The following is a 71,580-nucleotide window of genomic DNA, read 5'->3' on the forward strand; positions in this document are numbered from 1 at the left end:
ATTCAAACTATTGTTGGACAAGTCAAGAGTGACAAGGGACTTGGCTCTACAAATAGATTGCATATCTTCGAAGAGGATGTTTTTGGAGATATTGTAATGAGACACTCATGGAGGTGGAGTAGGGAGTTCCGTTTTGAGCAAGTTAGAACTAATGTCAAGATAGGTAAAGTTAGGTAGCAGTAGATTGATGCGGTTGTCCACAAAGCCAGTTAGAAAATTGTGAGAAAGATCCAGAAGCTCCAAGGATTCTTTGCTACCATTCCCCATCCATGTAGGAATACTCCCTCCGATTTTATTGTGTGAAAGATCTAACCACCCTAATCCGCTTAGGTGGCCTAAAAGCTTGGGGAACTCATGTAAGTTGCATGATTCTAAACTTAAATAAGAAAGTTTTGGAAGCGTGGTATTCATCTCGGTCCTGCTAACAAAAGATATGTTGTTGAAGTCCAAATATAAATATTCCAAGTTCTAGAGTCATTGCAAATCCACGGTGCCACTCAAATTATTCCCGAAAAGATCCAGAAGTTCAAGATCCTTGACTTCCCATAATGAGTTTGGGATTTCACCTTGCAAATTGTTGAATGAAAGGGCGAGCCAAACCAACCGCGTCAAGTTCCAGAATGAAGATGGAATTGGACCGCTTAGATGAGCATCCGTCAAATGTAAAAAATCATGGACAGTTAGTTTGGTGATCGATTGAGTCTCTGACATTTCTTTTGCTTTTTCTTTTTTGTTCGGTTAAGGAATCTTGATACTTGTTGAAATATTACCTGAAAGGTCCAACTCGGTTAGTTTTGCCAAGTTGGCAAGCCAATGCCAAATACCATCGCTGAAATTAGTAGAATAGAGATATAGATATGACAACCGGGTAAGATTAGCGAAGGAAGCGGGGATTTGACCGTGGAATTTATTTGCTGATATATCCAGATAAGCGAGCTCGGAAAGATTACCCAGTGAAGTGGGAAGTGAACCCGAGAAACCACAATCCCAAATTGACATTTCATTCAAGAAAATAAGATTTCCGATCGAAACAGGCATTTCCCCCAAAAAAAATCGTTTTCGAAAGAGAATGATTTGAGGCGATTACTCTAATGTAGTTGGGGAATAAAACCAGAGAGGTTGTAATTACCGCCAAAATCGAGGACTTCCATATTTGGTAATTGAAAGATGCTCACTGGAAATTCTCCATACAATAGACAATATGCAAGTTTAAGCGACTTCAAAGAGGACAAGTTTGCAAGTACATGAGGGAATGGTGATGACATGCTTACGGAAGAGAGATCAAGTTCTCTAAGCATAGTTAAGTTACGGACAAAATTGCCTAGGTTGGGCATCTCAAGATCCCTCTCCCATGACAAATCAAGAGAAACTAATCTTGAGAGCCGTGAGATATCCGATGAGACTTTCCCTGAAAATTCGGAATAAGAGTGTAAGTTGGAAAGATTGCCAAAGCCATATGGGATTGAGGAAGCGTTGAAGTCGTTGAAAGCAAGATTGAGTGATTCCAAATGAAATAGGCGAAAGAGGCTAGTGTTGGAAGTTATGGTACCAAAGAGACAGCTGCCATTGAGGTCGAGGCCTGTCACATGACCGGTGGCCTCATCGCACTTTACGCCGTCCCATGAGCAGCAATCTCCATGTCCATCTAGTGACCATGATCCAACCTTTGGATAATCACAACGCCACCCTGTTCTGTTGATTCTGAAACTTTGCTTGAATTCCATCAAGGTAGAGCTCTCATCCGGACGACATAGGGAATCAACAAGGAAGTAGGAAGCAAAATGAGGAAGACAATCTGAGTACAAAACAGGAAGAATATCGAGGGTGCCATATCTTTGTGTTTGTTTTTCTGCTTTTTGGTAGAGTTTGATTTCAGTGAAGAAGCTTTTATAGGCAGCGATAAGCAATTCCATCGTCGAACTTTGATGCTGCTTTGTCCATTCATGCACTATACACATCTGGAAAGACACTTGGGTTTGACATAAGAAAGAGTAGATCGAAGAAATGGAAAAAGCCAGTAGACTCCCGTGCTATGCGTGGCCAATGTCTTAGGATGTGGATCGATGGAAACAATCACTCTAGAAGTATACACTTAATATAAACAAGTAAAAATTAAGATAATTTGAGCGTAAATCCAAATTCAAATTTGATCCCGCCTTAGATGTTTGCAATTTCAACATATTGCCTAAACCTCTCTGCTATTTTTTAAGTAATGCTTTTTTTCTGATCGAAATTTAAGTAATGTTAAGAGTCACGAGCAGATAGGTAATTTCTTTTGTTTTTTTAAATTTCAAAAGGGGAAAAAAGGGTGAACTTGCACAAGGTACAAACCAGGTCGAATCCTCATGCATGCCGCGATTGATCTTTTATGCGCAATCATAGTGGCCCAGCAGGTCCACTAAACACCCTTAAGCAAACTTTGAGCTATGAATGAAATTTCCGTATTGTTCAAAAAAAGAGAGCCCGAGAGAACTTGAAGTTGGGAAAATATTCTTCTTCCAGCTACAGAAAATTACATGATTAGATGAATTAGTAACAAGCATAAATCTCGTAGGAACTGCAAAATCTCCAAAAAAAACAGTAAGCACATTGAAGGTAGAAACATGCCCTAAGACATGGCCTTACGTTAGGATGGCCCGGGAAAATTATCAAAAAGGTCCTAAACTTATCGTATTTTTGTCAATATAGTTCTAAACCTTTTTAATTTTATCAATCCAATCCCAAATCTTTTACATTTGTGCAAATTCAATCCTCAAAATTTTTTTTTTGCCAATTCAGTCCTAAATCTTTTAAATTTGTGCGAATTTAGTCCTTCCAACCGGTGAGGATGCTGGTCGATCTTGACGTGGATGATTTTTTTAATAATATTTTAATATTTTATAAAATTGTTTTTAAAATTTTTCTTTTTTGTCTTTTCTTCTCCTTTTGCTTTGCCATTCTTCTTCAATGAGCAGGCCGCAGGAGAAGACTAGGGCGGGCGAGCTTGCCGGCATTGGCAGTTGGACTCGTGTCGCGTGGTTGGACTCGTGAGTTTTTTTTGGTCAGGTTGGAATCGTGCTTCACGGCGTCGGGCGTTGACGCCTCATGCTTTGGGTTCAAACGGGGACGGGAGACTCATCTTTCGCCTTTTTCCTACTTTAGGATTGAGGTGCTTCGTTTGGGCATCTTTTTGGTTGACAGAACACACACAAAAAAAAAAAAAAAAAAAGAACACACACACACACACAAAATTGAGAGCCCGTGAAAAGACTTTCGCCCATTTTTTTGGTCGACGAACTGAAATTATCCTACAATTTTTAGGAGTATTCTTAATCCTCCAATCACAAAAAAAAAAAAAAGGAAAAAAAATCAAATCACCAATTCAAAGTGTTTACAAGTTTTATATACAGCCACCTCATTTTCATGTAAATAATAATAAAACATGAGTCGTTACAACCTAGGAAGCATCGACACTCTCCGAGGTCTCACGTGTCGTGTTAGACACTCTTCGACACTCCGACACTCTTTGACATGCGATCAACACGGGATCGGCACTCCAAATATGCCAACGACACGCGAATCTAGCATCCCGACACGCCATTTCGACATGTACGTGATTAATTTTAAGTATTTTCAATAGATTAGGGGTCTATATATATATACATACATACTTAGGTCATATACCTTTTGACCAAAATATATATATATATATATGCATATACCCAGCTACCCTAAATTTAATATACCCAAATAGCTCCAGATAAACATAATCGTGAATTCCTAACAGAAGGAAAAGAAGAAACTCGCTGCTGATATTTTTATATACACATGATATTTTATCATATATATAATTTACATTTAATACATAATGTGTCTCAATGTGTCGAAATTCTTTATTTTTTAAAAAATGGCGTGTCGGCATGTCGTGTTCTGTTTGGTGTCGATGTTGATGCTACTTAGGTGACAACGCATTACATATGTGCATAAATCTCTGTAGAATTATAGAAGTGAACACGTTGCAGCAAGAATGCGGCACTACGACTAGAAGTAGCCAATAATGTTTACCCATTCACACATTGAAATGGATGTTATCTCTCTCATTCAAGCAAAATCATAAAAAACCGAAGACCCGCCAAAGACATTTCTCATAAAACTACAAAATGAAAATGAGAGAGAGCGAGAGAGAGGATTTATGGATGGAAATCCAAATTAATACAAATCTTTTAATGTTTCCACTGTCCCCTCAACCTAGTTACGGCATAAACAATTCACCTACATTTTAACCGAAACCGGTTATGGTTGACAAAGGGGTTACGTAAACCTCATTTAGCTATAGGTTTCTAAGGTTTAGGTAAAATCGGCAAACTCTCATGGTTTTTATTAGGAAAAAGTACCAAAAAGGTCCTAAATTTATTACACTTACGTCGAATGCAGTCCTAAATCTTCCAATTGTATACGTTGGCATTAGCCATGCCACACAAAACGGCCAAAGCTTATGTTAGCGATTTCCGGCAAAATTGACAAAAGGCGAAAATGTTTTTAGGACTTAATTGGCATAGTTGAAAGATTGAGTACTGAAATTGAATACTGAAGTGACACAAGTACAATAAGCTTTTAGGACTTTTTCTTTTCCCTTTTTACCTACTTAATGCGATGTCACCTTCAGGATGCATGATCTTAAACAAGCAGGATTGTACTAGCATTCAATTTGAACAAGAGTTGGATTACACAGGGTTTTGTACCGGCATTCTTGCTTGGCGACTGGCCGCGCCATTGACAAAAAGAAGAGACAAGCGTGCACTCGTGAGGCATGTTGTTATCGCGTCATTGCATTGACCCGCAAAAAAGGGTCATGCAGATCACGTAACGTTTACGTCTTGTGCTTGTGTTCAAACGGGGCAAAGACTCCTCTTTCGGGCTTTTTCCTACTTTAGGATTGGGATGCTTCGTTTTGGACAGAGACAAGGATGAGAAAGTAAAGCTCCAACTATGGTGTTTCATGAGCAACCGAGCATACGTGATCACGTGCCGACGATGCTTGCTTGCTACGACAGATTCATTTGACTGAGAGGAAATTTCAAATAAAAGCATGAAATAGAACCGCTTTCTCAATAGAAGATCCAAAAATTTTGTCTCCAATATTGGTATAAATTGGCCAACTTTTTTAGTCTTGTCTCGTAAAAGAGAGTCCATAAGGTCCATTCTGGACCCCTTTTTGAGAAGATGGCCTCGATCTCACAGTAGAAGCTCCGGCAGAGAGTGAACACAACAGAGTAGATTCAAAAGATTAGTGGTACTAGAGAGACAATTTCTATCGAGGTCTATGCCAACGACATGACACGCTGAATTTTTCGACACGCTCCATACCCTCCCATGAGCACTAAATGCAACGAGAATATGTTCGGTTGATCTCGAGACTCCTCTTTAATCATATCGAAGCCGAGCTCTTGTTAGAGACACATTGGATTAGCAAAGCGTGTACGGAACGCCGAGATAAAATATAGGGATGAAAAATGCACACTAAGGACGTCACATGACGTCCAATTTTTGTGGATAAGAATTCTGGGGCTAAAGAGGCAAGATGTCTCGGTTCTTTGGGCTCATTGTTTTTCTCATGGATGACTCATCATCTTCACATAAGTAGGGCCATCGTCATATATAGTTTTCCTTTGGATGACCTATCTCGAATTAGATCAAAGGGAAAATTTAATTTCCACATGAAATCTGACTCGAGATCTAACTTGATACAATACAAACAAGTTAAAAGTTCGAACTCTTCTCTCTCTCTCTCTCTCTCTCTCTCTCTCTCTCTCTCTCTCTCTCTCTCTCTCTCTTTTAAGTTTTTAGGTATTTTTTAAATTTCATTTAAAATTTTTAAAAAGTTTAGCTTGTTTTGTAAAAAGTCAATCCACGTGGACTTATTTTTTAAAAAAAATTTGACACGTGGTCTTATTTTTTTTTTAAATATTGCCACATGGACTGACTTTAAAAAAAAATTCCACGTCATACTTAAAAAATGAATAAAAATAGCACGTGGACTTTTTGGCCAGAATCTCTCACCACTGGCACTTAAGTGATTATTTTTTCTCCGATTTGACACTTATGTGAGCCGGCGAAAAATTTTGGCACTAAAATATGTGCCCTACATAAACTTTGGCAATTAGATGTCCTTCTACCCTTTTTGTTTTTCAAGTAAGATTAAAAGTTATTAACAAGTAGGCATTACTTTTTCAAAAGAAAAAAAAGTGGTCACACATCCACAAGGGACAATTTAGGTCGCATTTTTCATGCATGCCGTGATTAATGGTTCATGTGCTGTCATAATTGCATAGTTGATCCTCTTAAATGGCATCTCATACTTTTTCCACGAAAGGACCAAGAGCCTTTTGCCCATCTTTCACGCTGTCGAACAGGAGTCATTCTCCATTCCTAGGAGTATTCTTAATCCTCGAATCACGAAAACAAAAGATGGTCATCATCCATTGAGAATATTTTCAGATTTCCTACATCATTACTTCTTTTATATAAAAATAGTCATACAATGTACGCAATTACAATAAATTACAAACAAGTATAAATCCTTCCGTACCTATAGAAGTCCCCACCAAAAAAATAATAATAAAATCTGACGCTAGGTGAACACGACAGAATAGATTCAAATGAATAGTGGTACTCGAGAGACAACTTCTCCTCAGGTTTAGGCCAAGAACATGACCGTTGAATTCGTCACACTCCATAACCTCCCACGAGCATTAATCCTTATTTCTAGCTAGTTACAACCATGGTTCGAGTGTAGGACAAACGCAACGAGAATATGCGTCCGTCGACTCTCAAATTCCGCTTAAACCATATATTGGCCGAGCTCTCGTTAGCACGACACATTGGATTAGCAAAGCATCTGCGAAACGAAAATGTGAAAAATGATCCAAGCATAAAGCATTTACGGTAAGGACGGTGATATGATACTGTCTTCTTCTTCTTCTTTTTTCAAATTTTTGTGTTTGTTATTAGAGCACGTTTGTCATAGAAGAGCCAGAGGAGATTGTACTGCCAGAGCTTTTATGGATATAGCAATTTTGTAGATAGCAACTCTGGGACTTCTTATTAGCCACGCCATAATTTTATATGAAAGGACACAAGGGGGTGACTAAAGGGGAAAAAATGGCCGAGTCTTTTGGGCTCATTATTTTTCTCTGGATGACTTATCATCTCCACATAAGTAGGGTCGTCGTCATTCATGGCTGCCAAAATCTTGGCGTGCTTTTTATTTTTTGCACAACCTCTGAGGCCTGGTCTAAGACAGTAATAATTTATGAAATCTTTAATTCCATAGTCAATATCCTACCTCCAATCAGATCAAAGGGCGCAATTTTATTTTTTACGCGAAATCTGACTCGAGATATGGTTTAATACGAATAAGTGAAAAATTTAGACATTTTGGGTGGATATAACCGGCACATTCTATTGGTTTAGCCACTCGAATTCCTGATGAGTCATTGTTTCCGTAGGTTCTTACAAGTGGATATCCACTCGAATTACTATGTATGTATGTCTTGCCGTAAACAAATATTATATGATCCCGACGGTTCCTAATGGTATTAAGTGGCCATTTTGTTTCATATTAGTACTAAAGTGAGTGTCATACACAAATATTAACATTTAAGGTGTACTTTTACCCTTTTTTTCACATAAAGACCTAACTTGAGAGACTCACTCGAAGACTTTGTCCATATTGTAGATTGACGAATAAGAAGACTCTTGCGAAAGCAGAGTCCTCCATCAATATCTTGTCTTTGATTTTGTAAACTTTCACAAATCATTATCGTATTCCTCTTCAATTGTGTCTTTTTTCATGTTAATTTTTTCCTTTTGGTTTATGCGAAATAGCCAACTTTTCTGATCCAGTTTAATTTTTGACTTTGATCTTGTTATTTTCCTTTACCTGTGTATCCTAACTAGACTCTATTCTTGGAAAATGATGGATGGGACACGAGGAATAATTCGAAGGGAAAATTCCAAATAAGGTCCGAAGTGAAGCCCTTTTCTCAAAAAAGGTCCAAAATGAATATTATATCATATAAGTACCTGAACCTACTAGCTTAGTCTCAAAAAAGACCTGAGCAAACACATATATCTCACATGCCATTTTATTGGGGGTATTCTCGTCCAGGAACATTTTTTTTCCATTTTTTCCTTAATTTTCTAGGTTCAGTCCCTTCTTCCTCTTTATTCTTCCGGCCAACTCTCTGGTTAACTTTCTTTTTAGCTGAACATGACCATTTCTTATCAATCTCACAAGCTGATCAATGGAGATGGCTTGGGCTTGCAGGGTGGCTAGTGGCAAGCAGCCGCAAGATGTGATGACACCGATGACTCGACAATCAGGCCAAGCTAGATTTTAGCGGGGATGCAAAACCAGGCAACGGCATGCGAGATGCAATGTCGGTGTCATCAGCTGTTCTTGCAGTGTCTGCTGTTTTTTCTTGTGGTCCTGTTTGTCCAGAGGATCAAGCCGATGTGGTCTAACAGTGGGAGCTCGAAATCGGTCCCCATCGATTCTCCTACCAAGAACTCAAGCAAGCCACCAATGGGTTCAAGGAGAAAGTGCTTCTCGGGCAAGGCGGGTTCGGCAAAGTGTACCGGGGGACCTTGTCGAGTTCCAAGATCCAGGTTGCGGTGAAGCGGGTCTTGCACGAGTCAAACCAGGGCCTCCGGAAATTCTTGTCGGAGATCGCAAGCATTGGGCGGCTCCGCCACCAGAATTTGGTCCAGCTCCAGGGCTGGTGTCGGAAGAGAGGCGATCTTCTGCTGGTGTACGAGTACATGGCGAATGGGAGCTTGGACAGGTTCCTGTTCGACGAGCCTAAGGTTGCTCTGTTCTCGAAACAAAAGTTTCGGGTAGTGACGGACATAATTATTGGTTAAAATGGCTCCACTTCGAACCTTTATTTGAAATTTTTTCTTAATTCGAATCCATTCACCGTTAAGATAGAGAAATCAAGTATTACGTCAATCATGCGTGGTTCAAGAAATGAGATTTGAATAATCTTTTTAATTTGAAATATATATATATGTTTATTTAATTCATAAAATGCTATTGACTCGTTATATCATGATATATCAACAACATGATTTTTTTTTAATCTGGTTAGTAGCAAATTTCTTTTCAATAAAAATTATTTTAAATTGCTGTTCCTTAATGGCAGTTGATATATTGAAACGAGAAAAATTGGACCCGAGCCAGCCAAAAGGAGACGTAACAGACACGACAACACTTGGGGCATGTAACTTAACGCCGTTCCCGTCTATTAATAGCCACAATCTTGCTGTCCTCTCTTCGATCCTTGTCGCGAACATCCCCAACGGGTGTAAGCCGAAATGGATGATCCCTCTATCTGAGATGCCCGCTCGTATCTGCCGCATATTCTCGCTAATCCTACCATATGTGACGTTGAGGAATTGGAGCAGATTCTCCCAAACCCTATTATACGCGACATTGAGGAATTTAATCGATCAATGAAGATTTTCTATTTAATTGGAGTTGCTAGCAATATATTTGTGGCAGGCTAAGAGCCAAGTGAAACTTGAGAGGACATCTCACTTCCTATGGAGCAGAGATCCCAAGATCGGGGATTCGGTTATCCTAATTGTCTAATCAACGCCATTTTGAGCCCGATTGTCAGTCTTTTGAAAAAAGATATTGCTGAAGTGGTCTTGTTAAAATTGAATATCCTAGGCACGTCCTACTAGGTGCTCACAAGAGATGGTTGCACAATCAATATGAATTAAAAGGCACCTTGTAATCAACGCATCAAATCCAGATAGTATAAATCAACACTTCAAAGCAAATTAGTACTAAAGTAAAGACAGCTAAAGTAAAGCGCGAGAAAATAAATCCGATACGATGTCCGGAAAATATACACGGCCTTGTTCGTTGAGCCCCGGGAAATGGGCCACCGTGAGCTAAATTCAAGATTGAGTCTAAGTTTAATTCTAACTAAAGAGATCTATTCACATAAAAGGATTCTTCTATCATTACGGCGTTGCCGATTGTTGTCCCGGCCGATCACCGTACATCGGGCCTCACGTCCACTATCATATTCCCTTCGTCTCTGTTCTCGACCACTCCTGCCGCTGCCTTGAATTCTCATTCACTCTCTCTTCGCCAATTCCAATTCTCGGCGTCGCGGCTTCAAAGGTCTCCTCCTTCCGACCCATTCGTCAATCACGTCCGGTCACTGCCTGTTTACTCAAGGTAAACACTCGTACTCTGTTTCGTGAGGCAGAGACCGAGAGCCTTAGCCTCCGCCGAAGTGAAACCGGTAGTGTCCGAGGCTGTCTCGATGGCCTCGAGTGTGCTTCGTTGCCTTTACTTTGACACGGCTGTGACTCCTTCCCTTTTTCTTTTCGGATGTAACCTCTCATTCGAATGCCTTATGTGCGTCTGATTTTTTCCCTCAACTGTTTTATTATGCATGTTTGTTGCAGTGAATGAACTTCGGAGTCATTTTTGCGAATTTGGAAGTCCTGTATTCCCCTGCATGTTGGAAGCAAGAGCATTCAAGAGTGTTTCTTTGATTACCTTCGTCATCACAGGTCTGCCATCCTCAGTTTCGTTCTCCGTACGCTTCCATGTTATTGCTGGTGTATGCTTCGACTGTTGACTTCGTTGATAAATTCAAGTTTGGTATCGGGTGATTCATGTTATGCACGCTTTGCTCCTGCCGATAGCATACATTCCTGTCGGCTTCAAACGAACTATAGTACAATAAGAGGAATATTGGATGCCCATCTTTTCTTATTTCGAGTACAAAAGAAACACAGTTACATTACTGATAGTGTCACATAAGTATTTGACTGCATGTACAACTCCTCATTGTTCAGTGCCTTCTCGATTTGTTCCATCTTTTTGCCATTCTCTTGGAGTAGTATAAGAACCACTTACTTTTCTCGTCAATGATCAAGTTCCCCAGAACAACGCCGACCAAAAACCCAACTCCAACACCAATTAGCACAAATTTCCAATCCAAGTTAAATGGAGACTCTTCACCTTCCATGCGAGATGGTGGGAATGGTACGTTATCCCCAGCCATGGTGCATTTTTTGGGCAAAGGTTCTCCGCATAACCCCTCATTCATGGTAAATGAATCGGTCGCGAATGTATTGAACTGGCTCCCTTGTGGTATTGGTCCCGACAGTTGATTATGAGAGACATTGAAAGATGAGAGAAATGTAAGTTGGGCTAGCTGTTGAGGAATCTCTCCCGAGAGCTTATTTCGAGAAAGATCTAGAGATTCCAGTCTTGTCGGGTTTGCTAAGGACAGCGGGATAGAGCCGGTGAGAATGTTATTCGAAAGGCTAAGCAGGAGAAGTGACTTCAAATCTCCAATGACATCGGGTATGCACCCTTGAAATTTGTTATTGGAGAGGTCAATTCCCATAAGGGCATATGGAACCTTCGGGTATTCCCTTTCTGTGCCCTTGTTCATCAATTTCATTCCGTAATCGAAAATACGTTGAAATGTATATGAGGGCGAAGTGATATCTGCCAAGGTATTCATATATTCCAATCTATCTTGACCAACTGGTACTTTCATGGCATGGAAACTTTGCAACATCTTGGAAGGAAGTTCACCATCGAAACTATTGTCGGAAAGGTCCATAATATGCAAATTGCTAAAGTTAAACCGGCTTCGATATGTTTCTATTGGACCATGGAAATTATTGGATTTCAAGATAACAACTTTCAGGTTGGTCAACTCTGATAGCCATGAAGGGAATCCATCGAGAATTTGATTGTGACCAAGATTCAAACACTCTAACATTTTACATTTCGTCAAAGATCTTGGGACAGGCCCTTGCAAACGATTCTCTGCGAGGTCAATAAGAGTTAATGCACAACCTTTAGGGTAAGCCCGAGGAATGCTTCCATCAAGTTTATTTTTTCCAAGATCCAAAATTTCCAAAGAATGAATGTTTTTGAGACATGTAGGAATTGTGCCATTCAGACTATTGTTGGACAAGTCAAGAGTGACAAGGGACTTGGCTCTACAAATAGATTGCATATCTCCGAAGAGGATATTGTTGGAGATATTGTAATAAGACACTGATGGAGGTGGAGTAGGGAGTCTCATTTTGAGCGAGTTAGAACTAATGTCAAGATAGGTCAAGTTAGGTAGCAACAGATTGATGCGGTTGTCCACAAAGCCAGTTAGAAAATTGTGAGAAAGATCTACAAACCACAAGGATTCTCTGCTGCCATTCCCCATCCAAGTAGGAATACTCCCTCCGATTTTATTGTGCGAAAGATCTATCCACTCTAATCCGCTTAGGTGGCCTAAAATCTTGGGGAACTCATTTAAGTCGCATGATTCTAAACTTAAATCGGAAAGTTTTGGAAGTGTGGTATTCATCTCGGTCTTGCTAACAAAAGAGATGTTGTTGAAGTCCAAATATAAATCTTCCAAGTTCTTGAGCCTGTGTAAATCCACGGTGCCACTCAAATTATTCCCACTAAGATCCAGAATTTCAAGATCCTTGAGTTTCCATAATGAGTTTGGGATTTCACCTTGCAAATTGTTGTACGAAAGATATAGCTTAACCAACCGCGTCAGGTTCCCAAGTGAAGATGGAATTGGACCGCTTAGGCGAGCATCCGTCAAATGTAAAGAATCATGGACGGTTAGTCCGGCTACCGATTGAGTCTCTGACATTTCTTTTTCTTTTTCTATTTCTTTTTCTTTTTCTTTTTTTTTTTTTTGTTCGGATAAGGAATCTTGCTACTTGTTGAAATATTACCTGTAAGGTACAAATCGGTCAGTTTTGCCAAGTTGGCAAGCCAATGCCAAATGCCACCGTTGAAATTAGTGGAAACGAGAGATAGAGTGGACAACCGGGTAAGATTAGCGAAGCAAGCGGGGATTTGGCCCTGGAATTCATTTGATGATATATCTAGATAAGCGAACTCGGAAAGATTACCCAGTGAAGCGGGAAGTGAACCTTGGAATTCATTTGATGATATATCCAGATAAGAGAGCTTAGAAAGATTACCCAGTGAAGCGGGAAGTGAACCCGAGAAACCACAATCTGAAATTGATAATTCATTCAAGAAAATAAGATTTCCTATCGAAACAGGTATTTCTCCCGAAAAATTCGTTCCCGAAAGAGACAATGATTTCAGGCGACTACCCCAATGTAGTTCGGGAATAAAACCAGAAAGGTTGTCATTGTTGCCAATGTGGAGGACTTCCAGGTTTGGTAACCGAAAGATGCTCACCGGTAATTCTCCATTCAATTGACAATTTGCAAGTTTAAGCGACTTCAAAGAGGACAAGTTTGCAAGTACATGAGGGAATGGTGATGGTATGCTTGTGTTAGAGAGATCAAGTTCTCTAAGCATAGTTAAGTTTTGAACAAAATTGCCTAGGTTGGGCATCTCAAGATCCCCCCACATCCGAGACAAATCAAGAGAAATTAATCTCGAGAGCCTAGAGATATCCGATGGGACTTTCCCTGAAAATTCAGAATAAGAGAGATTAAGGTAGTGTAACTTGGAAAGATTGCCAAAGCCGTGTGGGATTGAGGAAGCGTTGAAGTCGTTGAAAGCGAGATTGAGCGATTCCAAATGGAGTAGGCGAAAGAGGCTAGTGTTGGAAGTTATGGTACCAAAGAGACAACTTCCATTGAGGTCGAGGCCTGTCACATGACCGGTGGCCTCATCGCACTTTACGCCATCCCATGAGCAGCAATCTCCATGTCCAGCTAGTGACCACGATTCAACCTTTGGATAATCACAACCCCACCATGTTCTATCGACTCTGAAACTTTGCTTGAATTCCATCAAGGCAGAGCTCTCATCTGGACGGCATAGGGAATCAGCAAAGGAAGCAGGAAGCAAAATGAGGAAGACGATCCAAGTACAAAACAGGAAGAATATCGAGGGTGCCATATCTCTGTGTTTGTTTTTTCCGCTTTTTGGTGGAGTTTGATTGTAGTGAAGAAGCTTTTATAGGCAGCCATGAGCAATTCCATCGTTGAACTTTGATGCTGCTTTGGCCATTCATGCACTACACACATCTGAAAAGATGCTTGGGTTTGATTGTAGAAAGTGTTGGTCTAAGAAATGGAAAAAGCCAGTAGACTCCCGTGCTATACACGGCCAAAGTCTTAGGATGCGGATTGTTGGATAACAAGCGATCCCCTTGTTCATGTGTTAACGGTTAAATTGCTTATTGCCTTTGATAATTTTGGAATGAATCTCCGTAAATTAGATCCTCTATACCAGTCAAGACGTCAAAGTGAATGCCACTCGGCGTTTATCATAAGCTTGAATCATGGTCGTCACTAGGTGGAAATGGGAATATTCATGATGGATGAATATTCCCACAACTTCTTATAAATAGAATAACGGTCAACATGGGAAACCTTACTGCTTAAGTCTCCGTGCCTTTTTTTTTTTTTCCTGTCATATTAAAAGGCTTCGCTTGTTTTACATAAAATAACTTCTAGGAAAATATTTTTCACCCATGAAAAAAACTGATTTTCTCTTTTTGAGATGAGGAAAACGTTTTTCCAGATCTTTCCTCTATCCACTCCTTCACATTTCTTTTCTTTTCAATTATTCTTTTATTTTTATTTTCTCGTATTTTATTTCATTTTTTATTCTTTTTATTCTTTTCTTTCTTCCCCTGTCAATCGCCGAGCACAAAAAAGCATATGCCAATTCACTTTCGGATCTCAGTCAAACTTCAAAAAGTATTATCATTGTTTTGGAAAACGACTTTTCGAGAAATATTTTCATGAAATATCGCCTTTTTCATGAAACAAACGGAGCATAAGGGTTATAAGGAAATAGGCATTATTTTTCAAAAGGGAAAAAAATGGTCACACGTCCACAACGAACAAAGTAGGTCTCATTCTCATGCATGCCGTGATTAATAGTTCATGTGCTGTCGTAATTGGATAGTTGGTCCTCTCAAAATGCCATCTCATACTTTTTCCACGGAAAGACCAAACTTGAGTGGCTAGCGAAAAGTCTTTAGCCCATCTTTCACGTTGGACATACATGCGGTCCTCGAATCACCAAACAAAAGATGATAATCATCGATTGTGGAATATTTAAAGACTTCATATATCATTATCTCATTCTATATTGAAATAATGATACAATATACGTGATTACAACAAATTACAAATAGGCATAAAACCTTTGGGAACTCTGGAAAACAGAAGAATTTCGGACACAAGGTGAACGCGGAGTGTATCCTTTTTCTTTTGAAATTTTTGTGTGATTTGCCACTCCAATAATCTTATGTGACAGGACCGGGGGGGTGGGAATGCTGTGTGTACGTGGGTGCAGGGGTGGTGACTATAAAGGAAACATGTCAAAGTCTTTTGGGCTCATTATTTTTATTTGGATGACTTATCGTCTTCGCATAAGCGGGTCATCGTCAATCATGGCTACCAAAATCCAAGTTTTTTTTTTTTTTGCAACTTCCAAGGCCGCGTCTAGGAAAGTAATTCTTTGTACTCTTCAATTTCGGTGTCAATAATCTTTTTTGTGTCAATTCAGTCCTAAATATTTTATATTTGTACCAATTTAATCATTCCGACCAATGTTGGCAGGCCGGCTCTAACATGGCTTGATCGGCACTAACGTGGCCATTTCTTTTTAAAGTAATGTTGAGCGTTACAAGAAAATAGGCATTTCAGTAATCAAAAGGAAAAAAAAATGGTCATACATCGATAAGATACAAATCAGGGCACTTTCTCATGCATGCGCAGTCATAATCGCACCGTTGGTCCTCGTTAATGACATCTCATTTTTTTTTTTCCACATAAGGACCAAACTTGAGAGACCCGCGAGAAGACTTTTGCCATCTTTTAGATTGACAACTAAGAAGTTTCTAGCAGTACAGATAGCCCTTGAATCAGAAAAAAAAAAAAGGTCGTAATTATTGGTTAAAAATATTTTTAGATTTTACATATGATCTCCGAGTTTATAACGAAAAAATATCCGTGAGTACCATATTCAACAAAATAAAAGTCTATGGATCACATTATATATTAGTCTAAAGTTCATGAATCATATTAAACAAATAAAATTTTAAGGACCACATTGGATATTAGGCCAAATTTTATAGATCATTTGTGTCTTTATCCCGCTAATTTAGTAAAGGATGGGTCTATTTTCACACCTCAAATGACCGCATGCACAATCTAATTAAATTGAAAGTTACTTTTGACGGATATACCATCCACATAAATGGCAAGTCTAGTACTGCGTAACTCTCCCCATTTGTCCCCCCCTGCTCCCCATTCTTACTTGGCGACTCGCCACTCCATGGACAAAAAGAAGAGACCAGCGAGCACTCGTGAGGCATGTTGGTATCGCGTCATCGCATTGACCCACAAAAAGGGTCATGCAGATCACGTAGCGCAACGCGCTTCCGACGGCGTCGGACGTTTGCGCCTTGTGCTTGGGTTCAGATGAAAATATTTTCCACCCATGAAAAAAATAGTATCAAAAGTGGGGAAAATAATTTCCTCTTTGCAATAAGAGGAAAATATTTTCCCTAATCTTTCCTCCATCCACTCATTCATAATTCTCTTATTTTCAATTATTTTTTATCTTTATTTTGTTGTATTTTACTTTCATTTTTTTATTTGTTCATAGTTCTTTAATTTTTATTCTTTCTATTCTTTTCTTTCTTTTTCTACGGTCGCCGACCACAGTAAATATTTTCCAGTTCACTTTGGGGTCTTAGTCAAACACCGAAAAATATTATCTTTTTTTTTTTTCGAAAAATGACTTTTCGAGAAATATTTTCAAAAAATATTATTTTTTTTGTGAAACAAACTGAGCCTAAGAGTTATAAGCAAATAGGCATTATTTTTCAGAAGGGAAAAAATTGTTCACACGTCCACAAGGGACAAAGTAGTTCGCATTCTCATGCATGCCGTGATTAATAGTTCATGTGCTGTCGTAATTGGATAGTTAGTCCTCTCAAAATGGCATCTCATACTTTTTCCATGAAAAGACCAAACTTGAGTGGCTAGCGACAAGTCTTTTGCCCATCTTTCACGTTTGACGTGGAGGTGTCATTCTCCATTTCTAGGAGTATTCCTAGTCCTTGAATCACGAAACAAAAGATGATAATCATCGATTGTAAAATATTTGCAGACTTCATACATCGACAAGGTACAAATAAGGCCGCGTTCTCTTGCATGCGCAGTCATAATCGCACAATTGATCCTCGTAAATGATATCTCCTATTTTTTTCCACATAAGAAACAAACTTGAGAGACCCGCAAGAAGACTTTTTCCATCTTTTAGATCGATGAATTAGAAGTTTCCAGCGGTACAGGTAGCCCTCGAATCACAAAAAAAAAAAAAGATCATAATTATCGGTTCAAAATATTTTTAGATTTTACATACGATCTCCGAGTTTATAATGAAAAAATATCCATGATTATGACAAATTATGAGTGAGCATAAATCTCTTCGGAACTACAAAGTTCCAACGGACGGTGCACACATCACAGCAGAAACATGGCGCTAAGAGATGGCCGCATATTAGAATTAGCCAATAATGTTACCAATTTACACGAATTCTTTGGCCCTACTTGCAAACGAACAACATCTGCAGTTTGTTAATTATTTTCGGCAAATAGGTGCTCATCATTCTGTTATTCCTTTTCTAAACATTCGTTGTGCCTAAGATGAAAATAACAGCCATTTGACTAATTGTGTCTAATCGAGTCACATATAAGTTGTGACCACTAATTCATCAATTAAACCGGATTATACGAACCATTGTCATGTTTGGCGGGTTAAACAAACACAACATGATTATTAGTCGTGGCTTGCTCGTTGACACTATTTCTTGAATATTGCAAACTAGGGTTCGCCAATATAAAGCACACTTGTTTCCTAGGTTTGAGGTTTGAGATTTTTTTTTTTTTTGTCACAAACTAAAGTTCTTATATTTCAATGAGAAAACGCAGTACCCATAAACTGTGCTTCCTTACAAAGCAAATCCAACAAGATTTGGGGAGGAGATAAGACCCAGTCCTACGGGAAAGATTTCTTCCGTTGGGCTTTTGCGGCCTAGTCAACAACTAAGTTTGCTTCGGGATGTGATCGGGAGGTTTGAGTTGGCTACCGCGCCAAACACATGAATTGAAAAGCAGATAGGAGCTGTATCAATCGATTTGTTTAACTGAGGCTGATTGAATTTGTAGAAGGCCTAAGCAATTTTAGGGAAAATTAACTAACTAGGTGACACACTCTCCTTTGTAGTGTGCTTGTCATTTGTCATCCAGGTCACATCGCACTCATTGATTTTTGAATCTTTAATCGGAGTTTGATACCCAAGAACACAATAGACCTAAAGGCTATCATACTGAACTATTTAATGGGGATCAGAACAAGAGGATTCGAACAATTGACAAGGAACATAGCCTCCTCATCGTATAAGGGCTTGGACTTGAAGGTGGATGAGGAATAAAGTTATGCAAATCTAGGCTTCAACTACCTCAATTGCTTGTGTTGGTGACGGACTTTTTTGTTTATGCCGGTAACAAACGTTGAAGTGTCAAAAACTTATTGATTTTTGGCATGAGATGGGTGTTTTAGGAAGAGAAAACATATAAATAAATGAGAAGAAGGAAAGCGGCACAAAAAAGAGAAAAAAGAAAAGCAAACGAGGAATGCTTAAAAAAGGTGAGACCCACAGAGGTTAACGTTATCAAAACAACGTGCTAGGAGTATTTTAACCATAATAAGAATGGAAAAACGCTTTCATTTAATAATAATAATAATAATAACAATAATTTGCTTTCTTGGTCCTCCGTTTCCAGAACATGCATTTCTGCACATTTGCCTAATATTATTTCCTTTTCTTTTTTCTGGTCAAGTCTTTCAATCCCACATTTCCTGAACACACAAGCTTGGTTTGGTCTTCTTCCCTTATTATTCACGGCCAAGCTGTTCAACCTATAGCTCAACACTCACCATTGATGTCCATCCTGCACCTTAAGCAATCCATACAAACGTCCACCGGCCACCACACACGCACATAGCCAGAATACTCAGGGGGCAAACGGAACACAGGGACAGAAAACGAAGCAACAGAGTCATTCAGAATCCTCGGCCGTGACTTAAAATCAAAGGAACCAGAAGCGGACCTAGCGAATCATATGCACATATCACGATCTGAGCATGAGATAAACGTATATATGCATTCAATTTCAGAAAGAATACTCTCGAATATGTATGCGGTCTCTCACTCGGTCATTTTCACGAACACTTGTTGATCGGTTCAAACGCAGAGCACAGAAGCATCATCGACGTACTAATTCCGATCCAGACGATTTCAGTGACATTACAGTATGCTCAGGCTACTGTTTTATCACTAATAAGTAACCTATTTTCACTCAAGCTTCAAGTACAACTTTCGGACTCGGCTTACAAAAACAGAGCAACGATGTACACAACTAGGAGATGCAGTCTCCGGCCATGAATGGCTATGGAACAGATAACTCGAGGTCTCAGAGGCGTTGTCACGGGTGGTTACCACCAGCGAAGAAGCTACGAAGAAAGATTCTAGCTCTTCGGATTTCTCGGCCTCAAAACCTACTACAACAGAGCTAGACGATTCGGGAATGGCAAACGGCGTCCACCAGCGGCCTGCAATCAATGAAGGAAACCTATAACCGAGAGAAATCGATGAGAGGAGCTCGTATCAATTCAGTCTCGGTGCGTTTTGGCGATCTTTGCTCTCTGGTCTGTGCTCGATTCCTGCTGCGAATGAGCTCGTGTGGCTGGGATGGCCGACGGCGATTGGAAGGAATTCGTGTGCGTCCCCGACGATGATTCATCGTGAGCAGATATTGCTTTGCTTCGCGCTTGTGCTCCTTTCTTTGCTCCAACTGCTTCGCTCCCCCTCCTCCATCTCGCGCGCGTCTCAGCTTTAGAGACGAAAGAGAGAAGAAGAAGAATGAAGAAGAAGCAGCGAAGAAGGAAAGAGGTCGGGCTGTTCTATTTCCATGGGCTCCTCTGATGGGCCCCTCATGAAGTCCTATGGGCTTCAATTCACTTCAATCAGACCTGGGCTTCACGAATTGGGCCGCTCAAATGATGGACATAGTGGACTGCATAGGCCCGAACCTAAGGGTGAGAGACATCGAAAGATGAAAAAAACGTAAGTTGAGCTAGTTATTGAGGAATTACTCCTGAGAGCTTGTTTCGAGGAAGATCTATAGATTCAAGATTTGTCAAGTTCGGTAAGGAAGGCCGAATGGAACCATCGGCCCAAAATAAGAGAGCCCTGTAAGGAGCTTCTTTATATGTTTCGAGCTACTAATAATATAACTGGCCGATCCAGATAGTTTCCGATTTGGTCGGTCTGCCTTTGCTTACTCTTACCATTTACTGTATAATAGCTTTCAATTGTGAATATGGTCCCTCCTCCTCTTGAAAACATGTGTTTTTTTTTTCTTTCGTATTTTGTTTTAAAACGGCTGACATCTTGAAATATCACTTTTACTATGTGGGTTGCTTTCAAAGCAAAATACTGCAATATGATTATAACCTTCCTGTGCCACGGAATGCTTGCGTAGATTCCATATATGTGGTTTTTGAATTTGAGATGGTTGTATCTTATGTATGTGGCAGCCTAGATGAACTTAAGAATCTCACGGTTAAAGAGGTTTCTAGTTTGTTATGGACTAGAAGGACAGACGCGCCAGATCATTTGGTGGGAAGCGGTTAGATCTAGGAGCTTTTGATGTACGCTTTACCGTGATTCATGGTAAATCCGAACGAGGACCCCCCACGCCTTCCTCCTCTCCCTCCCCCCCACCCCCCAACACACACAAAACAAAAAAAATAAAAATAAATATGGAGCATCATGGAACAAATATATGTTGACAAACTTCAAAAAATAAAATTTTGCAATGACGAACAAAATAAGATGTAAAGGGTAAGAAAAGACTAAAAATGCTGTATTTTGGCGAAATATAATTCATTTTTTCGTGAATAAAATCTGACAATCACCCCCATTTTGGGATCGATCATGGACATGTTTTCATAGATAGAGACGGATGAAGAAAAGTTTACGAATTCTTCAATTTTAGTGTCAGCGACCTACCTCCAATCAGATCAAAGACACAAATTTGTGCTGTCCGCAAAATCTAAGTCGAGATATCACCTAATACAAACTGAAAAATCTTAATATTTGGGGTATAAATAAAAGGCACCGTCAATTGGTTTTGCCGCTTGACTCCTTGATGGACGAATATTCCCATGACTTCTTATAAATGAAATAACGGTCAACATACTGCTTAAGTCTCCGTGCCTTTTTTTTTCCTGTAATATTAAAAGGCTTCGTTCGTTTCCCAAAAAATCACTTTCAAGAAAATATTTTTCGATTCTTCAAGCATTCAGTTCATGGAAAATTAATGAGCCGGGGAAAACATTTTCCACTCATGGAAAAAACAGTTTCAAAAGTGTGGAAAATGATTTTTGTTTTTCAACAAGAGGAAAACATTTTTCCTGATCTTTCCTCCATCCACTCCTTCACATTTCTTTCCTTTTCAATTATTTTTTATTTTTGTTTTCTTGTCTTTTATTTTCATTTTTTTTATTCTCTTTATGCTTTCCTTTCTTTCTCTACTAGTCGCCGACCATAGTAAAGTATTTTCTAGTTCACTTTTGGATCTCAGACAAATACCTAAAAATATTGTCATTCTTTTGAAAAATGGCTTTTCGAGAAATATTTTCAAAAAATATCGTCTTTATAAGCAAATAGGCATTATTTTTCGGAAGGGAACAAAACAAATGGTCACACAATCATAAGGGACAAAGTAGGTCGCATTCTTATGCATGCTGTGTTCATCTGCTGTCGTAAATGGATAGTTGGTCCTCTTAAATGGCATCTTATACTTTTTCCAAGAAAAGACCAAACTTGAGTGGCTAGCGAAAAGCCTTTTGCTCATCTTTCACGTTTGACGTACAGGTCTCATTCTCCATTCCTAGAAGTGTTCCTAGTCCTCGAATCACGAAACGAAAGATGATAATCATCGATTGTAAAATATTTGCAAACTTCATATATCATTATCTTGTTCTATATTGAAATAATAATACAGCCTGATTATGACAAATTACAAATAAGCATAAAACCCTTGAGAACTATGGATGACAGAAGAATTTTTTTTTATAGAAAGTGAACGTAAAATGTATCAAAAGGACTAACGATACTAGAGAGAGACAACTGCTATTAAGGTCTAGGCCAACATAGTGACTACTGAATTCGCTGCACTTCATACTAATTTCCATTTCCACCAAGTGAGAACTGACAAGTGATGAACATGGTTTGAGTTTCGGATAAACACAACGAGCATATGCTCTGTTGATTCTGAGATTCCTCTTAAATCGTATTATGATCGAGCAATCGTCAGCATGACATATTGAATTAGCAAGGCATTTATGAAACACCGATATGGAAAATGATGCAAGTATACAACATTTAAAAAATAAGGACGGTGACATGATATTGTCTTCTGTTTTTTTCTTTCAAATTTTTGTGTGGATAGCATTTCTGGGACTTCTGATTAGCCACTTCAATAATTTTATGTGAAAGGACACGAGGAGGTGACTATAAAGGAAAAATGTCAAAGTGTTTTGGGCTCATTATTTTCCTCTGGATGACTTATCGTCTTCACATAAGTGGGTCATCATCATTCATGGCTACCAAAATCTTAGTTTTTTTTTTTTTTGCACAACTTCGAAGGCCTGGTCTAAGAAAGTAATTCTTTGTAAATCTTCAATTTCAGTGTCAATAATCTAGGGAAAATTACCAAAAATTCTTTTTTTAAATCAATTCAGTTCTAAATTTTTTGTATTTGTACCAATTTAATTCTTCCGACTAATGTTGACAAGCCGGCTCTGACATGGCATGACCAGCGCTAACATCGCCATTTCTTTTTAAAGTAATGTTGAGGGTTACAAGCAGATAGGCATTTCTATATTTAAAGGGGAAAACAGTGGTCATACATCGACAAGGTACAAATCAGGTCGCGTTTTCTTGCATGCACAATCATAATTGCTTAGTTGGTCCTCGTAAATGACATCTCATATTTTTTTTCCACTTAAGGAACAAACTTGACAGACCCGTAAGAAGACTTTTGCAATCTTTTAGATTGATGAATAAGAAGTTTCCAGCAGCATAGGTAGCCCTTGAATTGAAAAAAAAAAAAAAGATCGTAATTATGGGTTAAAAATATTTTCAGATTTTACATATAATCTCCTAGTTCATAACCAAAAAATTTCCGTGATTATGACAAATTACAAGTGAGCATAAATCGCTCTGGAACTATGAAGTTCCGATGGATGGTGCAAACATCACAACAGAGACATGGCGCAGAGAGATGGCCTCATATTAGAATTAGCCAATAATGTTACCCATTTAGACGGATTCTTTGGCCCTACTTGCAAACCAACAACATCTGCAATTTGTTATTTATTTTCGGTAAATAGGTATTCATCATTCTTTTATTCCTTTTCTAAACATTCATTGTCCATTATCACGTCAAAGTCAATATCGATGTGAGAAAAATTCCATTCCAGTTCTACAAAACTTGTTAGTTCAAGTCATTTGTATATCAGTTGAGTTTCAATCTACACAATTGGTTTCATCCAACTAATTAATTGATCAAATTTTGTGACGAAAATAGCTAAGTAATGATGAAAGTTTAATACATGAAATACACGCGAATGGTGAATATGAAATGAATGAACGTCTTGAAAGTTGTATGTGTACATTTAATTTCCATGAAATACACACAATTGATTTATTTTCTTTTTGGTACAAAATATACATATTGATTTCGGTCATGCATAAATTGTGCTATCAAATGGGGCATAATACTCCAAGAGTCCATCTTAGTGCAATATCTTTAAGATGGTATTGGAGTCAGCTTCGTCGGAGGAGCCCAAGTTTACAATAAGTACAAAATTGAAGTCTCTCAAGTTCCAAAATCTCCAAAACACACCCAATGCAAATCTGGACAGAACTCGAAGACTAATTCTTCGCAAAACCCTGATAGATTAAGGTCTGTGAGCATGCAATTTACTCCAATGAGTACATCGAGAAGATTGTCTACCTACAACTGGCGGACTCACGGAACATTGAAGTCACAATTAACGATGGCAAAGGGCAGGGAAAAAAGAAACAGAGAAAAAGAAAGAAGGGCGATTTTAAACTTCTATTAGAAGTCTAAAGGAAAAAAACAAGGTCCGACAATGAGGGCCGAGTGATTCTAGATCGTCAGGCAGTCAATTAATGAATCGGAAAATTGTCTCCATCCGTTTAAATTGGCCCATTCTTCACTTATTTAGGAAAAATGACATAAATAGTCCATAAATTGTAGTTAAATATGTAATACGGTTCATGAACCTTTAGTTTATTTAATGTGGTTCATGAATTCTAGCTCAATGTATAATGTGATTCCTGACTTTACCATGTTGAACATATCCATATAATTTAGGGACTAGATGAATATCTACAACAAGTCTATGGACCACATTCAACAAAATAAAAGTTTAGGAATCACATTACATAATGGGCTAAAGTTCAGGGACCACATTAAACAGATTAAAAGTTTAGGGACCACATTGTTCATTGAGCCAAAATTCAGAGACGATTTGTGTCATTATCGAACTAATACAGGAAAGGATGGGTCTATTTCTCCAACTCAAATGACCGCATACACACTCTAATTGCATTGCAAATTCCTTTTGATGGAAATACCATCCACATAAAAAGGCAAGTTTAATAGATAATGAAACAACAAGCCTTGCACATCCTTTTCTCTGTCCCCACATCTCATTTGTATTTTTCTCTTCTTGCGAGACAGACACCTAGAGAAGAGAGAGGAGATTTAACAATAAATTCGAATCTCATAGCTGGATATGCAAATTCATTTCATGTTCAAAAAGTGTGCTTATCATTTGTGAGGATGATATGAAGCACCCAATTTATCGTACTATTTGCAATATAAAGCAAAATTGAACGTGCTAAATCTTTCTTTTTTCGGATAGTATTCTGCTTTTTCCAAATTTCCAAATTTTTATTTTGGTCTTCAAATAGATTAGACTACAGAAGAGATGATTGATGAAAAATATTAACATTAAAATGATTTTACCTTCATTTTCTTTTCTAGTTGCTGTTGCGAATCAACCCCTTTTCTTAATGGCTTTATCTGTGAATGTTTTTCATCCTTAACCTTAAGTGAGAAAGAGAGAGGATGAGATAGTAGCATAAAGATGCAATCTCCACAACCAGAAAAATTGTAGAGAGACAATCACGGAACAAAATTAGAAAATGAACATAGTATTGCTTAATTTAAACAAGGGAATTTATGTCCAAAGAAATTTTCTCTTTCAAGATTATGGGCGCAGCCATTTATGGCACCCTTTATGAAAGCAGGAACTGTATTAACGTCTCTCCCAACTAAGATAAAATGTCTAAAATGCTTCCCCCGTCGGTCGTCCTCAATGGAAAGAAGACGATTTTTTTTTTTTTTGGTCGAAGAAAGAAGACGAATTTGACCTGGAACAATACACGACTCCATAGATTTCTCACAGTTTGTCTGTAGCTTCAGTATGGAAGTAACGCGTGCTTTGTGTACACTAAAACTCACTCATAACTCAAAATACTAACCCTCAATTTAGACATGGTTATTAGGAAGGGAAAAACTGATATAAATACGAGGGACAAGAAGAAAAATGATTTGAACGGATTGAGACATTGAGTTATAATATTATTTTGGATGCTAGTGGGGGAAAATAAAGGGAAAAAAATGCATTATGACACTTTTTATGTATTGATAAATTATATAAAAGTAAGGGCCTAAATGAAACAGAAGAATAGATTTATTTATTTATTTTGGAGAGATTTTGAGGCACTTAACCAAACCAGTTCCTTCTTATCTCTCCTAATTTCGCTCCATCCAAACCGGATTGCGTTTTTTTATAACTATTCTTCTTCCCTTCTAATCCCTCTCTACAAATACAATGTAACCGCCTGTTCGTTTATATTAAAAATCACTTTTTTTCACTTTCCCGTAAAAAAATAAATAAATTTAGGGGAAATTTTAGAAAATTACGAAAAAAATTACTTATAAGTCTACGTATCAACATTGGAATAATCTGAAGTTTTAGAATTTTCAAATATATAAAAAAATCATTATGTATGAACCGGAAAAAAATTAGTCATGTGAAACATATAAAACAAAAATCGATTCAAATCATTAAAAATTATTAAAAATTATCTAGAGGATAAAGGAATAGAAAAAAAAAAAGGAAAAAGAAAAGAAAAATATGCAAATAATAAACTAAAAAAATTGAAAAATTATAAAAAAATTATCTATGTTAGCAATGGCCGTGCTATGTAGGGCAAAGAGCGTCCATGTCGAAATGGCCAAAATTGGCCTCGAAGGATTGAATTGGTACAAAAAGAATATTTATGATTAAATTAGCATAATTGCAATATGTTTAGGACATTTTTGGTAATTTTTCATAAATAACGCATTTTACAATATATAATATTTGTAAATTCATTATATTATATATTTTTTTGTAATTTCGCTCAACTAGCAGCAAATTTATGTAGACTTAAATGGCCATGTGCGTTGTGCGTGATAAGGCAATTTGTCTCCAACAAACATGCATAGTTTGAGAGCTTCATTTGACTTTGAGCCTCTGTTTGTTTTGTGGAAAATAACTTCCCAAAAAAATTTTTGAAATTTTTCGGCGTTTTGTTTACGGAAAATAAGCTAGTCCAAAAAAACATTTCCCCTAATGAGAAAAACTCTTTCAAATGTGGGGAAAATATTTTCCTTTTTTTTTAGAAAAGAAAATTATTTTTCTCATCTTTCATTCCTCTTGTCTTTCACATTTCCTTTCTTTTTAATTATTTTGTTACTTTCTTTTCATTTTTATTTATTTTGTGAAAATTCAAAAATTTTATGTTTTAAATTTTAGATTTTTTCATTTTCTTTTCTCCTTCTTCTTCCTTCCTTCGCCCGCCGGTCCTTCCACCTTCCTCCGTCGACCATGGACTTCGGCGACATCCGACAGGCCAAAAAGCTCGGGCTAGCCGGATCGTTGAGCTTTGAGCTTGGTCGAGGCCGGCGAGGGTCGGTGAGCTCGAGCTAGCCTGGATCCGGTAAGCTTAGGGTTCATCGACCCGAGGTGAGCCCGAGATCGTAGGGACCGACCGAAAAAAAAAAGAATAAAAATAAAGATAATAGTTAAAAAAATTTGATTTTTTAAAGGAGGAAAATCAAATCTCATTTTCCATGCTAAACGAGGGAAAATATTTTTCGGGTCTTTTTTTATATTTTAGCCAAACACTAAAAAACATTGTCATTTTTTTCAAAAATAACTTTCAAGAAAAATATTTTCTGAAAACGTCGCATTTTTCGCCAAACAAACAAAGCCTGAGTGTTATTTAATATGTGACACTTCTTTAATTTAGTAAAGCACAAAGAAAAGAGGTATAAATAACAAAGAAAAAAAGTCAAAACAAAGGAAGCACAAAGATGCAAAGATCGAGCATTTTCTTTACTAGCCATAGAGGACATTTTATTGGAACTGATTTTCTCATAGGTATTCGTTAAAAAATATTCAAAAACACTATTTGCACGAAAAGTCGTGTATTACGAAAAGGTGCTACCCCCTACCCCCTATAAGAATAGATATACTAGTTTGGTAACAAATACTCGAGCCAAAGACACAGCTCTAACGAGGAACTACTCCTCTCCCTCCCCACTCTCCCTTTCATCCTCCCATTCCATCCCTCTACCTCTCCGTCTCCCCATCTTCAAGATTTTATTTTTTTGGTTTTTCTCTCCCACTCTGTTTTGGGAGTCTTTCTGTATGAATAAATTTCTGCAGCTGATCTTGAGTGAACGGGGAGACAGGTTTGGTCATTCGTCAAGGCGACAACCTTCGAGAAAGATGTTCATGACGTGGCTCCACAACACTCCCGATATATATTTAGGTTTAGATTTAGGGGTTTTACTGTCCCGAACTAGATCGAGATACATATCAACATAGTGATATTGGTATCACTGCTCAACGATGATGATGAGGACGTCAACTCTAGACGCGCACCGTAAGCCCCTTGTAAATGTCGCAAGAGATCTTAGAGTGTGTTCGTCACTTGATCTGGTGATCGATCGCCGAATGATTACGATGACAAGATATGTTCTTTAGGGATGAGAATATGTTTTTAGCTGCAGAGTGTGTTTTGTTAGATGCTTTGTGGTATGTACTTTGTTTTGCAGTTATTTGGGATTTGCTAGACTTGAAATCCTTTCATGTACCTCTCGAGTATTATTCCGTTTAACAAATGGAAATTTTCTTTTGACCAAAAAAAAAAAAAAGAAAGATAGCTCTACGAATTAATTTTGAAAGAATTTACTATAATAGATGATACAACAACATGTTGAGCAAAATTTAAGTTGAAATGTTATGCCTCAAAAAATGACATTTGTATAATACAAAGAATAGAAAAGAAATAATTTGAAGCACAAAGTATTAAAATTTATGGGCAGTGGATATTGTGCAAGCACAAATCAACTCTTCAAAGTGTTGCGACTCTCCCGAAGCAATCCTTACACGTTAGGGAAGCGGGTTTAGAGATAATGTCAAGCAAGAGACGAACGGTTTGCATGGTGCTTGCCCTTGATCGACGCAGGTTTTCCTAACCCTTACCTCTTGTGACGTTTATAAATACGTTTTATTTTATCTGAGCTATGAGGTTCTATCTTATTTTGAAGGCGTTACTATCCTATTCAGGCCGGCTAGGAGCCAAGTAAGACAGGAGAGAATGTCTCATTTCCTACCCAACTAGAAATTTAAATTCGGGGTCTTAATTATACTAATTATCAAAATAGTGCCATTTCGATACCTAAATTTGATCAACCTTCTTAACTAGGTGTCTCATGCGATTTTTTTCAAGTTATGAGTATTAAGGTTCATTTTCATTACATGCCCATAAGAGGTTGGAAATTTTTTTCCCCCTAAAGCATGATTTAACAAAACCAGAACATGGAAACAACATAAGAAAATCAAAACAAGCACATTAAAATGGAAATAGAAAGAAAAGCAAGAATAAATTGCGGAAAGTAACTGAATTCTAAGTTTGGCTAAAAGAATTACTTACTACTAAAAAGTTTAAAACCACTACGTGATATTAAAATGAAGATCAACGAGCTAATCCCTCACGTGAATATTTAGCCGGAGAATGGCATTTAGGAGCTTCGTACAGAGGGCCAAGCATGTCTTACTCCGCCAATGATCAGCTCCCACCACGTGATCCATACAAACACTTGCTGATCGGGCATTTTCACAAATATATGTGTGATCTCAGTCGGGCATTTTCACGAACACTTGCTGATCGGTACAAACACAGCACTGAAGCATCATCGAAGCACTAATTCCGATCCAGCCGGATTCAGTGACATCAAAGTATGCTTGGAAAACTATTTAATCCCTAATCAATACTCGATTTTCACTCAAGCTTCAATTACAACTTTAGGACTCAGCTTAATAAAACAGAGCAATGATGTACATAACTTGGAGATGCAGTCTCTGGCAACTAATGGCTATGGAACAGATAACCGCGGTCTCAGAGGCGTCATTCACGGGTGATTGGCGCCAGCGAAGAAGGTTCGAAGGAAGATTCGAGCTCTTCAGATTTCTCGGCCTCAAAACGGACTTGAACAGAGACAGACGATTCGGGAATGGCAGAAGGCATCCACCGGCGCCTTGAAATCAATGAAGAAAACATATAAGTGAGAGAAATCGATGAGAGTAGCTGGAATTTATCAATTCAGTCTCGGTGGTTTTTTGTGATCTCTGTTCTCTGGTGTGTGCTCGACTTCCGCTGAGAATGAGCTCAAGAGGCTGGGATGGCCAGCGATTGGAAGGATTTCATGTGTGTGCCCGACGCGGATCCATCGTGAGCATATATTGCTTTGCTCCAACTGCTTCGCCTCCACCACCCCCACAAAAAAAATTACGCGCGCCTCAGCTTTAGATACGAAGAAGAAGAAGAAGAAGAAAGAGGAAGAGGAGGTGGAAAAACCTTAGGTTCGGTCCTACACAGTCCAAGAAGCCCATCGCTTGTGCGGCCCAATCTGCGCAGCCCAGGTCTGATTGAATAGAATTGAAGCCCATAGGACTTCATAGAGGAACATTGAATGGCCTATCTTTTCCTATTTCCAGTACAAACTAAACACATAAAGGCTAACCTTATTGATAGTATCGCATAAGTATCTACCTTCATGTACGGCTCTTAATTGTTCACTGCCTTCCCTTTTCCATCTTTTTTCCATTCTCTTGGTGTAGCGTAAGAACCACCGACTCTTCTCGTCTGTGATCAAGTTCCCTAGCACCACGCCAATCAAAAACCCGACTCTTGCGCCAATTAGCACGAATTTCCAATCCAAGTTGAACAGAGACTCTTCGTCGATTTCTTCCTCACGAGATGGTGGTAATGGTAAGTTATCTCGAACTGTTGTACATTTTTTTTTTTGGCAAAGGAATTCTGCATAACCCCTCATTCATGGCAAATGAGTCAATCACGAATGTGTTGAATTGGCTCCCTTGTGGAATTGGTCCCAATAGTTGATTATGAGAGGCATTGAAAAATGAAAGAAATGTAAGTTGGGCTAGCAGTTGAGGGATTTCTCCGGAGGGCTTGTTTTGAGAAAGATCTAGATGCTCACTCCTATCTGCTGCGGTTCTCCCAAATCCTACCATACGTGACATTGAGGAATTGGAGCAGATTCTCCCAAACCCTACCATGCGCGACGTTGAGGAATTTAATTGATTGATGAAGATTTTCTATTTAATTGGAGTTCCTAGCAATATGTTTGCGGCTGGCTAAGAGCCAAGTGAAACGTGAGAGGACACCTCACTTCCTACAAAGCAGAGATCCCAAGATCGGGGATTTGATTACCCTAATTGTCTAATCAATGCCATTTCAAGCCCAATTGTCGGTCTTTTGAAAAAAGATATTGCTGAAGCGGTCTTGTTAAAATTGATAGGCACGTCCTACTGGGTGCTCACAATAGATGGTCGCACAATTAAGATGAATTAAAATGCATGTTGTAATCAACGCATCAAACCAAGATAGTAAAAATCAACACTTCAAAGCAAATTAGTACTAAAGTAAAGACGGCTAAAGTAAAGCGCGAGAAAATAAATCCGATACGATGTCTGGAAAATATACACGGCCTTGTTTATTGAGCCCTCGGAAATGGGCCACCGTGAGCTAAATTCAAGATTGAGTCTAAGTTTAATTCTAACTAAAGAGATCTATTCAAATAAAAGGATCCTTCTGTCATTACGGCGTTGCCGATTGTCGTCCCGGCCGGTCACCGTACATCAAGCCTCACCTCTACAATCATATTCCCTTCATCTCTGTTCTCGGCCACTCCTGTCGCTGCCTTCGATTCTCATTCACTCTCTTCGCCGGTTCCAATTCTCGGCGTCGCTGCTTCAGAGGTCTCCTCCTTCCAATTCATTCATCAATCACGTCCGGTCACCGCCTGTTTACTCAAGGTAAACTCTCGTACTCTGTTTCGTGAGCCGGAGACCAAGAGTCTTCGCCTCCGCCAAAGTGAAATCGGTTGGGTCCGAGGCTATCTCGATGGCCTCGAGTGTGCTTCGTTGCCTTTACTTTGACACGGCCGTGACTCCTTCCCTTTTTCTTTTCGCGTGTAACCTCTCATTCGAATGCCTTATGTGCGTCTGATTTTTTCCCTCAACTGTTTTATTATGCATGTTTGTTGCGGTGAATGAACTTCGCAGTTATTTTCGCGAATTTGGAAGTCCTATATTCCCCTGCATGTTGGAAGCGAGAGCATTCAAGAGTGTTTCTTTGATTACCTTCGTCATTACAGGTCTGCTATCCTCGGTTCCGTTCTCCGTACGCTTCCATGTTATTGCGGGCTGTTGACTTCGTTGATAAATTCAAGTTTGGTCTCAAGTGATTCATGTTATGCACGCTTTGCTCCCGCCGATTGCATACATTCCTGTCGATCTCAAACGAACTATAGTACAATAAGAGGAATATTGGATGCCCATCTTTTCTTATTTCGAGTACAAAAGAAACACACAAAGGGTTACATTACCGATAGTGTCACATAAGTATCCGATCGCATGTACAACTCCTTGTTGTTCGGTGCCTTCTCGATCCGTTCCATCTTTTTGCCATTCTCTTGGAATAGTGTAAGAACCACCTACTCTTCTGGTCAATGATCAAATTCCCTAGCACAGCCCCAATCAAAAACCCGACTCCAGCCCCAATTAGCACAAATTTCCGATCCAAGTTGAATGGTGACTCTTCGCCGATTTCTTCCTGGGGAGATGGTGGTACTGGTAAGTTATCCCCAGCCATTGTGCATTTTTTTGGCAAAGGACTTCCACATAACCCCTCATTCATGGCAAATGAATCAATCGTGAATGTGTTGAACTGACTCTCTCGTGGAATTGGTCCCGACAGTTGATTATGAGAGACGTTGAAATATGCAAGAAATGTAAGTTGGGCTAGCTGTGGAGGAATCTCTCCCGAGAGCTTGTTCCGAGAAAGATCTAGAGATTCCAACTTTGTCAGATTTGCTAAGGAAGGCGGGATGGGACCGGTAAGAACATTGTTCGAAAGATTAAGCATGAGAAGTGACTTCAAATCTCCAATCGGATCAAGTATGCATCCTTCAAATTTGTTGTTGGAGAGGTCAATTCCCATAAGGGCATATGGAACCTTCGAGTATTCCCTTTCTGTGCCTTTATCAGTCAATTTCATTCCATAATCCAAGGGCATTATAAATCTAGAGAACTCTTCCGTAGTACTCATATATTCCAACCGATCTTGAGCAGCAACTACTTTCATGGCATGGAAACTCTGCAACAACTTGGAAGGAAGTTCACCATTGAAACTATTGTCGGAAAGGTCCATGACATGCAAGTTGCTAAAATTGAATTGGCTTTGAGGTGGTTTTATTGGACCGTGGAAGTTATTAGATTTCAAGATAATAACTTTCAGGTTGGTCAACTCTGATAGCTATGAAGGGAAACCATCGAGAATTTGATTGTGACCAAGATTCAAATACTCTAACATTTTACATTTCGTCAAAGATCTTGGGACAAGCCCTTGCAATCGATTCTCTACGAGGTCAATAAGAGTTAATGCACAACCTTTAGGGTAAGCCTGAGGAATGCTTCCGTCAAGTTTATTTTTTCCAAGATTCAAAACTGCCAAAGAATGAATGTTTTTGAGACATGAAGGAATTGTGCCATTCGGACTATTGATGGACAAATCAAGAATGACAAGGGACTTGGCTCTACAAATAGATTGAATATCTCCGAAGAGGATGTTGTTGGAGATATTGTAATAAGACACTGATGGAGGTGGAGTAGGGAGCCCCGTTTTGAGTGAGTTAGAACTAATGTCAAGATAGGTCAAGTTAGGTAGCAGCAGATTGATGCGGTTGTCCACAAAGCCAGTTAAAAAATTGTGAGAAAGATCTAGATACCACAAGGATTCTCTACTACCATTCCCCATCCAGGATGGAATACTCCCTCCGATTTTATTGTGTGAAAGTTGTATGCTCTCTAATCCGTTTAGGTGGCCTAAAAGCTTGGGGAACTCATGTAAGTTGCACGACTCTAACCTTAAACTAGAAAGTTTTGGAAGCGTGGTATTCATCTCGATCCTGCCGACAAAAGATATGTTGTTGAAGTCCAAAGATAAACCTTTCAAGTTCTCGAGTCTGTGCAAATCCACGGTGCCACTCAAATTATTCCCACTAAGATCTAGAAATTCAAGATCCTTGAGTTCCCATAATGAGTTTGGGATTTCACCTTGCAAATTGTTGGATGAAAGTTCGAGCCGAACCAACCGCGTCAGGTTCCCGATTGAAGATGGAATTGGACCGCTTAGGCGAGCATCCGTCAAATGTAAAGAATCGTGGACGGTTAGTTTGGCTACCGATTGAGTCTCTAACATTTCTTTTTCTTTTTTCTTTTTTCTTTTTTTTTTCAGTTAAGGAATCTTGCTACTTATTGAAATATTACCTGTGAGGTCCAACTCGGTCCGTTTTGCCAAGTTGGCAAGCCAATGCCAAATACCACCGCTGAAATTAGTAGAAGAGAGATATAGAGAGGACAACCGAGTAAGATTAGCGAAGGAAGCGGGGATTTGACCCTGGAATTCACACATTGACATAGCCAGATACGTGAGCTTCGAAAGATTACCCAGTGAAGCGGGCGGTGAACCCTGAAATTTATTTTCGTATATATCCGTAAGAGCGAGCTCGGAAAGATTACCCAGTGAACCAGGAAGTGAACCCGAGAAATCACATTCCCAAATTAATAATTCATTCAAGAAAATAAGATTTCCGATCGAAACAGGTATTTCCCCCGAAAAATTCGTTCCCGAAAGAGACAATGACTTCAAGGGATTACCCCAATGTAGTTCAGGAATAAAACCATAAAGGTTGCCATTATCTTGGACGTTGAGGACTTCCAGGTTTGGTAACTGAAAGATGCTTACCGGAAATTCTCCATGCAATTGACATTCTACAAGTTTAAGCGACTTCAAAGAGGACAAGTTTGCAAGTACATGAGGGAATGGTGATGACATGGTTATAGAAGAGAGATCAAGTTCTCTAAGCATAGTTAAGTTCTCAACAAAATTGCCTAGGTTGGGCATCTCAAGATCCCCATTGAAAGACAAATCAAGAGAAATTAATCTCGAGAGCCTCGAGATATCCGACGGGACTTTCCCTGAAAATTTGGAATCAGATAGATTAAGGTAGTGTAACTTGGAAAGATTGCCAAAACCGTATGGGATTGAGGAAAAGTTGAAGTCATTGAAAGCGAGATTGAGCGATTCCAAATGGAGTAGGCGAAAGAGGCTAGTGTTGGAAGTTATGGTACCAAAGAGACAACTTCCATTGAGGTCGAGACCTGTCACATGACCGGTAGCCTCATCGCACCGTACGCCATCCCATGAGCAGCAATCTCCATGTCGAGCTAGTGACCACGATTCAACCTTTGGATAATCACAACTCTCCTCTGTTCTGTTGATTCTGAAACTTTGCTTGAATTCCATCAAGGCTGAGCTCTCATCTGGATGGCATAGGGAATTAGCAAAGGAAGCGGGAGGCAAAATGAGGAAGACGATCCAAGAACAAAACGGGAAGAATATCGAGGGTGCCATATCTCCGTGTTTGTTTTTTCTGCTTTTTGGTAGAGTTTGATTGTAGTGAAGAAGCTTTTATAGGCAGCCATAAGCAATTCCATCGTTGAACTTTGATGCTGCTTTGGCCATTCATGCACTATACACATCTGAAAAGACACTTGGGTTTGATTGTAGAAAGAGTCGGCCTAAGAAATGGAAAAGGCCAGTAGACTCCCGTGCTATACACGGCCAAAGTCTTAGGATGCGGATTGTTGGATAACAAGCGATCCCCTTGTTCATGTGTTAACGGTTAAATTGCTTATGGCCTTTGATAATTTTGGAATGAATCTCCGTAAATTAGATCCTCTATACCAGTCAAGACGTCAAAGTGAGTGCCACTCGGCGTTAATCCTAAGCTTGAATCATGGTCGTCACTAGGTGGAAATGGGAATATTCATGATGGATGAATATTCCCACAACTTCTTATAAATAGAATAACGGTCAACATGGGAAACCTTACTGCTTAAGTCTCCGTGCCTTTTTCTTTTTCTTTTTCCTGTAATGTTAAAAAGCTTCGCTAGTTTTACATAAAATAACTTCTAGGAAAATATTTTTCAGATTTTTAGGCATTTGGTTAAAAAAAAAATGAGTTGAGCAAAACATTTTCCACCCATGAAAAAAACTGATTTCTTCTTTTCGAGAAGAGGAAAACATTTTTCCAGATCTTTCCTCTATCCACTCCTTCACATTTCTTTTCTTTTCAATTATTTTTTTATTTTTATTTTCTTGCCTTTTTTTCATTTTTTATTCTTTTCTTTCTTCCCCTGTCAATCGCCGACCACAAAAAAAGTATATTCCAATTCGCTTTCGGATCTCAGTCAAACTTCAAAAAGTATTATCATTGTTTTGGAAAATGACTTTTCGAGAAATATTTTCATAAAATATCGTCTTTTTCGCGAAACAAACGGAGCCTAAGAATTTTAAGCAAATAGGCACAATATCAACATACTCTCTGCTATTTTTTAAGTAATGTTTTTTTCTGAGCGAAATTTAAGTAATGTTAAGACTCACGAGCAGATAGGTGATTTCTTTTTTTTTTTTTTAATTTCGAAAGGGGAAAAAAGGGTCAACATGCACAAGGTACAAACCAGGTCGATTCCTCGTGCATGCCGCGATTGATCTTTCATGCGCAATCATAGTCGCCCAGCAGGTCCACTAAAGTGTCCTCTGATTTTTTTTTTCCCACAAAAATGACCAAAGTTTAGAGGTTGTCTGTCTTCCAGATTGACGAATCGGAGTACTCCTAGTCATTGAATCACAAAAACAAAAGATTGAATTACAAATTGAAATCATTTTCAGATTCTATATATTATGAGCTCGTATATGAAAATTACGATAAAATATATGTGATCGCAATGAATTACGAATGGGTATAGATCTCTCAGGAACTATAGCATGCCCTATTTTTCAGACAATTGCAGTCAACCATGGGCATATTTTCTTATGGAACCTCTTTGAGCTAATGGATGAAAGAAGTCTTCGAAGTCTTCCACTAGTTAAAAATCTAACATTCCCTCTCATACTTAGTCTCATCTTTTTGTTTCGTACTAAGCGTGAAAATATTTAATTTGGGAGATAAATAGGGGCTTGAAAAGATTTGAACTTAGGACCTCCTGCTACGATATCATGTGAGATTTGACGGGATCACCGCCAACTGTTCTAAAAGGTTAAGCTTGACCATATAGATGAAGGCGTGGTTTCAATATTTACATATTCTAACACCCTTAAGGAAGCTTTGAGCTATGGATGAAATTTTTGTATTATTAAAAAAAAAAAGAGAGAGAGAGCCCGAGAGAACTTGAAGTTGGGAAAACATTCTTCTTCGAGCGACAGAAAAGTACATGATTAGATGAATTAGTAACAAGCATAAATCTCGTAGGAATTACAAAATCTCCAACAAACGGTAAACAGATTAAAGGCAGAAAGATGCCCTAAGACATGGCCTTACATTAGGATTATTCGGGAAAATTGTAAAAAAGGTTCTAAACTTATTGCATTTTTGCCAATACAGTTTTAAACCTTTTTAATTTTGTCAATCCAGTTGCCAACCTTTTATATATGTGTCAATTCGGTTCTAAATATTTTTTGCCAATTCAGTCCTAAATTTTTTAAATTTGTGTCAATTTAGTCCTTCTGACGGGCGAGAATGCCGGTCGGCGCTGACATCGACTATTTTTATAATATTTTAATGTTCCATAGAATTATCTTTTAAAATTTTTCCTTTTTTGGTCTTTTTTTTCTCCTTTTGCTTTGCCATTCTTCTTCATTGACCAGGCCGCAAGAGGAGACTAGGGCCGGGGAGCTTGCCAGCATTTAGTGTTGGAACCGTGTCGCATGGTTGGACTCGTACTTTTTTTTTTTTTTTGGTCAGGTTGGACTCGTGCTTCACGGCGTCGTGAGTTGGACTCGTGTTGCATGACTGGCCTCGTGCTTCACGGCGTCGGGCGTTGACGGAAGACCAAAAAAAAAACAAAAACAAAAAACAAAATTGAGAGCCCGTGAAAAGACTTTCGCCCATTTTTTTGGTTGACGAGCTGAAATTATCCTACAATTTTTAGGAGTATTCCTAATCCTCCAATCACAAAAAAAAAAAGGAAAAAATATCAAATCACCAATTCCAAGTGTTTACAAATTTTATATATAGCCACCTCATTTTTGTGTAAATAATAATAAAATATGAATCGTTACAACTTAGGAAGCATCGATACTCTCTGAAGTCTTACGTGTCGAGTCAGACACTCTCCGACACTCCGACCAACATATGATTGGCGCTCTAAACAAGCTAGCGACACTCAAATCTAGCATCCCGACACACTATTTCGACATGTATGTGACCAATTTTAAGTATTTTCAATATATTGTGAGTCAAAAGATAAAACTATAAAAAAAAAATATACATACTTAGGTCATATACCCTTCAACAACAAAAAAAAATATTTACTAAGCCACCCCAAAATTAATATACCCAGGTAGTCCCGGATAAACATAATCGTGAATTCCTAACAGAAGGAAAAGAAGAAACTCACTTCTGATATTTTTATATACACATGATAATTTATCATCTATATAAAATTTATATTCAATATATAATGTGTCTCACTGAGTCGGAATTTTTTATTTTTTAAGAAATGGCATGTTGGCATGTCGTGTCGTGTCCCGTGTCGATATCGGTGCTACTTAAGTTACAACGTATTGCAAATGTACATAAATCTCTGAAGAATTATACAAGTGAACATGTCGCGGCAGGAAAGCGGCACTGCGACTAGAAGTAGCCAATAATGTTTACCCATTCACACATTGAAATGGATGGTGTCTCTCTCATTCAAGCAAAATAAAATAAAAAAAACCGAAGACCCGCCAAAGACGTTTCTCATAAAACTACAAAATGAAAATTAGAGAGAGAGAGAGAGAGAGAGAGAGAGAGAGAGAGAGAGGATTTATCGATGGAAATCCAAACGAATACAAACCTTTTAATGTTTCCACTGTCCACTCAACCAAATTACGGCATAAACAATTCACCTATGTTTTAACCGAAACCGGTTATGGTTGACAAAGGGGTTGCTGGAAACCTCATTTAGCTATAGTTTTCGAAGGTTTAGGTAAAATCGGCGAACTCTCGTGGCTTTTATTACGGAAAAGTACCAAAAAGGTTCTAAGCTTATTACATTTATGCCAAATGCAGTTCTAAATCTTCCAATTGTATACGTTGACATTGGCCATGCCACATAAAACGGCCAAAGCTTACGTTAGCGATTCCGGCGAAATTGACAAAAGTTGAAAAGGTTTTTAGGACTTAATTGGCATAGTTGAAAGGTTGAGTACTGAATCGACATAAGTACAATAAGTTTTTAGGACTTTTTCTTTCCCCTTTTTACGTACTTAATGCGATGTCAGCGATAGGATACATGATCTTAAACAAGCAGGTTAGTACCAGCATTCAATTTGAGCAAGAGTTGGATTGCACAGGGTTTTAGACCAGCATTCTTACTTGGCGACTGGCCACGCCATGGACAAAAAGAAGACACCACCGAGCACTCGTGTGGCATGCGCGCAACTGGGGAGGAGGCATGTTGTTATTGCGTCGTTGCATTGACCCGCAAAAAAGGGTCATGCAGATCACGTAATGTCTACATCTTGTGCTTAGGTTCAGACGGGCAAAGACTCCTCCTTTGGGATTTTTCCTACTTTAGGATTGGGATGCTTCGTTTGGACAGAGATAAGGATCACAGTTAGTCAGATTTCATAATGTCTCAAACATCAAATTATGGCCGTGACTGCATCAATAGACACAAAGTCATCAATGGTCACAAGTGCTTTCAACTTTATTGATATGGATTCCATATGATAGTGTGACAGATAGATGACACCTCAAGAGATAGTGATACATTATGTGTCATCTCCTATATCAGTCACATTTTCTCTCCTTTGTGTGTTACGAAACCTAGGCCCATATCTGAATGCCCTTGGCCTTCACTCAAGGTTTACACTTTGTATATACAATGTCAACACATTCATAAACGCTTTATTGAATGCAAAAGAGTTGATACAAATCGTAATATCTCAAATTGTAATAAACACAGATGTAAACTTTGTTAAAGCGAAAACATGACAGCTCCCACTAAAGGATAGCATCCAATGATGCTTCTAAGCTCATGCCAATGACATGTCGTTCAAATACACAATGATGAAGACCTTTAGTTGGTGGAATTGCAACTATATCATCTGTTGATATAAGCTCTACTGCAATGTCACCATTATGCATGGAATTCCTTTATGTTCACGAAATTGACCTCTATATGCTTAAACCTCTTAAGACATCTGTTGTTGTTAATAAACAACATTGCAATGTTATTGTCACAATATAACCATATGGGCCTATCCACAAAATCAAGATGGGGAAGACAAGATATGCGAGGATAAAATTTCAAAATCTAGGTGATGTTCTTTTTTTTTTTTTTCACAACTTCTAATACCTGAGAAAGTACTCATTTATGAATTATTCAGTTTTCAGTGTCAATGACCAACCTCCAATCAGATCAAAGAGGAAATTTTTTTTTTTTCAGTGCGCAAAATCTAACTCGCGATATCACCTAAAACAAACAATTTTAAAATGTAGATATTTTGGGTATAAATAAAAGGCACCTTCAATTCCCCTGTCACTTCACTCCTTGATGGATCAATGTTCCCGTAACTTCTTATAAATGACAATTAAGATGAATCATAATATTTGTGTATGTCCTACCAAAGATGTTTTGCAATTCCAACACATTGCCTAAGTCTCCCTTCTTTTTTTTTGGGGGAAGAAAGACACCTCAAGTGTCAAATTTTATGTATGGCGCTCACTTTGATATCAATTTTTTTTGGATAACTTTAGTGCCAATTTTTTTGAAAAACGATTATGTAAGTGACCACTCCGGTGAGCTTCGAGGGATCTTACGTGGTATCTACATGGCTCCGAGAGGATCCCAATCAATAAGAAAAAAGCTAAATATCAATAAAAAAATTTTCACGCAATATAATAAAATTAAAAATAAGCTAAAAAACTAAAAATAAGTTAAAATTAAAACAAAAAATAAGAAAATAAAAATAGAAGTTGCAGCGGCCATCCCCCACCCTCGCCATTGTGCGAATCCTTCTCTCCTTTTTTTAAAAAAAATAATAGCTATTTTTTAAAATTTAATTTATATATATTTTTTAAAAAAAGCTTGTTTTGTAAAAAGTCAATCCATGTGGACTGATTTTTTAAAAAATTGGCGCGTGGGTTTATTTTTTAAAAAAATATTGCCATGCGGACTGACTTTTAAAAAAAATTTCCATGTAATATTAGAAAATTAATAAAAAAAAATGCCATGTGGATTGTTTAGCTAGAATCTCTCACCTTTGACATTTAAGTGATTGGTTTTTTTTTTTCAATTTGGCATATAAGTAAATCGGCCAAAAGTTTTGACATTAAATATGCCCCCTCCACAAAAGTCTTTCCAAGGGGGAAAAAGTTATCACACTTTCACAAGGGACAGATTAGGTCGCATTTTTCATGCATGCCGTGATTAATGGTTCATGTCTGTCATAATTGCTTAGTTGATCCTCTTAAATGGCATCTCATACTTTTTCGACGAAAAGACCAAAAGACCAAAAGTCTTTTGCGTATCTTTCCCGCTGTCGAACAGGAGTCATTCTACATTCCTAGGAGTATTCATAATAACAAAAGATGATAACCACCCATTGAGTATTTTATGCAAAATACGCGATGTTGATGTATTGATCTACAATAAAAAATAGCTGATACTACTGTCAGACTATCAATGAAGCATTTCCCTTTTTCATGCATATCGTGATTAATAGTTCATGTGCTGTCATAATTGCATAGTAGATCCTCTTAAATGGCATCTCATACTTTTTCGATGAAAAGACCAAAAGTCTTCTGCGCATCTTTCACACTGTTGAACAGGAGTCATTCTCCATTCCTAGGAGTATTCCTAATCCTCGAATCCAGAAAACAAAAGATGGTCATCATCCATCGTGAATATTTTCAGATTTTCTACATCATTACTTTGGTTTATATAAAAATAGTCATACAATATACACGATTACGATAAATTACAAACAAGTATAAATCCTTTCGTAACTATAGAAGTCCCAACTAAAAAAATAATAATAAAATCTTACGCTTGGTGAACACGACAGAGTAGATTCAAATGAATAGTGGTACTCGAGAGACAACTTCTCCTCAGGTTTAGGCCAACAACATGACCGTTGAATTCGTCGCACTCCATACCCTTCCATGAGCATTAATCTTTATTTCTAGCTAGTTACAACCATGGTTCGAGTTTAGGACAAACGCAACGAGAATATGGGTCGGTTGACTCTCAAATTCTGCTTAAACCGTATCTTGGCCGAGCTCCCATTAGCACGGCACATTGGATTAGCAAAGCATCTATGAAACGAAAATGTGAAAAACGATCCAAGCATAAAGCATTTACGGTAAGGACGGTGATATGATATTGTCTTCTTCTTCTTCTTTTTTCAAATTTTTGTGTTTGTTATTAGAGCACGTTGGTCATAGAAGAGCCAGAGGAGATTGTAATGCCATAGCTTTTATGGATATAGCAATTTTGTAGATAGCAACTCTGGGACTTCTTATTAGCCACGCCATAATTTTATATGAAAGGACACAAGGGGGTGACTAAAGGAAAAAAAAAATAGCCAAGTCTTTTGGGCTCATTATTTTTCTCTGGATGACTTATCATCTTCACATAAGTAGGGTCGTCGTCATTCATGGCTGCCAAAATCTAGGCGTGCCTTTTATTTTTTTGCAAAACCTCTGAGGCCTAGTCTGAGACAGTAATAATTTATGAAATCTTTAATTCCAGAGTCAATATCCTACCTCCAATCAGATCTAAGGGCGCAATTTTATTTTTGACGCAAAATCTGACTCGAGATATGGTTTAATACGGATAAGTGAAAAATTTAGACATTTTGGGTGGATATAACCGGCACATTCTATTGGTTTAGCCACTCAAATTCCTGATGAGTCATTGTTTCTGTAGGTTCTTACAAGTGGATATCCACTCGAATTACTATATATATGTATGTCTTGCCGTAAACAAATACTATATGATCCCGACAGTTGCTAATGGTATTAAGTGGCCATTTTGTTCCATATTAGTACTAAAGTGAGCGCCGTACACAAATATTAACATTTAAGGTGTACTTTTACCCTCTCTTTTTTTCACATAAAGATCTAACTTGAGAGACTCACTCAAAGACTTTGTCCATATTGTAAATTTACGAATAAGAAGATTCTTGTGAAAGCAGAGTCCTCCATCAATATCTTGTCTTTGATTTTGTAAACTATCACAAATCATTATCGAATTCCTTTTCAATTGTGTCTTTTTTTGTGTTAATTTTTTCCTTTTGGTTTATGCGAAATAGCCAGCTTTTCTGATCCAGTTTAATTTCTGACCTTGATCTTGTTATTTTCCTTTAACTGTGTATCCTAACTAGACTCTATTCTCGTCCCGGAACATTTTTTTCTTTTTTTTTTCCTTAATTTTCTAGGTTCATCCCCTTCTTCCTCTTTATTCTTCCGGCCAACTCTCTGGTTAATTTTCTTTTTTGATGAACATGACCATTTCTTATCAATCTCACAAGCTGATCGATGGAGATGGCTTGGGCTTGCGGGGTGGCTAGTGGCAAGCAGCCGGAAGATGTGATGACACCGACAACTCGACAATCAGGCCAAGCTAGATTTTAGCGGGGATGCAAAACTAGGCAACGGCATGCGAGATGCAATGTCGGTGTCATCAGCTGTTCTTGCAGTGTCTGCTGTTTTTTCTTGTGGTCCTGATTGTCTGGAGGATCAAGCCGATGTGGTCGAGCAGTGGGAGCTCGAAATTGGTCCCCATCGATTCTCCTACCAAGAACTCAAGCAAGCCACCAATGGGTTCAAGGAGAAAGAGCTTCTCAGGCAAGGTGGGTTCGGCAAAGTGTACCGGGGGACCTTGTCGAGTTCCAAGATCCAGGTTGTGGTGAAGCGGGTCTTGCACGAGTCGAACCAGGGCCTCCGGGAATTCGTGTTGGAGATTGTGAGCATTGGGCAGCTCCGCCACCAGAACTTGGTCCAGCTCCAGGGCTGGTGTCGGAAGAGGGGCGATCTTCTGCTGGTGTGCGAGGACATGGCGAATGGGAGCTTGGACAGGCTCCTGTTCGATGAGCCTAAGGTTGCTCTGTTCTGGAAACAAAGGTTTCGGTTAGTGAAGGGCGTTGCTTCAGGGCTTCTTTATTTTGCACGAGAGGTATGAGCAAGTGGTCATTCACAGGGATGTGAAGGCCAGCAGTGTGTTGCTGGATGAGGAATTGAACGGGAGGCTCAGCGACTTCGGGCTCGCGAGGCTATAAGATCACGGGTCAAACCCGGGCACGAAGGTGTTGGGGGGAATGACTTGGGGGAATGACCGAAGAAGAAGATGCAAGAGAAAAATGAGAAAAAAAAAAAGCAAAAAAGAAAGAAAATACAAAAATCCGAAAAAATGCAACGAGCATGCCTTTAGAAACTGGCATGTGAGATGCACATGCTCACTTAGGCCCTTATCTGAGACTAACTGGTCACTTGAGACCCTTATTTGAAATATTGTCCAATCTGAACCCTTTTTTGAGAAAATGGCTCTACTTCGAGTTTTTATTTGAAAATTTTCCTAATTCGAATCCATTCATCGTTAAGATAGAGAACGCAGATATTACGTCAATCATGCGTGGTTCAAGAAATGAGATTTTTTTACCAAAAAAGAAAAAGAAATGAGATTTGAATAATCTTTTTAAACTGAAATATAAATGTTTATTTAATTCATAAAATGCTATTGACTCGTTATATCATGATATATCAACAACATGATTTTTTTTTTAATCTGGTTAGTAGCAAATTTCTTTTCAATAAAAATTATTTTAAATTGCTGTTCCTTAATGGCAGTGGATATATAGAAACGAGAAAAATTGGACCCGAGCTAGCCAAAAGGAGATGTAATAGACTCGACAACACTTGGGGCATGTAACTTGACACCGTTCCCCGTCTATTAATAGCCACAATCTTGATGTCCTCTCTTCGATCCTTGTCGCGACCATCCCCAACGGGTGTAAGCCAAAATGGGTGATCCCTCTATTCGAGATGCTCGCGCCTAGCTATCTGCCGCAGATTCTCCCAAATCCTACCATACGTGACATTGAAGAGTTGGAGCAGATTCCCCCAAACCCTACCACACACGACGTTAAGGAATTTAATCGATCGATGAAGATTTTCTATTTAATTGGAGTTGCTAGCAATATATTTGTGGCTGGCTAAGAGCCAAGTGAAACGTGAGAGGACACCTCACTTCCTACGGAGTAGAGATCCCAAGATCGGGGATTCGATTATCCTAATTGTATAATCAATGCCATTTCGAGCCCGATTGTCAGTCTTTTCAAAAAAGATATTGCTGAAGCGGTCTTGTTAAAATTGAATATCCTTGGCACGTCCTGCTAGGTGCTCACAATAGATGGTTGCACAATCTATATGAATCAAAAGGCACGTTGTAATCAACGCATCGAATCAAGATAGCAAAAATCAACACTTCAAAGCAAATTAGTACTAAAGTAAAGACAGCTACAGTAAAGCATGAGAAAATAAATCCGATACGATGTCTGGAAAATATACACGGCCCTGTTTGTTGAGCCCCGGGAAATGGGCCACCGTGAGCTAAAGTCAAGATTGACTCTAAGTTGAATTCTAACTAAAGAGATCTATTCACATAAAGAATTCTTCTGTCATTACGGCCTTGCCGGTTGTCATCCCGGCCAGTCACCGTACATCAAGCCTCACCTCCACAATCATATTCCCTTCGTCTCTGTTCTCAGCCACTCCTGTCGCTACCTTCGATTCTCATTCACTCTCTCTTCGCCAGTTCCAATTCTCGGTGTTGCTGCTTCAGAGGCCTCCTCCGTCCGATCCATTCGTCAATCACGTTCGGTCACCGCCTGTTTACTCGAGGTAAATTGTCGTACTCTGTTTTGTGAGGCAGAGACCGAGAGCCTTCGCCTCCGCCGGAGTGAAACCGGTTGCGTCCGAGGCTGTCTCGATGGCCTCGAGCGTGCTTCGTTGCCTTTACTTTGACACGGCCATGACTCCTTCCCTTTTTCTTTTTGCAAGTAGCCTCTCATTCGAATGCCTTCTGTGCGTCTGATTTTTTTCCTCAACTGTTTTATTATGCATGTTTTTTACGGTGAATGAACTTCAAAGTCATTTTTGGGAATTTGGAAGTCTCGTATTCCCCGCATGTTGGAAGCAAGAGCATTCAAGAGTGTTCCTTTGATTACCTTCGTCATTACAGGTCTGGTATCCTCGGTTTCGATCGCCGCACGCTTCCATGTTATTGCTGGTGCACGCTTCGACCGTTGACTTCGTTGATAAATTCAAGTTTGGTCTCGAGTGATTCATGTTATGCACGCTTTGCATGCATTCTTGTCAATTTCAAATCAACTATAGTAATTGGATGCCCATCTTTTCTTATTTCGAGTACAAAAGAAACATACAAAGGGTTACATTACTGATAGTGTCACATAAGCATCCGATTGCACGTACAACTCCTCATTGTTTAGAGCCTTCTCGATCTGTTCCATCTTTTTGCCATCCTCTTGGAGTAGTGCAAGAACCACCTACTCTTCTCGTCAATGATCAAATTCCCCAACACAACCCCTATCAGAAACCCGACTCCAGCCCCAATTAGCACAAATTTCCGATCCAAGTTGAACGGAGACTCTTCGCCGATTTCTTCCTGGGGAGATGGCGGTACCGGTAAGTTATCCCCAAACGTTGTGCATTTTTTTGGCAAAGGACTTCCACATAACCCCTCATTCATGGCAAATGAATCAATCGTGAATGTGTTAAACCGACTCCCTCGTGGAATTGATCCCAACAGTTGATTATGAGAGACGTTGAAATATGAAAGAAATGTAAGTTGGGCTAGCTGTGGAGGAATCTCTCCCGAGAGCTTGTTTCGAGAAAGATCTAGAGATTCCAACTTTGTCAGATTTGCTAAGGAAGGCGGGATGGAACCAGTAAGAACATTGTTCGAAAGATTAAGCATGAGAAGTGACTTCAAATCTCCAATGAGATCAAGTATGCATCCTTCGAATTTGTTGTTGGAGAGGTCAATTCCCATAAGGGCATATGGAACCTGCGAGTAATCCCTTTCTGTACCTTTATTCGTCAATTTCATTCCATAATCCCAGGACATTCCAAACATAGAGGACTGTTCCCAAATACTCATATATTCCAATTGATCTTGAGCAGCAACTACTTTCATGGCATGGAAACTGTGCAACAACTTGGAAGGAAGTTCACCATTGAAACTATTGTCGGAAAGGTCCATGACATGCAAGTTGCTAAAATTGAACTGGCTTTGAGGTGGTTTTATTGGACCATGGAAGTTATTAGATTTCAAGATAATAACTTTCAGGTTGGTCAACTCCGATAGCCATGAAGGGAAACCATCGAGAATTTGATTGTGACCAAGGTTCAAATACTCTAGCATTGTACAATTGGCCAAAGATCTTGAGACAGGCCCTTGCAATCGATTCTTTGCGAGGTCAATAAAATTCAACGCACAACCATTTGGGTAAGCCTGAGGAATGCTACCCTCAAGTTTATTTTTTCCAAGATTCAAAACTTCCAAAGAATGAATGTTTTTGAGACATGAAGGAATTGTGCCATTCAGACTATTGCTGGACAAATCAAGAGTGACAAGGAACTTGGCTCTACAAATAGATTGAATATCTCCGAAGAGGATGTTGTTGGAGATATTGCAATAAAACACTGATGGAGGTGGAGTAGGGAGTCCCGTTTTGAGCGAGTTAGAACTAATGTCAAGATAAATCAAGTTAGGCAGCAGCAGATTGATGCGGTTGTCCACAAAGCCAGTTAGAAAATTGTGAGAAAGATCCAGATACTCCAAGGATTCTTTGCTACCATTCCCCATCCAAGTAGGAATACTCCCTCCGATTTTATTGTGTGAAAGATCTATTGACCCTAATCCGCTTAGGTGGCCTAAAAGCCTGGGGAATTCATGTAAGTTGCATGACTCTAAATTTAAACTGGAAAGTTTTGGAAGCGTGGTATTCATCTCGGTCCCGCTAACAAAAGATATGTTGATGAAGTCCAAATATAATTCTTCCAAGTTCTCGAGTCTGTGCAAATCCACGGTGCCACTCAAATTAGTCCTACAAAGATCCAGAAATTCAAGATCCTTGAGTTCCCATAATGAGTTTGGGATTTCACCTTGCAAATTGTTGAATGAAAGGTCGAGCCAAACCAACCGCGTCAAGTTCCCGACTAAAGATGGAATTGGACCGCCTAGCTGAGCATCTGTCAAATGTAAAGAACCATGGACGGTTAGTTTGGCTACCGATTGAGTCTCCGACATTTCTTTTTCTTTTTCTTTTTCTTTTCTGTTCGGTTAAGGAATCTTGCTAATTGTTGAAATATTACCCGAAAGGCTCAACTCGGTCGGTTTTGCCAAGTTGGCAAGCCAATGCCAAATGCCACCGGTGAAATTAGTGGACAAGAGAGATAGAGTTGACAACCGGGTAAGATTAGCGAAGGAATCGGGGATTTGACCCTGGAATTTATTTGCTGATATATCCAAATGCGCCAGCTCCGAAAGATTACCCAATGAACCAGGAAGTGAACCCGAGAAACCACATTCCGAAATTGATATTTCATTCAACAAAACAAGGTTTCCGATCGAAACAGGTATTTCCCCCGAAAAATTCGTTCCCGAAAGAGACAATGATTTCAGGCGACTACCCCAAAGTAGTTCGGGGATAAAACCAGAAAGGTTGTAATTATCTCCGACGTCGAGGACTTCCAGGTTTGGTAACTGAAAGATGCTCACAGGAAATTCTCCATGCAATCCACATGATTCAAGTTTAAGCGACTTCAAAGAGGACAAGTTTGCAAGTACATGAGGGAATGGTGATGACATGCTTATAGAAGAGAGATCAAGTTCTCTAAGCATAGTTAAGTTCTGAACAAAATTGCCTAGGTTGGGCGTCTCAAGATCCCACCGCTCCCAAGACAAATCAAGAGAAATTAATCTCGAGAGCCTTGAGATATCCGATGGGACTTTCCCGGAAAATTCGGAATTAGAGAGATTAAGGTAGTGTAACTTGGAAAGATTGCCAAAGCCGTATGGGATTGAGGAAAAGCTGAAGTTGTTGAAAGCGAGATTGAGCGATTCCAAATGGAATAGGCGAAAGAGGCTAGTGTTGGAAGTTATGGTACCAGAGAGACAGCTGCCATTGAGGTCGAGACCTGTCACATGACCGGTAGCCTCATCGCACTTTACGCCATCCCATGAGCAGCAATCTCCATGTCGAGCTAGTGACCACGATTCAACCTTTGGATAATCACAACGCCGCCCTGTTCTGTCGACTCTGAAACTTTGCTTGAATTCCATCAAGGCAAAGCTCTCATCTGGACGGCATAGGGAATCAGCAAAGGAAGTAGGAAGCAAAATGAGGAAGACGATCCGAGTACAAAGCAAGAAGAATATCAAGGGTGCCATATCTCTGTGTTTGTTTTTTCTGCTTTTTGGTAGAGTTTGATTGCAGTGAAGAAGCTTTTATAGGCAGCGAAAAGCAATTCCATCGTCGAACTTTGATGCTGCTTTATCCATTCATGCACTATACACATCTGAAAAGACGCTTGGGTTTGATTGAAGAAAGAGTTGATCTAAGAAATGGAAAAAGCCAGTAGACTTCCGTGCTATACACGGCCAAAGTCTTAGGATGCGGATTGTTGGATAACAAGCGATCCCCTTGTTAATGTGTTAACGATTAAATTGCTTATTGCCTTTGATAATTTTGGAATGAATCTCCGTAAATTAGATCCAGTCAAGACGTCAAAGTGAGTGCCACTCGGCGTTTATCCTAAGCTTGAATCATGGTCGTCACTAGGTGGAAATGGGAATATTTCCACAACTTCTTATAAATAGAATAACGGTCAACATGGGAAACCTTACTGCTTAAGTCTCCGTGCCTTTTTTTTCCCTGTAATATTAAAAGGCTTCGCTTGTTTTATAAAAAACAACTTCTAGGAAAATATTTTTCACCCATGAAAAAAACTGATTTCCTCTTTTTGAGACGAGGAAAACGTTTTTCTAGATCTTTCCTCTATCCACTCCTTCACATTTCTTTTCTTTTCAATTATTTTTTTTATTTTTATTTTCTCTTATTTTATTTCATTTTTTATTCTTTTTATTCTTTTCTTTCTTCTCCTGTCAATCGCCGACAACAAAAAAGTATTTTCCAATTCACTTTCGAATCTCGGTCAAACTTCAAAAAGTATTATCATTGTTTTGGAAAACGACTTTTCGAGAAATATTTTCATAAAATATCTCCTTTTTCGTGAAACAAACAGAGCCCAAGAATTATAAGCAAATAGGCATTATTTTTCAGAAAGGAGAAAAATGGTCACACGTCCACAAGGAACAAAGAAGGTCGCATTCTCATGCATGCCGTGATTAAAAGTTCATGTGCTGTCGTAATTGGATAGTTGGTCCTCTCAAAATGGCATCTCATAATTTTTCCATGAAAAGACCAAACTTGAGTGGCTAGCGAAAAGTCTTTTGCCCATTTTTCACGTTTGGCATACATGTGGTCCACGAATCACCAAACAAAAGATGATAATCATCGATTGTAGAATATTTGCAGACTTCATATATCATTATCTCGTTCTATATTGAAATAATGATACAATAAATGTGATTATGACAAATCGACAAATAAGCATAAAACCCTTGGGAACTATGGAAAATAGAAGAATTTCGGACATAAGGAGAACGCAGAGTGTATCAAAAGAACTCGCGATACTAGAGAGAGACAACTGCTATTAAGGTTTAAACCAATATCGTGATTGTTGAATTCGTCGCACTTCATATTAATCTCAATTTTCACCTAGTGAGGATTGACGAGTGACGAACATGGTTTGAGTTTCGGATAAACACAACGAGCATATGCTCGGTAGATTATGAGATTTCTCTTAAATCGTATTATGGTCGAACTGTCATCAGCGTGACATATTGGATTAGCACGGCATTTATGAAACACCAATACGATAAATGATGCAAGTATAGAGCATTCAAAATAGGGACGATCACATGACATTGTCTTCTGTTTTTTTTTTTCTTTTCAAATTTTTGTGTGATTAGCCACTCCAATAATCTTATGTGAAAGGACACCGGGGGGTCACTATAAAGGAAAAATGTCAAAGTCTTTTGGGCTCATTATTTTTATTTGGATAACTTATCATCTTCGCATAAGTGGGTCATCGTCATTCATGGCTACCAAAATCTAACTTTTTTTTTTTGCACAACTTCTAAGGCCTGGTCTAAGAAAGTAATTCTTTATACTCTTCAATTTTGGTGTCAATAATCTTTTTTATGCTAATTCAATTCTAAATCTTTTGTATTTGTGCCAATTTAGTCCTTTCGACCAATGTTGGTTGGCCGGCTTTAACATGGCCTGATCGGCACTAACATGGCCATTTCTTTTTAAAGTAATGTTGAGCGTTACAAGAAAATAGGCATTTCAGTACTCAAAAGGAAAAAAAAATGGTCATACATCGATAAGGTACAAATCAGGCCGCTTTCTCTTGCATGCGCAATCATAATCGCATAGTTGGTCCTCGTTAATGACAGCTCACCTTTTTTTCCACATATGGACCAAACTTGAGAGACCCGCGAGAAGACTTTTGCCGTCTTTTAGATTGACAAATAAGAAGTTTCTAGCAGTACAGGTGGCCCTCGAATTAGCGGAAAAAAAAAAGGTCGTAATTGTTGGTTAAAAATATTTTTAGATTTTACATATGATCTCCGAGTTTATAACGAAAAAATATCCGTGAGTATGACAAATTACGAGTGAGTATAAATCTCTCTGGAATTTTATAGTTCGACGGACGTTGAATGCATCATGACAGATACATGGCGCTAAGCGAGGGCCTCAGATTAGAATTAGCCGATAATGTTACCTATTTACACTGATTCTTTGGCCCTACTTGCAAACTAACAACATCTGCAGTTTGTGATTTTTTTTTTTTTTGGTGAAGAGGTATTCATCATTCTTTTACTCCTTTTCTAAACATTCGTTGTCCAGTATCACGTCAAAAGTTAATATCGATGTGAGAAGATTTCCATTCCCGTTCTTCAGAACTTGTTAGCTCAAGTCATTTGTGTATCAGTTGAGTTTCAATTGACAAAATTGGTTCCATCCAACTAATTAATTGATCGAATTTTGAGTCGAAAACAATTAATGATGAAAGCCTAATACATGAAATACACACAAATGGTAAATAAGAATTGAATGAATGTGTTGAAAATTGTATGTATACATTTAATTTCCGTGGAGATTATATACTGTCCAACTGTAATTATAAATGTTACAATATGGTACTTAAGGGGTATACTTTTACTTGTATCCACTACACGTATATCTATATTTATCATAAATTACTTAGTTGTTCAAAGATAAGTGGTAAACATGTATCACAATTCTAGGTATCACATTCAATAAAATAAAAGTTCAGGACCATATTATATATTAGTCTAAAGTTCATGAACCATATTAAACAAATAAAATTTTAAGGACCACATTGAATATTAGGCCAAATTTTATAGACCATTTGTGTCTTTATCCCGCTAATTTAGGAAAGGATGGGTCTATTTTCACACCTCAAATGATCGCATACACAATCTAATTAAATTGCAAATTGCTTTTGACGGATATACCATCCACATAAATGGCAAGTCTAGTACTGCGTAACTCTCCCCATTTGTTCCCCCCTTCCTTAAACCCCCAACCCAAAAGTTCATAATTTAGTTAAATTTTGAGAAAACTATGAAGAAAATTATTTAAGAATCTATGTACCAACATTGGAATATTCCAAAGTGTTAGAAGTTTTAAATTTGAAAACAATCAACATGCGTCATCCGAAAAATTTTAGTCATGTGAAAACATAAATAGTAAAAGTTGATTCAGACAATTCCTTAAACCATTTATTCAATTTATAATATTGACCATGTGATAATTTTAAAGCGTCCACCAACTGATCCCATCAGGTCACAGTCCCCCTCCCATCACAACTGCACGATTGCTTACTGATGATAGAATAACATTTTGCGCGTAATTTAAGTTGAAAGTGTTGTGCCTCGTAATATTACTTTTATGTAATGGTAAGAATAAATAAGAAAAAAAAATTATAACACATAGTATTAAATTTTATGTATAGTTGATATTGTGTTCGGACAAATTAACTCTTTTAAGTGTCGCAATCTTCCTCGAAATAGTCCTTAAGAGTTGGGGAAGCGGGCTTAGAGATAATGTCGAGCAGAAAATGAACGGTCCTCATATTACTGGTGCTCGCTTTCGTTCGGCGTGAATTTTTCCAAACCCTTACCTCACACTACATTAGGAAATTTGTTTGGGTTGTTTTTAATTAATTACTAGAGTGAGACACGAGAGAATGTCTCACTTCTTACGCAATTAAGATCTAAATTCAGAGACTTGGTTATAATAGTTATGCAACAAGTTCCTTTTCGACAGCTAAACTCGATTGTTTCTTACTAGGTGTCCATACAATTTTTGGCAAGTTATGATTCGTAAGTTTCTTTGTTACTAAATGTCCACATGAGGTTGTTCGTTGTTATTTTTCCATATAGTGCCAAATTTCACTAAAACCCAAACTCTAGAGTTATGTCCCAATCTACCCCAAACTATTTTTTATCTCATAAAATCATGAGAACTGGAAGCAAGACTAGCGAATCACATGCGTATTTCTCAATTTGAGCATGAGGAAACGTATATGCGTTCAATTTCAGAAAGACACTCTCGAAAATGTATGCGATCTCACTCCGTCATTTTCACGAACACTTGGTGATCGATTCAAACACAGAGCACAGAAGCATCATCGAAGTGCTAATTCCAATCCAGATGATTTCAGTGACATTACAGTATGCTCAGACTACTGTTTTATCGCTAATAAGTACTCAATTTTCACTCAAGCTTCAATTACAACTTTCGGACACAGCTTACTAAAACAGAGCAACGATGTACATATCTTGCTTCCAGTTAGCACAACTTTCCATTCCAAGTCGAGCAGAAACTCTTTGCCGTTTTCTTCCTCGAGCGACTGCTGTTTTATTTATCAAAGAAAAATAGAATACGTTATAAAGAATTAATTAGTCAGCTGGATGTTCAGGAAACAAGAACTCGTTAATTGTATGACGATCGATCCAGTCCTTTTTTTTTAAAAAAAGAAATTTCAATTTAGTTATAAATCTTTTTGAGAATTTGCTAATATAGTCATGTCGACCAATTTAGACCTAAAAATGCTTACGTTGATATTCAGTTAGCTTCGGCCGTTCACGTGGCGATAAAATAACCATAAATTTTCGCGCTTTTTCCTACTTTAGGACTGGGATGCTTCGTTTGGACATCTTTTTGGCTGACGGAAGACCCAAAAAAAAACACACACACACACATTACGCCAAATGCAATCCTAAATCTTCCAATTGTATACGTTGGCATTGGCCATGCCACATAGAACGGCCAAAGCTTAAGTCGGTGATTTCCGGCCGAAATTCACAAGAGGTGAAAAGGTCTTTAGGACTTAATTGGCATAGTTGAGAGGTTGAGTACTGAATTGACACAAACATAATAAGTTTTTAAGACTTTCTTTCCCCTTTTAACCTACTTAATGCGATGTCACCTATAGGATACATGATCTTAAACAAGCAGGTTTGCGCCAGCATTCAATTTGAACAAGAGTTGGATTGCACAGGGTTTTGTACCGGCATTCTTACTTGGCGACTCGCCACGCCATGGACAAAAAGAAGAGACCGGCAAGCACTCGCGAGGCATGTTGTTATCGCGTCATTGCATTGACCCGCAAAAAGAGTCATGTAGATCACGTAGCGCGACGCGCTTCCGACAGCATCGGACGTTTTGCGTCTTGTGCTTGGGTTCAGACGAAAACATTTTCCACCCATGAAAAAACAGTATCAAAAGTGGGGGAAAATAATTTCCACTTTGCGAGAAGAGGAAAATATTTTTCCTAATATTTCCTCCATCCATTCTTTCATAATTCTTTTCTTTTCAATTATATTTGATCTTTATTTTGTTGTCTTTTACTTTCATTTTTTTTATTTTTTCATAGCTCTTTAATTTTTATTCTTTCTATTCTTTTCTTTCTTTTTCTACAATCGCCAACCACAGTAAATATTTTCTAGATCACTTTGGGGTCTTAGTCAAACACCGAAAAATATTATCTTTTTTTTTTGGAAAATGACTTTTCGAGAAATATTTTCAAAAAATATTACTTTTTTCGTGAAACAAACGGAGCCTAATAGTTATAAGCAAATATGATTATTTTTCAGAAGGGAAAAAAATGGTCACACGTCCACAAGGGACAAAGTAGGTCGTATTCTCATGCATGCCGTGATTAATAGGTCATGTGCTGTCGTAATTTGATAGTTGGTCCTCTTAAATGCCATCTCATACTTTTTCCACGAAAAAGACCAAACCTGAGTGGCTAGCGAAAAGTCTTTTGCCCATCTTTCACGTTTGACGTACAAGTGTCATTCTCCATTCCTAGGGGTATTCCTAGTCCTTGAATCACGAAACAAAAGATGATAATCATCGATTGTAAAATATTTGCGGACTTCATATATCGTTATCGCGTTCTATATGGAAATAATGATCCAATAGACATGATTATGACAAATTACAAACAAGCATAAAACCCTTGGGAACTATGGATCACAAAAGAATTTCTAACAGAAGATGAACGCAGAGAGACAACTACTATTAAGGTTTAGGTCAATATCGTGACTGCTGAATTCGTCGCACTTCATGCTAACCTCCATTTCCACCTAATGAGGATTGACGAGTGACGAACATGCATTGAGTTACGGATAAACACAACGAGCATATACTAGGTTGATTATGAGATTCTTCTTAAATCATATTATGGTTGAACTGCCGTTAGCATGACACATTGGATTAGCAAGGCATTTATGAAATACCAATATGATAAATGATGCAAGTATACATCATTCAAAATAAGGACGGTGACATGATAGTGTCTTCTGTTTTTTTCTTTTCAAATTTTTGTGTGGATAGCATTTCTGGGACTTCTGATTAGCCACTCCAATAATTTTATGTGAAAGGACATGAGGGGGTGACTATAAAGGAAAAATGTCAAAGTCTTTTGGGCTCATTATTTTTCTTTGGATGACTTATCGTCTTCACAAAAGTAGGTCATCGTCATTCATGGCAACCAAAATCTAAGGTGTTTTTTTTTTTTTTTGCACAAATTCTGAGGCCTGGTCTAAGAATGTAATTCTTTGCAAACTCTTCAATTTCAGTGTCAATAATCTAAGGAAAATTACCAAAAATATTTTTTTTACCAATTCAATCCTAAACTTTTTGCATTTCTGTTAATTTAATCTTTCTAACCAATGTTGGCCGGCCGGCTTTGGGATGGCCTGATCGGCACTGACATGGCCATTTCTTTTTAAAGTAATGTTGAGAGTTACAAGCAAATAGGCATTTCCATATTCAAAAGGGCAAAAAATAAATGGTCATATATCGACAAGGTACAAATCAGGCCACGTTCTCTTGCATGTGCAGTCATAATCGCGCAGTTGGTCCTCGTAAATGATATCTCCTATTTTTTTCCACATAAGAAACAAACTTGAGAGACCCGCAAGAAGACTTTTTCCATCTTTTAGATTGATGAATAAGAAGTTTCCAGCGGTACAGGTAGCCCTCGAATCACAAAAAAAAAAAAAGAAGAAGAAGAAGATCATAATTATCGGTTCAAAATATTTTTAGATTTTACATATGATCTCCGAGTTTATAACGAAAAAATATCCATGATTATGACAAATTATGAGCGAGCATAAATCTCTTCGGATCTACAAAATTCTGACGGACGGTGCACATATCACGGCAGAAACATGGCGCTAAGAGATGGCCGCATATTAGAATTAGCCAATAATGTTACCAATTTACACGAATTCTTTGGCCCTACTTGCAAACCAACAACATCTACAGTTTGTTAATTATTTTCGGCAAATAGATGCTCATCATTCTGTTATTCCTTTTCTAAATATTCATTGTGCCTAAGATGAAAATAACAGCCATTTGACTAATTGTGTCTAATCGGGTCACATATAAGTTGTGACCACTAATTCATCAATTAAACCGGATTATACGAACCATTGTCTTGTTTGGCGGGTTAAACGAACACAACACGATTATTAGTCGTGGCTTGCTCGTTGACACTATTTCTTGAATATTGCAAACTAGGGTTCGCCAATATAAAGCACACTTGTTTCCTAGGTCTGAGGTTCGAGATTTTTTATTTTTTATTTTTGGTCACAAACTAAAGTTCTTATGTTTCAATTAGAAAATGCAGTACCCATAAACCGGGCTTCCTTACAAAGCAAATCCAACAAGATTTGGGGAGGAGATAAGACCCAGTCCTGTGGGAGAGATTTCTTCCGCTGGGCTTTTGCGGCCCAGTCAGCAACTAAGTTTGCTTCGGGAGATAAGTGCGTGCGCATCCTAGGGGATGTGATCGGGAGGTTTGAGTTGGCTACTGCGCCAAACACATGAATTGAAAAGCAGATAGGAGCTGTATCAATCGATTTGTTTAACTTAGGATGATTGGATTTCTAGAAGGCCTAAGCAATTTTAAGGAAAATTAACTAACTAGGTGACACACTCTCCTCTGTAGTGTGCCTGTCACTTGTTGTCTAGGTCACATCGTACTCATTGATTTTTGAATTTTTAATCGGAGTTTGATACCCAAGAACACAATAGGCTATCATACTGAACTATTTAATGGGGATCAGAACAAGAGGATTCTAACAATTGACAAGGAACATAGCCTCCTCATCGTATAAGGGCTTGGACTTGAAGGTGGATGAGGAATAAATTTCTGCAAATCTAGGCTTCAACTACCTCAATTGCTTGTGTTGGTGACGGACTTCTTTGTTTATGCCGGTAACGGACGTTGAAGTGTCAAAAACTTATTTATTATTGGCATGAGATGGGTGTTTTAGGAAGAGAAAACATATAAATAAATGAGAAGAAGGAAAGCGGCACAAAAAAGAGAAAAAAGAAAAGCAAACGAGGAATGCTTAAAAAAGGTGAAATTCACAAAGGTTAACGTTATTAAAACAACGTGCTAGGAGTATTTTAATCATAATAGGAATGGAAAAACGCTTTCATTTAATAATAATAATAATAATTTCCTTTCTGGTTCCTCCGTTTCCAGAACATGCATGTCTGCACATTTGCCTAATATTATTTCCTTTTCTTTTTCTGGTCAAGTCTTTCAATCCAACATTTCCTGAACACACAATCTTGGTTTGGTCTTCTTCCCTTATTATTCACGGCCAAGCTGTTCAACCTATAGCTCAACACTCACCATTGATGTCCATCCTGCACCTTAAGCAATCCATACAAACGTCTACCGGCCACCACACATGCACACAATGAGAATACTCAGGGGGTAAACGGAACACAGGGACAGAAAACGAAGCAACAGAGTCATTCAGAAGCCTCCGCCGTGACTTAAAATCAAAGGAACCAGAAGCAGGCCTAGCGAATCATATGCACATATCATGATCTGAGCATGAGATAAACGTATATATGCAATCAATTTCAGAAAGAATCCTCTCGAATATGTATGCGGTCTCACACGGGCATTCTCACGAACACTTGTTGATCGGTTCAAACACAGAGCACAGAAGCATCATCGAAGTATTAATTCCGATCCAGACGATTTCAGTGACATTACAGTATGCTCAGACCGACATTACAGTATGCTCAGACTACTGTTTGGTCGCTAAGAAGTACTCTATTTTCACTCAAGCTTCAATTACAACTTTCGGACTCGGCTTACAAAAACAGAGCAACGATGTACACAACTTGGAGATGCAGTCTCCGGCCATGAATGGGATGGAACAGATAACCCGAGGTCTCAGAGGCGTTGTCACGGGTGGTTAGCGCCAGCGAAGAAACTATGAGGGAAGATTCTAGCTCTTCGGATTTCTTGGCCTCAAACCGGACTAGAACAGAACTAGACGATTCGGGAATGGCAGACGGCGTCCACCAGCAGCCTGAAATCAATGAAGGAAACCTATAAGTGAGAGAAGTCGATAAGAGGAGCTCGTATCAATTCAGTGTTGGTGGGTTTCGGCGATCTCTGTTCTCTGGTCTGTGCTCGGTTCCTGCTGCGAATGAGCTCGTGTGGCTGGGATGGCCGACGGCCATCGGAAGGAATTCGTGTGCGTCCCCGACACTGATTCATCGTGAACAGATATTGCTTTGCTTCGCGCGTGTGCTCCTTTCTTTGCTCCAACTGCTTCGCTCCCCCGCCTCCATCACGCGCGCGTCTCAGCTTTAGAGACGAAACAGAGAAGAAGAAGAATGAAGAAGAAGCAGCAAAGGAGGAAAGAGGTCGGGCTTGTCTATTTCCGTGGGCTCCTCTGATGGGCCCTCCATGAAGTCCTATGGGCTTCAATTCATTTCAATCAGATCTGGGCTTCATGGATTGGGCCGCTCAAATGATGGACACAGTGGACCGTATAGGCCCGAACCTAAGGGCTTTCCTCTTCTTTTTCTTCTTATTTGTTATTTGTTGTCACTTTTTTGTGTTCTTTTTCATTATTATTTATTTATCGGATTTTTTCTTTTTTGTGCAAAACTTAAGGTGTCAACATCAAATTCTTTCAAACATAAGAAGGTGAAAGAGCATTAGAAAAGACGAGCTAGTCATTTCTAATATAGAAAATAAGATGTTTTTTTTTTTCAAATGAACGATAGTGCAATAGGAGAAATATTGTATGCTCTATATTTTCTCATTTCTAGTACAAACTAAACACACAAAAGATTACATTACTTATAAGTGTCACATAAAATACCTGTCTGCATGTACAACTCCTTGTTGTTCAGTGCCTTCCAGATCTTTTCCATCATTTTGTCATTCTCTTGGAGTAGTGTAAGAACCACCTACTCTTCTTGTCAATGATCAAGTTCCCTAGCACAACGCCAATAAAAAATCCCACTCCAATGCCAATTAGTACAACTCTCCAATCCATGTCGAACAGAAACTCTTTGCCGTTTTCTTCCTCAAGCGGTGATGGTTGTAATGGTATGTTAATTCCAACCGTTGTGCATTTTTTTGGCAAAGGATTTCCACATAACCCCTCATTCATGGAAAATGAACTGGTTCCAAATGTGTTGAACTACTCCCTCGTGGTATTGAGCCAGACAGTTGATTATGAGAGACAACAAAAGATGAAACAAACGTAGGTTGGGCTAGTTGTTGAGGAATCACTCCCGAGAGCTTGTTTCGAGGAAGATCTAGAGATTCAAGGTTTGTCAAGTTCAGTGTGGAAGGCGGAATGGAACCGATGAGAAGATTGTTTGAAAGGTTAAGCAAAACAAGTGACTTCAACTTTCCAACGAGATTAGGGATGCGTCCTTCAAATTTGTTATTGGATAGGCCAATATGTATAAGTGAATAAGGAACCTTCAAGTATTCCCTTTCTGTGCCTTTATTCATCAATTCATTCCAAAACTGGTGCTTCGTCCTAGGTCCCATAATATGCATATATTCCAACTGATCTTGACTAACAATCACTTCCTTGGCATGGAAACTCTGCAGCAACTTGGAAGGAAGTTCACTAGTGAAACTATTTTTAGAAAGGTCCATGATATGCAAATTGCTGAAGTTAAACTGGCTTCTATATATTTCTATTGGACCATGGAATTTATTGGATTTCAAGATAAAAGCTTTTAGCTCAATCAATTCTGATAGCCATAAAGGAAACCCATCGAGAATTTGATTGTAACTAATGTTCAAACACCGTAGCATTGTACAATTCACCAATGATCTTGGGATAGGTAGGGCGAGGCCTGGCCATCACCGGGCGAGTTCGGCCTCGCCCAACCAGGGCGAGGGTGGACCTCACAAAACTGGGCAAGGTTGAGCCTCACCCAAATCTGTGATGGCGAAGCCTTGCTTGTTGCCGACAGGGGCAGCAGAGACGACGGCTTGGAAGCCCTAGTCCTCGTCGCTGCAATAGTCAATTTCTTTCTTTTTTATTATTTTATTATTTTAGTTATTTAGCTAAAATTTAAATTAATTTAATTTTTTTACAAATATTTTAGCTTATTTTGTAAAAAGATATTACACGTGGCTTCTACATAGACTGATTTAAAAAAAAAATTGCTACGTGGACATCATGTGGATTGACTTTTTTTTAAAAAAAAATTCACATAATATTGAAAAAATTAATAAAAAAATGCCACGTGTATTGTTTGATCGGAATTGACACTTAAGTGATTATTTTCTCTCCGATTTGGCACTTAAGTGATTGTTTTTTCTCCGATTTGGCACTTAGTGACAAAAAAAATATTGGCACTAAAGCGAGCGTCGTATAAAAATATTGGCACTCCATGTGTCCTTTTGCCTACCTTTTTCTTATATTCAAAAATACATTTTTTCACTTTCTCGTCAAAATTTGTAATTTACTCGTACTTTAGAAGCCTATGAACAAAATTATTGCTGAATCTACATATCAACAGATGAGCGTTTTGAAAGTTTCAGAAGTTTTAAATTTCAAATAAAACAAAATGGAAACTGAGAAATTTCAATTACCTGAAAACTAAATAATAGAAGTCAATCCGGAAGAATTCAAAAAAGATTCATTTCATAGGTTGCTCACTGTGATGGGACTCAAATCCACGAGTTGAATCGGATGCATTGGAAGCTTGCTCGAAACGATGGGAATCTGTCAGATTAACAACACGTTTTAATGTTTTGAAATATTTCTTACAAAAAGCTGCAAAAACAAATGAATATGAAGAGCAAACAGATCTAGCAAAAGTGCATGGAAAGCGAACCGACTCGAATATAATTGTACCTGCGGCCATTAAGGAGAAATGAGAAAAAAACAAATTATTTAGCAAAAGTTTAATTAAAAAAAATTGCTTCCGACCAAAAAATAAATAAATAAATAATTTTGCAAAGAAAACAAAAGATTCTTCTTTTTGTTAATCTAGTAGCCCAAACAATATGTCCAAATAAGAACAGCCACACCTAAATAGTTAAACTATGCATACCAAAAGGGTTATATATATTGATAAGTTGTGAAGAGTTTACTCATAGATAATCTATTAACTATCCCATCAAATAAGTGGAAGATTCATTAAACTGCGAAACATGATGTGTTTCTAATGCCAATAAAATTTAGCCCATCCAATGGTATTTAACATCCAAAAAACGCCAAATAAAATTCATCCCAAGTGGAAATATCACAAGTACTTCCTCGTCTCGGACCATCACCAGGAAAACTGTAAGATCAGTAAAATCCTTTAAAAACAAAAGGATAGAAAATTCATCTTATGGTAAAAATTCATTCATTTCAAGTTTTTCACAAGAAGAAAAAGAAGAATATACGGGTGCATTGAATTTCAAGTATTTCTTTTCACCAATAAGATACGAAGACTTACTTCGCATTTGGAATTGCACAGAAAAGATTATTTATCTCAAAGAGGTCTACGTAAAATTCTGAAAAAATGCCAACGATTGTTGTCTTATTTGTCAAAGAAAAATATAATTCGTTATAAAGAATTAATTAGTCAGTTGGATATTTATGAATCAAAAACTCGTTAATTGTATGTCAATCGATTTACTCCTTTTTTTAAATTTCACCAATTTAGTTATAAACCTTTTTGAGAATTTGCTAATATAGTCCTTTCAACCAATTTTGACCTAAAAATGCTTACATGGATACTCAGTCACCTTCGGCCGTTTACGTGGAAGCATCGGTACTAACGTGGACGATCTTTGCAATTTTTCTTGTACATTATCTGAATTTTTCCCCTTTTTCTTTTTTGCTTCATCAGTTGCCGACTAGAAATCTAATCCATTGGGAGTGAGCCAGCAATTAACCCTCGGCTTTGATATCATTTATTGTGAGCACGCAACGAAAGTTCAACATCTTTACCTAGAGATATTACCAAGAGCTAACCCAAGTCCGAACTCGTCAACATCTAGAGTTGGATCCACACCACATAAATTCTTCCTATTGAGATTTTCCTAACATAAAAATCTCATTTCCATCTCAACAAGATGGGCCCTTGTCTTCTGGTAGAAATGTAAATATGGTTTGGGTCTTCTAATGGGCTTTACATTTCCGATGGCCTTGTGTTACTTTTCTCTATGTATTATAAGAATTTTTGGCTCAATAACATATTATTATTGTCACAGTTACCCATAAGCTAATATGCTAGTAGGACCCACGTATAAATTACTTATCCAATGGTCTCCAAAATAGATGTGGATTCTCTATCATGTCGAGGCTTTCTTAGGCATCTCAACCTACTTTAATCACTCATGTATGCCTCATTTACATGGACAAGTTATTGCGGAATGATTGAGATATAAATGTGAGAACTATGTGTATTAGAAGATGTGCATTGCCGTAGATATAATTAAACGAGACACATTTTCCTCACATTATCCAACCGGACTTTTGATTGGTGTTGCTATACTCAATAATCATCTGAATGCGACTTTTACTAATCAATTGGCGGGACAAACTTTCCTTCAATCTTGATAGGAAGAAAAAATGGATCTTTTCTATATGAGAAATAGAAAGGAGCTAAAACTACATCTAGGTAATGATTCTGCATCTACAGTACCCCGATTAGATTATCGCATTGGAGGAAAAGGTTACATAAAAATATTAACCATATAATAATAATAATAATAATAATAATAATAATAATAACCTTTTTCCATGTGAAATGAGAGTCAATGCACCCGTTTATTTAAAAACTCCTCATGCACGAATATTTTATTTCGTTAAAAAAAAAACCAAAAGAAAACGACTCATTTGGACTCTAGTGCATGTTCACCATCAAAATATTAATTAGAATATCTGAATTTCATTACGTGTGTCTAACTATTTTAATTTCATAGATAATTACCAAAATTAGTTCTAAACTTATTGTAATTATGTTAATTTAGCTCCAAACCTTTTTTTTTCGCTAATTGAGTCTTAAACAATTTGTATTTGTATCATTTCAATTCATCCAGTTAATTTTGGCATGAAATTACTAATGTGAAGTCAACTCATGGAACGACCGATGCTAATGTGAGCAATTTTTAGTAATATTTTAATATTTTTTGAAGTTCTTATTATTTTTATTTATCTTATTTTATTCTTTTCTTTCCCTTTTCCTTTAAAGTAGCCAACGACCCTTGCGGGCCACAGTAAGAAAAAAATTAAATATTAAAATTATATCAAAAGAAATGGAAGTCGAAAAAATTAATAAAATTCTATTAAAAATTATCCACGTCAATGTCGATCGCCTCACATAGGACAAGCGCCTTCCATGTTAGCGATTTCCAATTAAAATTGACTGGATAGATTGAATTAGCATAAATAGAAAATCTTTATGACTCAATTAGCAAGAAAAAGGCTTATGACTAAATTGACACAACTACAATAGGTTTTGAACTATTTTTGGCAATTTTCCCCGTAATTTCAACACTATTTGCAGCAAGCATGCATTTGCCTCTGAAATCTGTTCGAATTCTATGGTGAGCATCAAGCGGTCAAGTGCACGAGAATCATTATGAGTTGAATAGAGCAAAGTTAACATCATAGACATACATAGACAATGATCAGATACTATTTTGGGCGGCTGCTGCTGGAGTTAAGCTTTGAAATTAAACTTATTATGATAAGTACTCCCAACCAAGTTTTGAGAAGCCCTGTGGAATCATATAAATAGCTCGAAGCTATCTAGTTGTGGGGTAGGAGGCGAATAAGAAGACCTTCGACCGGAACCGGCGATGGAGCATAGATAAACTTCTTGTCTGGTATGACCTTCTCGAGCTTAAATTTGGTCACCTGATTGTGCATGAAAACGAGTATCTCGAGCCTTGCATACTCTTTTCCCGGGCACATGCGAGGTCCTCCTCCAAAGGGAACGTAGGTGAAAGGTGCAAGTCCGTTTCCTTCGAATCTTGACGGATCAAATTTCTCAAGATCGGGAAAGTACTTGGGGTTCTTGTGCGTTGAGTACACCGTCCAAAATGTCTGTTACACAGTTAGAATCACAATGCATGCTTCATTAGACTGATTAGCTAACACTCATGACACAGCTTAGCATTTGGAGCACTCAATACGGATACCGAACTAACCTTCCATCCCTTTGGAATTGTATAACTAGCAAAAGTGAAATCCATCGTTGCCTCTCTATATGATCCTTGTGCAGGTGGTAACAACCTCATCGACTCACACGACACGTTCCAAGGATACTTCATATTCTGAATGTCATCCCAGTTAAGTAATTCATCTAGACCCTTAGATTTGGCAATCTCCATTTGTTCTACAAATATTAGAAAAGTGTAATGTTAACTTGTTAAGCATATATTGGATTTAGGAGCCTCAAGATTCAACCTTCACGGGAAGATTGTGAGGGTTAATTAATGGAAACTGCTAACCTGTCAGTTCGACAGTATTATCATTATTTCTGACTCCATGATGTTCCAATTAATAAGTGTTTTATACAAAATATGCGGTGATAATATATGGATTTATGGTCAGAAATAACTAAAAGTACTGTCAAACTGTCGGGAAAGTATTTTGTTTAATTAATCAAGTGATTTTGAAAACAATTCTTCCACTTTCTAAGTTTCTATTTTTAATACAGCATGATTCGGGTTACTGTGCCAATAAGATTTTTACGTGCCTTTCGCAACAAACTCAATGGGCTGGCATTTGATAAGTACATCGAAAGCGGCCAAGTTGAATTTGAAACTTATTACCTTGACGAACCCGCTCATAGATGTGAGGAAATTGAGCCAAATAGTTCCCTACGACGGAGATCGAAGTCCTGGTGGTGTCATAGCCGCAATGAGCAAACCCATGATCTTGTTGGTAGCATCTATGTCGTAGAAAATGGTCCCGTCATCATCTCCATCAAGAAGCCATCGAGACAAGAAGTCCCTCGCATTCGCGTCGTTTCCTTCCGATATCTCCGTCTTCCTTTGCCTAATTACGTTCAAGAGCTCTTGCCTTATAACTTTTCCTCCTTCCATTGCTCTGTTGAATGGTGTGCCGGGGATATTTATTGGCACCGCAGTGAACCCGGGAGCGACCCGAGCAAACGGGTCCGCAATCCAATCTTCAACACATTCTCAAGATATTTGATGTTCATGAACAAGCAGCACGCCAAAGCAAAGGTATATCTCTTTGATAGAGGAAAGACCTTCACTTCCGTATGTGGATACCAATCGGTGGCCAAGTGGTCCCCAGTCATGGAGTCCATGACGGATACGTAATGTTGAAGGGCTTCGGGCTTCAGGAACTCCAACAGGAAGCTGCGCTTCTTCTTGACATCCTTGCTATTGATGTTCCCTAGGGTTTCTGGGAAGTGGATGATCTTCCTCATGGACTCAAGCCACCAGGGAGTGACGTACTTGTTCTCGCCGGAGAACAGTAACTTGTTGCCGGAGGTGCCACAGAACATGGCCATGTCCTTCCCGTACAAGTTGGTCCGGAAGACGTCCGGCGAGCACCTAGCGGCGCGATCGTTCACGAATTTCTCAGGACAGCCGCTCCTTCCGTCGGCCATGAATTGCAGGGTCTTGCCGAGGACGGGCCATCCTTTTGTGGCAGGTGGCAGGCGAGGAGTCGTGCACTTCTTCCGAAACACGAAGAAGAGTAGAGAAAGAGAGAGGCAGAGGACGCATGTGGCATAGAAATCCATTCTTATTTTTTTTGGTAAGGGAAATCCATTCTTATTCTTCTCTCAGAAGATAATTACCGATAATTTGGCAAGAAATGGATTGACTAAGGATGAGAATGCAGAGGAAAAATCATCAGGATTCATATAGGAAAAAATTTGGCCGGCTTAAAATATTCTCTTTTGTGTTTATAAGATTCTCCTCTAATTTGTTCCTTCTTTTGGCTTATATCACTGAGGAAATAAACGTTCCTTTCCCGTTTAAATGCTGCCTTTTGTTCTATACGATCCAAATCAAGTGATAAAATCATGGCAAATGAGCACTAATCATAGTGGTAAAAAGCATTTTGTCTTTCTTTCTTTTCTTCTGTGCTAATCTCATTAAAATATCCCTTTTATGATCAAATTAATGTGACCTAAGTATTTGTACCATCTCAAAAGTCAAAATCAAGAATTATTTTGCTGATAACTCGAGGATGTCTAGTGGTAGTCATCGCTCGGAAAATACGGACTATTGTCGTCTGGCGGTGGGCTTGGAAGCTTTAAGTCAACGGGGATCGGCTGAGGGTAAGGTAACAAGCAGATTGCCTTGTCTCCTCCGTGACGAAGAGGGGGAGATTGGCAATGGTGGCTGCTATCCTCAATGTTTGTCATTGTTGTGGCGGTGCCACCTTGGGTGAGGGGAAGGAGACCCCGTTGCTATGCGGGGGGGCGACGGCGGGGTGGCGGAGTTCGCTGTGGGCACCAACTCTGATGTGAGATACGTTTGTCATGGGTCAATATTTTCGAAAGTCGTGGTAGAGTTTGGTAGATTCAGATCTATTTGGCTCATTTTTAGATTTGAAAGAAGACAAGCTATATATGATTATCTCGTTATCCATATGATAGGTTTACCTCCAAATATATATGTCACTCATCCAACGGGGAATGTGTATGCATATACCTACACTACAGCGGACTTATTATTAATTCTTAAAAAAGACTATAGCGGGGCTAAAATATAGGTGACAATATGTGATGGAGGTAGAAGAATTTATGGCGGACCTAGATACTCGAGCCTGGTCTTCATTCAAGTGAAAATTACCAAAAAAAATACTATATCTTTTGTACAAATGCCAACTCAGCCACAAACCTTTCAATTTAGTAAATTTGTCCTAAACATTTTCACAATTTGCCACTTTAGTGGTTCCAGCAAATTTTGACTTGAAATAAATGATGTGGACAGCGACCATGCCATATAGAAATGTCGGCGCTATCGTATTGAAATCTAAAAAAATTGAAATTTTCATAATTTTTTCTTTTTTCTTTTTTTCCCATTGTGGTCGACTAGGGTCACTGGGCCTTACAGCCCCATTGAGCACGCTAATCACCATGACAAAAAAAAAAAAGAAATAAAAAATTCAGAAAAATAACAAAAATCATACGAAAAGCATTGACAGTGTCATGTAGGACAATCGATGTCCATATCGGCGATTTTCGATCAAAATTGGTCGGAATGACTAAATTAGCAAATAATCAAAATGTTCATGACTAAATTGACATCCATACAACACGATTCTGGACTTATTTTGTAATTTTCTCCTTCATTTGAAAAAGAGAAAAACTTCGATCATTTTTTTATTAAGAATCAACCGTATCCCCATTCCATTACGCACGAAGGTCATTATCCTTTGAATTGGCCCACTAGGGCCACTAAATCTTAATTGTTGCATCATTAGCAAACAAACCATAATTGAATACTTCACGTGCCGGATCCTTTATGATCGAAGAGAAAAGGACGAACATTTGATCGGCAATAACAATCTCACAAATGTCTTGTAAATTGTAGGGGTGAGCATGGTTCCAGGGTAGAACCGAGAACCTGGAACCGGAACCCGTAGGATCCGCTCTAGTTCCAGGTTCCAAGGTACGCAGGGTAGGTTCCAGGTTCCAAAAATTGAGGAACCTGTTCCAACGGGTAGGTTCCGGGTTCTACTACCTAGAACCTGGAACCTGGAACCCGGACCCTAGATTCTGAAATAAATTTTTATAATTTTCTTGGTATATATTTTTGCACAATTATACAATGTTATATGGCATCCGATGATGAGTATATAATTTGGAGTCAAACAATTTTTTATGTTTCAGGTTTCAAAAAATGATAAATGTATTCCAATAGATTGGTTTCGGGTTCTAAATGTAATCAGTACATAGCCTAAAATCACTCACATCTACTTTTTTTTAGAAGTTGTAGTGTTCACTCTCATTTTGCTTAACTAAAAATGAAAAAATAAAAGAAAATAAAAGAAATTAATAGATTCTCGGGTACCCTGGAACCGACCCTAGAACCTGTGACGGGGTAGGTTCCGGGTTCCAATGTGTGACGGGTAGGTTCCGGGTTCCAAAAAATGAGGAACCTGTTTGGATGGGTAGGTTCCGGGTTCCAAGTGGAACCTGTAGGGAACCTAGAACCGCTCACCCCTAGTAAATTGTCTTTTAGTTTCGGTATCGAAACGGAAGTACTTCGTGTAGGTCCACCGAGTCTCCGCCCAAGGAACAAATTATGACTTCAAAATAGACAGAAAGTATAGCCAAACACCTGGAGTTTCTTTGAAAATTGATTGTTCGATAAACGCATAGTAACAGTGCAAGGCAAAGTCTTGAACATAAATTCCGAAAAGGGAGCATATTTCCACCCCATTTTGACTAAGACACCTTTTTTTTTCCAGTGAACTGACCGAAATACCCTCTCTTCCCCCCCTCTCCCCACGTGTTTCAATTTTTATTCTATTGAACAAAGAAATCTAACTTTGTTTTTCCTTGTCTCTGTCATCACTTTCATAATATAAATGCTCCATCACTTCCAATAAGATATTATCTTATCTAGCATCCTCTTTTATCACTTTATCTATAGAAGGTTGTCAATTTTAATTCACGGTTTCATCTTTTGAATCACAAAAGTTATATTAAAGATTAGCAAAATCTTTTCATGATGGCATATGAATATATAATTAATTGCCTATTATTATTTTCAACTAGCTTAAGAGAAAATATATTTCAAAAAAGAAATTTCAATTTCAATTTAATTATCTAATCTATATTGACCTTGTAGGCATTTTGCTGCAATAAGTTTATAGGTTTCTACATGTAAAGATCACTTATTTTGTGTTTTCCTTTGAGTTTTTCACATTCTAATCTGAATTGTAAAATGGGGTTGAAACTCTAATTACACATCTTTCAAATTTCAAACTCACATCATATTATTTCGGTGGAAATTTTTAAGGATTTTTAATTTTGTTTCACTTGCTATGAGATTCATTCTACGCTTAATATTGATTAGTTTCTTCATGATAGAAGTAGAACAACAAGAAATGCCTTTTTTTTTTTTTCCTTGTTGTACTTATTTCTTGTTAAATATTCAGTATGAACTAAATAAACAAGTTGAACATTTCACCACGCTTCCAACAAATTATCCTTTTTCATATTTTGATCGATTTTTTTTTCCATTTTGGAGAAAACAAAAAATCAGTTTACTTCTTCCCATACGGAAAAAAGGGAAAAAAAAAAGGAAATATCATGAAATAGTTTAAAATATGAATAACATTTCTCATAAATTAGGAATGAAAGGAATTTTTTTTTACTAATAAATATAAGATGTCCATTGAAAGTCCTAAAACTTATCACAAAAATGCAATTGAGTCCTATACCTTGTAAAACGTGCAATTAAATCATAAAACTTGTTAAATTTGTGTAATTAAGTCCTTTCATTAATTCTGTCCAACTTGGCTATCAAAAATGATGATGTGGCATTCTTTTAATATTTTTTTCTCTCTTATGTAGCGATGGCGTGGTGAAAACGACATCATTTTGATCCAAATATTTTTTTAATTTAATATTTATAATTTTTAAGTTAAATTATATTTAAAATAAGATTAAAAAAAGTTAGAACCAGCCCTCCCGCTACCCTATCGACATCGTTGGGAAGTAGTGAGGGAACGGTTGGTCGGGGAGCCGAGCTCCGGCCCGGGACCGGGGGCCTAGGCAATGGTCGCAGCCCTTGCCCAAAAAGGGCAAGGGTCAAGAGGCCCCCGCTTGGGGGACGATGACCGCCGCCGACAATTTCCCCACCATAGTCGGCCCTTCCCAACATTGATGGGGGAGGTGGCCTCAAATTTCCTGTTTTAGCCCATGTCATTGCTACGTAGGAGAGAGAAAATATTTAAAAAAATAAAGTAGTATTTTTCGTTAGTCAAGTTGGACGGAATTAATGGAAGGACTATACTATACCAATTTGACAAGTTTTAAAACTTGATTACATTTTTTGCAATTTTTAGGATTTAATTGTACTTTCTTGGTAAGTTTTAGAATTTCCGGTGTAGATATCCCATAAATATATGACCAAACTTGCTATTACTAGGATATATTAGTTTGTTACATCTAAAATGTGTTTTTTTGGTCAAAAAAGTTGAGGAAATAGCGCCTCCCATTCAAAAAAACATAATTTCTTATACAGATAAAGTCTCGGTCATACGATGTACTAAGATTCAAATAATCATTTTTTTAGCATAATCAGGGTCACGAGCATTGAGGCTCAACTATCTAGAGATACATGGAACAATTTGCATGCCTTATAAATTGGCTAAGCCCACACCTACGACATGTACAGATGGCATTGACCCAAATCAGTTTTCACCCACTCAGTAGAATTTGAACTAGTGATCTTTAATTTTTTTATCTGAAAATCTCTTAATACCTCAACCAACAGCGTCAATCTTAGAGGGTCAAATAATTTAATACAATGCAATTACTTTTTGAATAGCATACTTGTGAATACTAACTTGACAACTGAGATTAGGTTTCAAGAATATCAACTAAAGTAAAGTTAAATTCAAATGTAAGGCCATTTTTCAAAACGGAAAAATTACCAAAAAAGTCC

The 71,580-nt window shown here is 38.2% G+C and overlaps 6 protein-coding genes and 1 pseudogene across 6 annotated transcripts; 2 read left to right on the forward strand and 5 right to left on the reverse strand.

Moving 5' to 3' along the window:
* The first annotated feature begins 8,285 nt into the window (after positions 1-8,285).
* LOC125314152 (L-type lectin-domain containing receptor kinase S.4-like) lies at positions 8,286-8,904 on the forward strand. Its single transcript, XM_048275635.1, has 2 exons — positions 8,286-8,336; positions 8,509-8,904. Exons 1-2 carry the CDS (start codon positions 8,286-8,288, stop codon positions 8,902-8,904), a joined length of 447 nt encoding a protein of 148 aa, XP_048131592.1.
* A 1,955-nt stretch (positions 8,905-10,859) lies between these two features.
* Positions 10,860-13,959, reverse strand: LOC115733834 (receptor-like protein 7). The gene is made up of 2 exons (XM_048275637.1): positions 12,736-13,959; positions 10,860-12,547 (listed from the first exon to the last, which is right to left on the reverse strand). The coding sequence occupies exons 1-2, from the start codon at positions 13,925-13,927 to the stop codon at positions 10,860-10,862; spliced, it is 2,880 nt and encodes a 959-aa protein (XP_048131594.1). The 5' UTR covers positions 13,928-13,959.
* An 18,239-nt stretch (positions 13,960-32,198) lies between these two features.
* LOC115728647 (receptor-like protein 7) lies at positions 32,199-35,279 on the reverse strand. Its single transcript, XM_048275638.1, has 3 exons — positions 34,133-35,279; positions 33,228-33,871; positions 32,199-33,119 (listed from the first exon to the last, which is right to left on the reverse strand). The coding sequence occupies exons 1-3, from the start codon at positions 35,277-35,279 to the stop codon at positions 32,199-32,201; spliced, it is 2,712 nt and encodes a 903-aa protein (XP_048131595.1).
* An 8,312-nt stretch (positions 35,280-43,591) lies between these two features.
* On the forward strand, positions 43,592-46,012 carry LOC125314153 (annotated as a pseudogene).
* Positions 46,013-46,423: 411 nt separating this feature from the next.
* LOC115728646 (receptor-like protein 6) lies at positions 46,424-49,393 on the reverse strand. Its single transcript, XM_030658981.2, has 2 exons — positions 48,316-49,393; positions 46,424-48,192 (listed from the first exon to the last, which is right to left on the reverse strand). Exons 1-2 carry the CDS (start codon positions 49,391-49,393, stop codon positions 46,424-46,426), a joined length of 2,847 nt encoding a protein of 948 aa, XP_030514841.2.
* A 15,153-nt stretch (positions 49,394-64,546) lies between these two features.
* On the reverse strand, positions 64,547-65,950 carry LOC115728648 (beta-amyrin 6-beta-monooxygenase-like). Its single transcript, XM_030658983.2, has 4 exons — positions 65,746-65,950; positions 65,119-65,306; positions 64,706-65,014; positions 64,547-64,648 (listed from the first exon to the last, which is right to left on the reverse strand). The coding sequence occupies exons 2-3, from the start codon at positions 65,299-65,301 to the stop codon at positions 64,718-64,720; spliced, it is 480 nt and encodes a 159-aa protein (XP_030514843.1). The 5' UTR covers positions 65,302-65,306; positions 65,746-65,950; the 3' UTR covers positions 64,547-64,648; positions 64,706-64,717.
* Positions 65,951-65,973: 23 nt separating this feature from the next.
* On the reverse strand, positions 65,974-66,689 carry LOC115728645 (beta-amyrin 28-monooxygenase-like). Its single transcript, XM_030658980.2, has one exon. The coding sequence runs from the start codon at positions 66,687-66,689 to the stop codon at positions 66,048-66,050; it is 642 nt and encodes a 213-aa protein (XP_030514840.1). The 3' UTR covers positions 65,974-66,047.
* Between the last annotated feature and the right edge of the window lie 4,891 nt (positions 66,690-71,580).

Source organism: Rhodamnia argentea, chromosome 3 (assembly GCF_020921035.1).
Source record: "Rhodamnia argentea isolate NSW1041297 chromosome 3, ASM2092103v1, whole genome shotgun sequence".
Classification (NCBI taxonomy): Eukaryota; Viridiplantae; Streptophyta; class Magnoliopsida; order Myrtales; family Myrtaceae; genus Rhodamnia; species Rhodamnia argentea.

What these genes read in the sequence shown, in the direction of transcription:
- LOC115733834 (XM_048275637.1), bottom strand. Translation starts at nt 13,927, where the DNA reads ATGGCACCCTCGATATTCTTCCTGTTTTGTACTTGGATCGTCTTCCTC. An exon ending in GATTCCTTATCCGAACAAAA is followed by an intron (nt 12,548 to 12,735) that starts AAAAAAAAAAGA and finishes ACAATTTGCAAG; the next exon opens with GTGAAATCCCAAACTCATTA.
- LOC115728647 (XM_048275638.1), bottom strand. Translation starts at nt 35,279, where the DNA reads ATGGCACCCTCGATATTCTTCCCGTTTTGTTCTTGGATCGTCTTCCTC. An exon ending in GACCGAGTTGGACCTCACAG is followed by an intron (nt 33,872 to 34,132) that starts GTAATATTTCAA and finishes TTGAATTTCTAG; the next exon opens with ATCTTAGTGGGAATAATTTG. An exon ending in CATTAACTCTTATTGACCTC is followed by an intron (nt 33,120 to 33,227) that starts GTAGAGAATCGA and finishes TTCCCTTCATAG; the next exon opens with CTATCAGAGTTGACCAACCT.
- LOC115728648 (XM_030658983.2), bottom strand. Translation starts at nt 65,301, where the DNA reads ATGGAGATTGCCAAATCTAAGGGTCTAGATGAATTACTTAACTGGGAT. An exon ending in CAATTCCAAAGGGATGGAAG is followed by an intron (nt 65,015 to 65,118) that starts GTTAGTTCGGTA and finishes ACTGTGTAACAG; the next exon opens with ACATTTTGGACGGTGTACTC.
- LOC115728646 (XM_030658981.2), bottom strand. Translation starts at nt 49,393, where the DNA reads ATGGCACCCTTGATATTCTTCTTGCTTTGTACTCGGATCGTCTTCCTC. An exon ending in GACCGAGTTGAGCCTTTCGG is followed by an intron (nt 48,193 to 48,315) that starts GTAATATTTCAA and finishes TACATTTGACAG; the next exon opens with ATGCTCAGCTAGGCGGTCCA.
- LOC125314152 (XM_048275635.1), top strand. Translation starts at nt 8,286, where the DNA reads ATGGAGATGGCTTGGGCTTGCAGGGTGGCTAGTGGCAAGCAGCCGCAA. An exon ending in GTGGCAAGCAGCCGCAAGAT is followed by an intron (nt 8,337 to 8,508) that starts GTGATGACACCG and finishes GTGGTCTAACAG; the next exon opens with TGGGAGCTCGAAATCGGTCC.
- LOC115728645 (XM_030658980.2), bottom strand. Translation starts at nt 66,689, where the DNA reads ATGGATTTCTATGCCACATGCGTCCTCTGCCTCTCTCTTTCTCTACTC.